The sequence below is a fragment of the Schistocerca nitens genome, chromosome 2, assembly GCF_023898315.1.
Source record: "Schistocerca nitens isolate TAMUIC-IGC-003100 chromosome 2, iqSchNite1.1, whole genome shotgun sequence".
Taxonomy (NCBI): Eukaryota; Metazoa; Arthropoda; class Insecta; order Orthoptera; family Acrididae; genus Schistocerca; species Schistocerca nitens.
Window position 1 is genome coordinate 1,034,998,581 of NC_064615.1, and position 72,089 is coordinate 1,035,070,669.

General features: G+C 41.0%; 2 protein-coding genes across 2 annotated transcripts; both read left to right on the top strand.

Annotated features, from left to right (window-relative positions):
• Positions 1-566: 566 nt before the first annotated feature.
• On the top strand, positions 567-19,650 carry LOC126237382 (uncharacterized). Its single transcript, XM_049947465.1, has 3 exons — positions 567-611; positions 2,890-3,334; positions 19,324-19,650. The coding sequence occupies exons 1-3, from the start codon at positions 600-602 to the stop codon at positions 19,533-19,535; spliced, it is 669 nt and encodes a 222-aa protein (XP_049803422.1). The 5' UTR covers positions 567-599; the 3' UTR covers positions 19,536-19,650.
• Positions 19,651-41,964: 22,314 nt separating this feature from the next.
• Positions 41,965-43,620, top strand: LOC126235515 (keratin, type II cytoskeletal 1-like). The gene is made up of 2 exons (XM_049944233.1): positions 41,965-42,030; positions 43,001-43,620. Exons 1-2 carry the CDS (start codon positions 41,965-41,967, stop codon positions 43,610-43,612), a joined length of 678 nt encoding a protein of 225 aa, XP_049800190.1. The 3' UTR covers positions 43,613-43,620.
• The last annotated feature ends 28,469 nt before the right edge of the window (positions 43,621-72,089 follow it).

Genomic DNA, 72,089 nt, shown 5'->3' on the forward strand with positions numbered 1-72,089 from the left:
ACATGGACTGTGGGAAAACCGGAACAGAAGAGAATCGAAGCATTTGAGATGTGGTGCTATAGACAAATGTTGAAAATTAGGTGGACTGATAAGGTAAGGAATGAGGAGGTTCTACGCAGAATCGGAGAGGAAAGGAATATGTGGAAAACACTGATAAGGGTAAGGGACAGGATGATAGGACATCTGCTAAGACATGAGGGAATGACTTCCATGGTACTAGAGGGAGCTGTAGAGGGCAAAAACTGTAGAGAGAGACTGGAATATGTCAAGCAAATAATTGAGGACGTAGGTTGCATGTGCTACTCTGAGATGAAGAGGTTAGCACAGGAAAGGAATTTGTGGCGGGCCGCATCAAACCAGTCAGTAGACTGATGACAAAAAAAAAAAAAAAGATCTTACGAATTACGGCGTCGAACAGACGATCGCTCCATGTAGCCATCATCAAGCTAGGCTAATTGCAGTAATGCTCTGAGAAAGCGCGACACACCTCGCTTGTTGCCGTCGGGTGGGGGAAATAGGCGGTGTATATAAGCCGCACGGAAACCCCACAGTGGCATCAATCATTGCTTGCTCCAACCGTACCACCTTCAGCAGCAGCAATGAGGATCCTGGTGAGTGGTTTCTCGACATGCAAGCTCCGCTCCGTAAGTTCTACTGTGCCGTGGTGCTCGGCTTCATCTAGTGACTGGGAAAGAGTAATATTTATAAGCACCGTCAGTAGAAAGCAGATGATCCATTTGTTCATGAGTTAAAATTATTAGTGAAAGGTAACACTCAAATTCATATTACTTTTTACTATTAAATATACGATGGAATAAAATTTTTGGGCCAGTTTCTTAAATAACTCCCAGTGCTGTCTTTGCTACAGCTAAATTTCTTCATTCTAAGAAATCCTCAGAGATAGCTTTTCATCATAGTGCATGTGCAGTCATTTGTTAGCTGATGACGAAAATAAGCACAAGACATAAAGTAGGATTAACGGGTTGATAAATTCGGTAATTCTGCAATAAATTGACTGTAACTGTGCCATCTTAATTACGCTTTCACAATAAATGTTAATCAGTACGCTCACACATTCACAAAAGTTTGGGAAGACTCCTGTGGTAATCATATCTCACTTTCTGATGCGTTCACACTGATCATCTTTTTGGAGCAAAGAAAGGAATCATTGTGGCTTATGAAAACTCGAATCGTTTGAGAAACTATATTTCCTTATTATAACAGCGTACCGAGGTGACTACCTACTAAGGACCATAAGCTGAATATAACTATTACTGAAATATACGAAAGCCGATATTTAATGTTTCGTTTACGTGTTCATTGATCATATTGCCGTCCTCTGCTATGATGTTAAACGAGTCAGTTTTACATCTGGAGTATAGTTTCTCATAGAAAAACATGGCAACAAAGAGATTTCCTGACAGTGGCAACATACATCTAACTTCCGTTTAGTATAGTTTATTTTGTAGTGTGCCGACGGTCATAGCACTATAAACCCCTCCGATACACACAATCGGTTTTAACATTATTTAAGGGCGTATTTAAAATGGGTATTATCTTCAGCGTTAATGTTTCTGAATGGAACCGAAAACAAATTATTTTATAACGGAAGAACAGATTACGATGCACGCTCACGTTAAGTGCTGAGATAATGCACCAAGTAAAGACATTTGAGTTGAGGTCTGAGCTGGATTAGATTCATCAGGGCACAACAGTGCAAATTCTGAGTGCACTTTACCCTACCATTCACTCCTGTTAATAGAAAAATACTAGTTGTACAAAAATTTTGAAGTCTACTTTGATACTTCTACACTAAATGTTGGTAAATAACAACCATAAAAATTCAGTAGGGGCTGTTGCTGAAGGTTCGTTTACTTTGCATTTGTTGCCGAGTTATATGAGCAGCTTAATTATTTCCATTAGATATAAGTAAGTTTACTTTCGTTTCAATCTTATTTGTAGTCTATTCTGCAACCTTTTCCGTCCTAAGAAATAAGTGAAAGTTCTTACACTGGATGAGTCATCTAAATGGAAACATCGCATCACACAAAAAGAAACTAACACAGACAAGCCTCCCATGAATGGCAGGGGTCTTCAAGCTGATGCAGTACCCCTTCGTGTTATATGGTATTCATGGTGAATAATAGAACACAAATCCCCTTTTATTGGACTCTGTTTTTACTGCATAAAAGTGAATAGTTTTGTACCGTAATATTATCAGTCCAATAAGGCATTCAACAAATGTTATAAACTCAGATTCATAGGCTGAACTTAATTCAAAGCAGTTGTATCAAGAAGACCCGCAGGGGGGGGAGGGGCGTGGGCGGAAGGTGGGGAGTGGGAGGTGCCGACAGACCATGAGAGAGTTAGTCATCCAGAGTTTGTTTTCATTCAGGTTTGTTGAAGTGTTCCATGTAGACAGGTGCTATAATAGGCCTCCCTAACGTAAATATTTACACGTAAGGACCATTGCTCTATTTTTTCACCCAGCGTTAAAGACACTATAAAATGAAAGAGTCCTTTAACTCTCTCTCTGTGTATGTGTGTGTGTGTGTGTGTGTGTGTGTGTGTGTGTGTGTGTGTGTGTGTGTAATTATCTATGTGTGTGGGTGTAATAATTCCTTTAGTCAGGCGTTAGCAACGCAAACAATGAATGAAACTGCCTGTTCTGTTAAAGAACAAATAGAAAGGAACTTGAAATGTAGTGAACCCATAAATACACAACAAACGCTTTCACACTTACGTTAAAACATTTTTGGTTTCATTTTGGAAAGGTTGTTGTTGGGAAACGTTTAAAATTATCAAGAATTAATATGGGGGTAGCATACCAAACCGTATCTCTCGTTAAGGGGAAGATGGACTTTTGATACCTGTTGCTGTCATTTTCAGGTGTGCGTGTTCCTGTTCGGACTGGCTCTGGCTGAGGAGAAGCAGGTAGAGAAACGGGGAGTGATTGGCTCCCTGGGTAGCTATGGTGGAGGCGCTTCTATTGGCGGGGGATACGGGGGCGGCTACGGGGGCGGCTTTGGTGGCGGTTATGGAGGCGGCTATGGTGGTGGCTATGGAGGTGGCATCAGCTCTGCAGTGGGAGGAGGTCAAGTGACCAACATCGCCATCACCAAGCAGGTCCCCATCCCATACCCAGTACCAGTGCAGCGTACTGTCCCAGTACCAGTCAGGGTTCCTGTCACGGTGCCAGTCAACAGGCCGGTACCAGTGCCTGTCCCACAGCCGTACCCTGTCCCCGTGCAGAGGCCAGTCCCAGTACCCGTGAGTGTCCCTAGCCCAGTCCCTGTACCAGTACCACAGCCCGTCGTCGTCAACCAGCCGGTACCTGTCGTCGTGGGAGGAGGAGCTGGTGTCGGCGGAGGTCTCGGAGGCGGCTACGGTGGCGGCATTGGTGGAGGCTACGGTGGAGGCTATGGAGGAGCCATCGGCGGTGGCTACAGCGGTGGCTACACCGGTGGCTACAGTGGTGGCTACTCTGGGGGCTTTGCTGGAGGCTATGGAGGCTATGGGAAATACAGCCACTAACATCAGCAGCTGAAACCAACAACTCAGACAAAACACGCCACCAGAGATTCAATGCATATTTCTTACAATGTTCTGTAACTGCAGCTGAAAATAAAAAGCATTTGTAAGATAGTACCTCGTTACTCATTATAGCCCATTAAAAATAATGCTGTTGAGAATGTATTTTGTTTCCAGTTTTATATTATGGAATTTCTTCACTGTGGATCAATATCTGCTGTGAAAATGATGCTTGGCAATTCAGACAATTTCTTTTTGTCTTCCATAATCAGTGTTCTATTTTCTGAGACAGAACATTTTAAAACTAGAATTCCAAAATTCTGTGATGTTATAAATTATGAACATTTTACTGAAGGGTCTTTTCCAGTCTGTGATTTCAGCACATGCCATACACAGCCCATATCTCTCAATTCTACAATATAGATGATGTGTGAAGACTCAAAACTAAGAAGAAACGACAGCAATGGTTATCACTCGATAGTATTTACCTCTTTACGTTTATGTTTGCTGTGGTGCAATAGAGATCTCAATACAAAAATTCGAAAATATTTAATGATGCTATGCAAACTTCGGTAACGTTATTAATTTGTTTCGAAGCTAAATTAATTCATACGTAAGCACTCTTTATGCGAGCGGTAAAAACATTTTATAGTGTTCTCATTAGCCAAGAATACAATAGAAAAATTCTCTCCTTCCAAAAACAAAAACAAAAAAAACTAGCACCGTAACTGGTTGTTAGGCTCAGTCCAGCCAAATGTGGAAGTTCTGAATAGCCAAATCCGAAGTTCAGGGTGTCATACCGCTGTTGATTCTACCTCGTGTCTTTTACAGTTTCTGTAACCCTCGAGAATAAAAGTGAGTTTCTAAATGCAGCCACTAGTGCAATGAAGTTTGATTTTTCTGTGCCATCATTATTGTGAGCATTTGGTAAAAGCAATATCATGTAAATTCTTGTGGTCTTCAGTCCAGAGACTGGTTTGATGCAGCTCTCCATGCTGCTCTATGCTGAGCAAGCTTCTTCATGTCCGAGTAACTACTGCAATCTACATACTTCGGAATCTGCTTAGTGTTTTCATCTCTTGGTCTCTCTCTACAATTTTTATCTTCCACGCTTACATGCAATATTAACTGGTGATCCCTTGATGCCTCAGAAAGTCCTACCAGCCGATCCTTTCTTTTAGTCAGCTTCTGCCAGAAATTCCTGTTCTCGCCGATTCTATTCAGTACCTCCTCATTAGTTAAGTGATCCACCCATTTCATCTTCTGCTTTCTTCTGTAGTACCACATTTCGTAAGCTTCTGTTCTCTTCTTGGCTAAACTATTTATCGTCCATCATCCATAAATGGATACACTTCACACAAATACTTTCCGAAAAGACCTCCTCACACTTAAACCTATAATAAATGTTAACATATTTCTCTTCTTCAGAAACGCTTTCCTTGCCAGAAGCAGTCTACATTTTATATCCTCTCCATTTCGATCATCTCCAGTTATTTTGCTTCCCAGATAGCAAAATACATCTACTGTTTTAAGTGTCTGATTTCGTAATCTAATTCCTTCAGCACCACCTGATTTAATTCGACTACATTCCATTATCTTCGTTTTGCTTTTGTTGGTGTTCATTTTATATCCTCTTACAAATGGTTATGATTTGAATAAAAGTGGCTTTTGCTAGTTGCTTGCTTAATAGTTCATAACTGTGCAGTCTCAAAGCCAAACATAGATCATTACAATGATGAAATTGCCTTGAAAACTATTTACAATGTTTTCCGAAATGTTACGTATATTAAAACACGCCTTCTTATGAACTAAGACCACATAAAGATAAAGTTGAGTATCTTCTTCAGACGGTATTCATTGGTTTATTGCCAATGATGCATTTTTACATCATAAGGACAAAACTCTTAACGCAACACTGGCGTTACCTCGTCGAAGTATCTAAAAATATGGATGCTGTTAGTAAGTAGCTGAATGATGCCGCACAATTGTAGTTTTCTCTGAGTATTTTATTCTTCGAGGCACTGATCTACGTTTACGTAAAACGCGAAAACAGCAGTAGAAGTGCCGATATCTAGGTAATTGTTAAACATATGAACTGCAGTAAAAGTGTTAAGAATTAATAACAGGTACGAGAGATCATGCAGAAGATAACAGGGACAAGAACACGCAGTGATCCACACGAACTGTCAATCGGAATTCGTTGATGCGAATCTGCAGATATTGGTAAGCTCTTAAGATACCATACTTGAGAAAACACGTGAACTTACACAATGTATCGATGTATATGTTAGCTCTCTTGGTACGCAACAGACGGAGATACGTTGAAGAGGTTGCTGGGATACAATGAAAAACGTGCAGTATCTCCCGACATTATTGCTGTTTATTTACTCTATGTAAAACGAATCAGGAGTAAAGCTTGCTATCCAGTTAAGCTGTTTTGTTCCTGAATAAGTTTGTTATGACTCTCTAAGTTCCGTTTATGGTCGTTTTCAAGTAAAGCAAATTAATGTGATTTAGTGCACCAGGGCGATTGAACGATGGGAGACACTAGTTACCAGCGTGAAATTGCTATCGATACAAAAAAAAAACTGTTAAATTTCATCTGGTTATCCCAACTAGCAACAACATATATAATTTAATTATAACAGTGTATATTAGGAGAAGTGTAATATATCACGTAAGAGCCTGCTAAAAAGTTATCACTAGGAGTCGCAGTCTTTTGTTTGAGGCGAATCGCGATGTGTGTTGCCTGAATACACACCTTTAGATGTTGGCAGTGCCGCCCTTGTGAAGCAGTAGTGTACTGGAGATTTACGAATGAGGACGAGGCAGGCCCTTGGGCATGCGTGCAGTCTACATGGCCCCTGCATGCCAGAGCATCTTGAACTCTCCATGTCGCAGCCTCGACCTGAAAATCGGTTGCAGGACCAGCGCTGATAGAGGCTGCCCCTTTCGAGGGACCTATTCACGTTCATACAAATCGAGACATGAAATTAGTATCACGAGCATTACGCCACTGGCATCTTCTGAGGCCGGTCTGTGAACTACAGGAGCCAGTTCTTCCGGTTTCTAGAGCGAATCCTGGTCTCTAATTGGGTGTTACTCACCTCATCTTCTCAGGACGCCCTCGAAGCCTATCGTAGAGACCAACGCTGCTGTTCCCAACTGTCATCGTCGTTCCTTTTGTGAACGTAGACGATTCTGAGGATAGATTTTTCTGTGCCTGTGCTGAACCTAATCTGGACAACAATCTTGTAACTTGGATTATTTCCATAGAAATGTATTTTCCTGCGAAGCTTCTAGTGATGTTACTACAACTAGACACAGTCGGACTACTTTTAGGTAGCGGCTCTGCCAAGCCTCTGTATCAGTACCTAATGAGATGCTGTATTTTGTGCTTTTTGTTGTAAATTTGATGAAAATCATTGTTTTCCCCGTATCCCTGAGAGGGACAATTCAGCTGGCAACGATGATGGGACGAACTTATTCCCCTTTCTTGTACTCGAGATCCATGCTACAGAAGTACCATCCATTCAATGAACACAAACTCTTATGTAACCCCCTGTTGGAAAAATTCAATTTCGAAGCGCATATCGACTTTCTCCTCACAGCCCGCCCACGCTTTCTCAAATCCAGCAATGTTTCGTTGGTCATGAAAGACAAATTACGAGACGAATTACACCAGCTCAAAGACGCGGGCGTCGTCACTTCAGTGGCCGACGACCAATGTGGGCAACTATCATAGCTCTCGTGGGAAAACCTAATGAGTGCTACGAGTGTTCGGAGATTTTAGTTCAAAGGCCAACTCACACTCCATTGTCGCGATCTTCTTCACAGAAATACAAGAGGCAAATACCAAATATCATAGCGAACACGACTCAGGTGAAATCCGTCTTGTTTTTTATTTATCTTATTTACTCCTCACGTTCCGTAGGACCAAATTGAGGAGCAAATCTCCAAGGTCATGGAACGTGTCAGTACATGAAATTACAACATAAACGCAATAACAGATAAAAATAAATGTTCGTGAACCTTAAAAAATCAGTCCATAAGTTTAAGTAAACGCTATCAGCAATACAATAAAATTCAGCTTAATTTTTGAAGGAACTGCTCGACAGAATAGAAGGAGAGACCCAGGAGGAAACTCTTCAGTTTCGATTTGAAAGCGCGTGGATTACTGCTAAGATTTTTGAATTAGAGTGAATGGTTGCAGCAGTATACTGCACACCTTTTTGCACAAGAGTTAAGGAAGTCCGATCCAAATGCAGGTTTGATTTCTGCCGAGTATTAACCGAGTGAAAGCTGCTTATTCTTGGGAATAAACTAATATTGGTAACAAGAAACGACAATAAGGAATATACGTATTGAGAGGCCAATGTCAAAACACACAGACTCGTGAACAGACGTCGACAAGAGGTTCGTGAACAATCACCACTTATTGCCCGAACTGCCCGTTTCTCAGCCAAAAATATCCTTTCAGAATGAGAAGCGTTATCCCAAAATGTAATACCATACAACAATAGCGAATGAAAATAAGGAAAGTAGACTGATTTTCGTGTCGAACGTTGACTCACTTCTGATACCGTTAGAATATTAAAAATGGCAGTATTAAGTCTTTGAACAAGATTCTGAACGTGGGCTTTCCACGACAGCTTACTATCTATCTGAACACGTAGAAATTTGAACTGTTCAGTTTCACTAATCACATGCCCATTCTGTGAAATTAAAAGGTCAGGTTTTGTTGAATTGTGTTTTAGAAACTGTGAAAACTGAGTCTTACTGTGATTTACTGTTAGTTTATTTTCTACAAGCCATGAACTGAGGTCATGTACTGGACTATTTGAAACCGAGCCAAAGTCGCACACAACATCGTTTACTACCGACCTAGTGTCATCAGCAAACAGAAATATTTTGGAGTTACCTGTAATACTAGAGGGCATATCATTTTTTTATAAATAAGGAGGAGGAGTGGCCCCAACACTGATCCCTGGGGCACCCCCCACTTGACAGTACCCCACTCGGACCCCACAGCACAGCCGTTATCAACATTGTGAATAATGACCTTTTGCGACCTGTTGCTAGAGTAAAACGTGAACCAATTGTGAGCTACTCCCCGTATTCCATAATGGTCCAACTTCTGGAGCAGTATTTTGTGATCAACACAATCAAATGCCTTAGTTAAATCAAAAAATATGCCAAGCGTTTGAAACCTTTTGTTTAACCCATCCAGTACCTCACAGAGAAAAGAGAATATAGCATTTTCAGTTGTTAAACGACTTCTAAAGCCGAACTGTACATTTGATAGCAAATGGTGTGATATAAAATGGTCAATTACCCTTACATACATACCCTTTTCAATAACTTTTGCAAACACTGATGGCATAGAAATAGGTCTAAAATTATCTACATTATCCCTTTCTCCCTTTCTATAATGCAGTTTTACTAATGAGTACTTTAATACTTCAGGAAACTGACCATTCCTAAAGGAAAAATTACAAATATGGCTGTTTGCAGCACAGTACTTTAATATTCTGCTAGACCCTCCATCACAACCATGAGAGTCCTTAGTCTTCAGTGATTTAACTGTTGACTCAATCTCCCTTTTGTCTGTATCACAGAGGAGTATTTCAGACATCAATCACCTAAAGGCATTTGCCAAGAGAGTTATATAATTTCCTGTAGAAACTAAATTTTTATTTAATTCACCAGCAATGCTCAGAAAATGGTTGTTAAATACTGTACATAGGCCTATATCTGATTTATCAGTAACAGAAATATTTTTACTGCGAACTAACCGTGTGCTGCTGACCAGACGCTTCCTTCACAACTGACCATATGGTTTTAATTTTGTCCTGTGATTAGAAATTCTACTTGCATACCACATACTCTTTGCCTTCCTGATAACATTTTTAAGCACCTTACAATACTGTTTGTAATGGGCTACTGTAGCTTGATTGTGACTACTTGTAACATTGTGATATAATTCCCACTTTGTTCTAGATTATATCCTTATCCCACTAGTCAGCCACCTGGGCTGCCCATTACTACTAGTACCCTTTTAGAATGTTCTAATGGAAAGCAACTCTCAAAGAGCATGACAAATGTGCTAAGGAAAGCGTTGTATTTATCATCTATGTTATCGGCACTATAAACATCCTGTCACTCTTGTTCCTTGACGAGGTATAAAAACCTCTCTACTGCTGTTGGATTAACTTTCCTACATAGTATGTAATTAAATACGACATTGATTTGAGTATAAAAACCTTTTAGTGTAACAATTTGTGCATTATGGCCTGAAAGGCCATTCACCCTTTTACTAACCGAATCCCCATCTATTAATGAAGAGTGAATAAAAATATTCTCTACAGCTGTGCTACTGTTCCTTGTATCCTAGTTGGAATCAGATCATACGAGTGTAGGAGATCTACCAACATCCTTTTCCTTACACAGTCATATAGAAAATTAATACTAAAGTCACCACATATAACTAACTCTTGGTACTTCGTATAAAGTGATCCAAGAAACCTCTCTACCTTGAGAAGAAATGCTCTGAAGTCAGAGCTAGGGGACCTATAAACAACAACAATTAGAAGTTTAGTTTTACTAAATTCAACTGCACCTGCACAACACTCAAATATCATTTTAGCGTAGTGCCGCGGTACCTGTACGGATTCAAATGCAATACTGTTTTTTATGTGCATGGCCAATCCCTCACTCTGCAAGGAACTCCTTGAAAAACAGACAGTTAATCTGTATCCTGGTAAAGGAAGCGTCTGAACTTTCAAATTATTTAAGTGGTTCTCCCATATACCAATAATGCCAGAGTCAACATGTATAAGCAGTTCAGTAACATGTCTAACACCTCTTATATTTTGATGAAATACAGGTATGCTATTCCTTCTGTACTTGGATACCTGACCTCCTCGGAAGGTGATTGCTTTGATAGAGGGACTTCCTTTAAGCAGGTATACCTATGAGCTGACTTCATTCTAAGAAAAGGTGCAGCACTAACAGCAACTACTGCAGGAATTTTTCCGTGAGTGATCCCACCACCACCCATTACACTGTCACCTATAAGTTTTGCCAGCCTCCCCTTCCCATACCTACTGAGTTACAGGCTATGCCTAGTGAAACCCGACCTATTGATAGACTCAACTGGCACCACTGCAATGTGACTCATGCTCTTTTCCATCAGTACCTTCTCCAGTTCATTCTTAAAACACGTAAGAGTAGCATTAAGATGAGGCCTATCATGGGGCTGAAACAACTGCATGAAGTGCACATTAGTACCACCAGTTTGAGTAGTTATCTTTACCAGGTCACCATCTACATCATATTCCCCGTCCCTATCATGACTATTCCCTGATCCACTCACAATCACAGCCCGATTCTCTTTTGTAAAATTCCTGCATAACTCCCCAGTGCTGTCAGTCACTTGTGCCAACCCTGCATCAGGCTCCACAATGCTGATGACCTGGTATTCACTCCACAACACTTCCTGAAACTGCTGATCCGTACTTCTACGGTGTGAATTACCTAGCAGCAGAACCCTCTCCTTTCTGACAGAATTTGCAATTAACTTAGGCTAGGTGGCCTCTAGAATATCAAATCTGGCTCTCAGTCCATAGAAGCAGCTCCGGTTTCCTTAACCATCTTATTTAAAGGCGTTGCCTTCTCAGAAAGACTTGGGACGAACTGACGAAAACATACGTCATGCTGATGAATCAAGATACACCCTTCTTGGTCTTGGGCGGGAAAAAGCTGTAAATGACCCGAGTTCTAGACTCCTCAATACTGACTCCCTCATCAGATACCAAATGACACAAAACGAAGATTTCCTGAAGCAATAGCGTAACTTTAGATTGCTGGGGTCAACTGTACTTAGGATTTAGCAGGTTTATTTTACTCAATTGTACAGCACTATACCCTCCCTGATGCTGCAGTTGTCAGCTAGTTAAAGGAGGTAACTCGCGTGCACCGTTTGTCTGTGAATTGTGTAACACTGTAGTCCCTGCGAAATCTTACTTTAACTGTTTCTGTATAGCATTTACTCTGGAGGAAATCGGGTCTCGGCTCAGAATCTGCCCAACCGAATGTGGGAATCCGCCTAAAAACCGCACACAGAAACTCTAGTGCACGAACCATGATCGTTTATACACTGCACGGATTCTAGCTAGATCTAGCTCACTTACAGATATCTAAAGTTAGCGTGTTGCTGTACACGTCGGATCAATGCAAGAAAATGTCCATAGAAGAGAGACAATTTGATTGTATCCGACTACAGTATTAGTGGTAAGAGTCCAGCAGCTTCACAACATATACTGGGCTGTTATACAGGATGGAAGTGCAACTAGAGGTATAGTGTGGGCTGTGATGGCAGCGAAACTTGATACATATGCTAACGCGTTAATGCGGAACCTATTTACGCTGTAAAAAAAATTAGTTCCAATCTTGGCCACCAGGTGAAAATCTGGCGCTGTACAGCATCTCGTCAACATCTCCGGTGCTCATACCGAATGAAGTGTGTAAATGGCAGTTAAAAATAAAATCGACATTATGCCTTTCCCGTTATTTGACTTGTACTATCCTCATCCCGTTCCTAATACATTGCATGTGGAAAGATTTCTATACGTCTTTCTTGCATTCACAGGGCCAGATTTTGCAACTGGTAGCCAAAATTGGATCTAATCTTTCATCCTGCATAAATAGGTTCCGCGTTAACACATTAGCATATCTGCAAAGTTTCGTTGCCATATGATAATTGCCGCCCACACTGGGCCTCTGTGAGTAGTTACACTTTATTTCTAACCAACCGCTACATCCGTACTTCCAAATAATGCCACGTGCAATGTGCGAATTTAAAGGAGCACAAAAAATCAGTAGTAAAGAGGGTGAATAGATGAAAGATTTGCTGCCAGGCTTCCGGAAAAAATACGGTTCATCTATTAGGGTGACATCATACAAGCTGTTACTCGGACACGTTCTATCGAGTACATTTACACAAACGATATTCTAAGTAGTCTTGAATCACTTCTACTGCCTCTATTTTACCAAATATCTCGCCTGTGGCTCACGAGATTATATTAAGAAAGACTATGGCAAACGTGGAAGTATACATGCATAGATTCTCTTTTCTCGACAAACTAACGGAGTGGTAAGTGTAGTGCACGTATCATTGTGTGCAGTTTGTATGGATGTAAATCAGTGAGTCAATAAAAATTAACCGATGTACATTACAACATCTTTTGAGTCATTTCACAAGGGAAAGTCAAGGAATAAATTTTAGAGTGAAATATTCCTAGATCAGGGTTTGGCTCACTTACACGTCTCGCAAGCTAGCATGCTGCGAGCAGGTCGGATAAATACAAGATAGTGTCCATAGAAGAGAAAGAATCAGACGGTATCCGATTACAGTTTAGCGTTCAGAGACTGGCAGCTCCACATCGTATACCGGATGGCTATAATTGAAGAACAGCTTCCACGGAGGTCCAGCGCAGGCTGTAATTATCATATGGCAGCGAAAGTTGGTAGATATGCTACTGTGTTAATGTGGCACAGATTTACGCTGGAATCAATTTAGTTCATTAGAGAAGAACTAAATTTTTTCCTCTAAATGATAAAATTATAGAATATAGGGGGATACAGTAGTAACGCCTGGAAACAATGGAGAGTGACAGACTCCCCTTAAACGCTAGAAATTATGCCAAGGAAGACGAGATAGAGGAAGGCCATCCCAATGATAGGTACCGTAATTGACAATTTCGTCTAATATCTGAAGAGAAGAAGAAGAAGAAAAAGAAGAAGAAAAATTAGTTCACCTCCGGTGCTCATTTTGAGCAAACTGTGTAGATGGTGGTTTATAATAAAATTAACATTATGCCTTTCTCACTTATTTGATCGTTTCCACCCACATCCTGTTCCCAACTCGTTACGTATGGAAACATTTCCGCCAGTCTTTCTTGCATTCGCAGCATCGGATTTGAACCTGGTGACCAAGATCGGAAGAGGTGGCAATAAATGCAACCTTGGAGGCTAAGAGTGGCAGAAAAGGAAGATTAGGACTTGAAGATGACGGAACGCTACTTACTAGAACTGATTGGTGACACAGAAGGTTATATATTCTGTAGATGATGCGTAGAAATTTTATTTGTGGCAAATAAATATGTCAGCTGGATTACAAAAGTTTGTGCTAGAACGTTCATCTTTACTAACACTCGTTACAAAAACTTCTTATTCATTCAGTACCACTGCATCTCCAGAACTTGCTAGAAAATCTTTAATATCGAGCAGTCAAATGAAAACGAGACCTTTGAAAAAAAGTATGTAAACCGTTTATTATTCCAAAATCAATCTCCATAACTGTTAAAATATTTATTCCATTATGAGACAAGACGGTAAGTTCCTTCATGGAAAAAAATGTACGATTGCCTACTGTAACGGGATGCTCTCCTCCAACATGACCTTTTTTTATAGAAATAACCTATACCTTTTATACTATCGATTCTTGTATAGGTGAAATTAATTTGTTACGTACTAATCTTTATGTGCGTTTAAAATTACTCTTCTTTTAAAAATATTTCTAATTACTAAATTTCTGGCATACTTAAAATTCACATTATTGATTGCACAATCTGACGGTAATCATAAAATTTATTTTTGGACTCATTTACAAAATAATGGTTTGTTTCAGCGAATATTCTTCTTTTGTCAAGAAAGTTTCTAAACTGTTTTGCTTCGTAAACTCTTTGGAACATTGTGAGTACCGCAGAATGTTAGTGTGAGTAGTGGGCAAGCCTCTGAAGGACGGTGTGATATTTAATAATGCGACAAAGAATAAAATTCAAGAAATATACAGGCAAATCTTCATCAATTATTTAGTCATCAGGAACCCATAACGTTAAATCAAAATTTCAACCTCAAGAATGTACCCATAGACGCAAGACTTGGAGCCAACAACAACAAGAGAAACTGAAGATAAGTAAAAAGTTTTTCTTTTGTATGTCTTACGACTCTCCAAACTTTTGCAAGTAATGAAGAAGAAATTTAATGGTGATGTTTGGGAGGGTGAGATTTCATTACGAAACTATGATTGGTTTTCGTCCTAGGCAAATGAACAACGAATGTGTTTCGACCTGGTTCGAAAAATAATGAAATCATATGAGGCCACATCGAAACTGCATGGAGGATGTGTCATGGCTTTCCAGCGTAACTTCTGTAGCGTAGTCGAAACAATCTTGGTAACCACTGAGCGGACCCACATGCGTTTTCTACGGTTTTGGAGCCCTGAAGAAACACATTCTTGTCCATCGATTTGCTTCGGACGAACAGGTGCACACATGGGTACAATCAAGGCTCCGCAGGCAACCGCAGACTTTTTTCCATGAATGCATTTACTGTTTTGTCTGACAGTGGGATAAATGAATTAGGAACCATTGCGAGTATTTTTGAAATAATAAACCATTTACTCTTTTTTGTTTTTTCATCGGTCTCGATTTCACTTGACAACTCCTTATATCTAATTAAAGTAACATTTCCTTTATTTCAGTTTATGAAAAATGGTTCAAATGACTCCAAGCACTATGGGACTTAACATCTGAGGTCATCAGTATCCTAGACTTATAACCACTTAAAAATAACTAACATAAGGACATTACACACATCCATGCCCGAGGCAGGATTCGAACATGCCACCGTAGCAGCAGCGTGGATCTGGACTGCAGCGCCTAGAACCGCTCGACCACAGCGGCCAGCTCAGTTTATTAATTCCAACAGTTTTCTTTGATGGGCAGCAGCTCCAATTAATCTTATGGATGTCACTGAGAAATGTCCGCCACCGTAGCTGAATGCAAAGCGCGCCAGGTTGTCATGCCGGGGAGGGAGGGTGGTTCGATTCCCGGCTGGGTTGGAGATTTTCTCCGCTCAGGGACTGGGTGTTTGTGGCGTTTTTGCTATCGTCATTTCATCCTCATCGACGCGCAAGCCGCCGAAGTGGCGTCAGTTCAACATACTTGCACCAGGCGATCGCGTCTACCCACGGGGAGGTCCTCGCCACACGACATTTCATTTTCAGTGACAAAATCTTCTTATTAGTGACTGTTATGGCAAATTAGTTACAACATATATTTTACAAAAATGGAAATTAACTCTCAAGTTCTCATTAGGTCGATAAAATGTAGCACAAGTGTCACCTACATTATGTATAGTGTCAAATAACGTGGTTCACAATCAATGAGATTTTAAGTAGGAAGGAAGACAATGCGCTTATTTCATGACAGAAACCTCTCGTAGAAACGTAATTATAGTGAAGTCCATCTCTGCCTTGGGATTTACCATACGTTATTTAAATATGATGATGAAAACTTCGTCCGCTCTCACATATGCACACATTATTTCTCCATGTCAAAGACAGGACAACTTGGAAAGCTGCCGCTTTCGCAGAACCTTCAAGAAAGTGGGAACCATTTTTCTTGAGAGCCCGTGCGTACCCTAGGTGCTTATATATGTATTATCGTTCCCGCCCTCCATCCAAATTAAAGAACTCAGTAGGTGACCAACACCACTTCAAATCGTAACATTGTCTAAAATATTTTTCTGATGTTCTTTGACAAGAAAGTCGATGTGTTCAACGTCACGGACTCACCGGAATCATAATCGCTTTGTAAGTATGATTCAGAAATTCTCAAACGACTCTTAACTCATTCTGGTGACACAAGATAATTTTCTTGGTGGAGTGTTTTGGAAATAAGTAAATATCCTAACAGATACATTTTTGATAGACCTCAAAGAAGAAAACAGTGCATATGGAAGACTGAGTTGATATAAAAATGTGTACCTTATACAACACCAGTTATTTGTAACACCTTGTTAGCCAACCCATTTGTGATACCGTATCTATAATCTTATGAGTTACTGCATCGACCGGAGCGTGGCTCTGTATCCCCACCACCAAACAAGACAAAATGCAGTAATGCTCTGGGAAAGCCCGTCACACCTAGCTAGTTTTAGACGGGTGGGGGAAATGTGCGGTGTATATAAGCCGCACAGAAACCCCACAGTGGCATCAGTCATTGCCTGCTCCACACGTAACACCTTCAGCAGCAGCAATGAGGATCCTGGTGAGTGGTTTCTACGCATGTGTGCTCTTCTCCGTAACTCCAACCGCGCTATGGTGATCACAACATTCATCTACTGGTTGTGAAGATGTGATATTATAAGTATCAGTATTAGTGATAACATCATCCCTTCTTTTATTCACTGAATTAAGAAAGAATTAGTGAAAGATAATGTTCGGATTCGTACTACCATTTACTGTTAAGTGTGCAGTGGACTTTTGCTCCTGTTTATTAAATAAGTGCCAGTACTGTCTTTGCTGCAACCGCATCTCTTCATGTCGAGAAAAACTGAAATATAGCACTTCATCAGAGTCTATGTGTGACCATTTATTAGCTGATGATTAAAAGTAGCACAAGATGAAAAGCAGTAATGCTACAACAAACTGACTTCTTTATAAGTAAACTGAAAGTGGAGTGCGAAGAAGGGAATGGAAAGGGAACGGATTACTCATGTCAGCTGTATCGGGACGTGACACGTAATCAGCGGCGACGAGCGAAAATTTGTACGGGATCAGGATTCCAATCTGGGCTCTCCTGCTTACGAGGCAGGTACGTTAACCACTATGTTCCGGGTGGCAGAGTGGTTAACACGTCTGCCTAGTAAGCAGCAGATTCCAGATTGGAATCCCGATCCCGTACAAATTTTCGCTCGTCGCCGCTGATTATGCATATTGTTCCGATGAAGTTGACATCAATCTGACTTCACCCTTACTACTTTCAGTACCGAATAAGAGCTCGTGATAATGAATGTGGACATGCGTGAACATAACTTTGAGATAACTGGCATGGTCATCACGTTAGACGTTTCGATGCACTTGACGCCTGTCATCTTGTAAAAACTGAAGTACGTTCCTGAGCAACGGAAGGATACATCACAGCATCACAAAAAATTGAACCGTTTGGCAAACTACATTTTCCTGCCATAACAACATATTCAGCTGTAACCCTGCAGAGGTTGATGACCTGAATATAACAATCAATGAAACATACCTGAGGTAATATTCAGGGCTTAGTTTTGTTAAGTAACCTACATGCTTCATGGACCAGAATTACGTACTCACGTTATCATATGGACTGATTAGTTTTATGACTACATTTTACTTCCCCTGTTAAAAATTACGGAAACAAACTTTGCAAAATCCAAGCACTCCTGTTTACACATTATCAGTTTTAATGACAATTCTGGAACCTATTAAAAATATTTTAGTTACTGTAAATAGAAACGAAAAATAATTACTTCACTAAGGACTGACAGCTTAAAATGCTCTCTCGCATATGAGATCAGTTTGTTTTCCTAATACAAACGTTATGGTGAGATTTGAGGTGGATTACATAACGCAATGAATATTCTGAGTGAACTTTATCCTGCAGTTCACTATTGTTCATAGAAAAATGTTTTTTGTCCTCCAGTGTTAAAGTATAGTGTAATATTTCCACACTGCATATTTCTTAATGAGTAACACAAGTCCTAAGGAAGAACTGTTACTAGAGTTTAATTTACATTGACTTTGTTTCAAAGCCATAAAGCAGGTTAATTTTTCATCCAAATTGAGACCAACGGCGCATTGCTCAAGGAAACAGTACGGACAAAATTCGCAGATACGTCAGGACCTGCACCGTGAATTGGTTCCCTCTCTGTTAGATAACGTTCTTAGCCGACAAACAGTGTATAAACAAAAACCAAATCCAGTTGTATAGGAACCTCTGTTTTTAACAACATATCGCTTACCTACAATCAAAAATAAAAAAGTTTGTAGTGTAAGATATTTTCTATAACAATGCATGAATTTACGTTATAAGCATGAATGCAGACACAGAAAACAAGTTTTCGTTTCATGTTGCGTGAGACGATACTCGTGTCAAAGTTCAGTGTTACAGAATAATGTTATTAAGAATTACTACTCAAAATCATCATGGGTGCTGTGAACATACAATTCATTATGCATTAAATACCGAAAGCTCTCTCTCACACCAGATGTTACTCCCACAAGCTGTGACATGGTCGCAAATAGAACAGTGAAACAAATGTAGAATAAATTTCCTTTACTTTACGTCTATGGTCACATTTGTTTTTGTCATCAGACTACCGGTTTCGGTCTGTAATGAGCATCTTCAGATCTGTTTTATAAAAACATGTCCTAATGTACTGTATCCGTAGTGGCATCGTTAAATGTTAAGCTCAAAATTCACTGAGAGATGAATTTTGGTATTCATACGTTGTACTGTAATTTTCAGGTGTGTGTGTTCCTGTTCGGACTGGCTCTGGCCGAGGAGAAGCAGGTAGAGAAACGGGGAGTGCTTGGCTCCCTGAGTAGCTATGGTGGAGGCGCTTCTATTGGCGGGGGATACGGGGGCGGCTATGGGGGCGGCTTTGGTGGCGGTTACGGAGGCGGATATGGAGGCGGCTATGGAGGTGGCATCAGCTCTGCGGTTGGTGGAGCTCAAGTGACCAACATTGCCATCACCAAGCAGGTGCCCATCCCGTACCCAGTACCAGTGCAGCGTACTGTCCCAGTACCAGTCAGGGTTCCTGTCACAGTACCAGTCAACAGGCCGGTACCGGTGCCCGTCCCACAGCCGTACCCTGTCCCCGTGCAGAGGCCAGTCCCAGTACCCGTGAGTGTCCCTAGCCCAGTCCCTGTACCAGTACCACAACCCGTCGTCGTCAACCAGCCGGTACCTGTCGTCGTGGGAGGTGGAGCTGGTGTTGGTGGCGGTTTCGCTGGCGGCTACGGTGGAGCCATTGTTGGAGGCTACGGTGGAGGCTACGGAGGAGCCATCAGTGGTGGCTACAGCAGTGGTTACAGTGGTGGCTACGGCGGTGGCTATGGAGGTGGCTACTCTGGAGGCATCGCTGGAGGCTATGGAGGCTACGGGAAATACAGCCACTAACATCAGCAGCTGAATCCAACATCTCAGACAAAACATGCCACCAGAGATTCATTGTGTAGTTTTTACAGCCATATGTAACTGTAGCATGAAATAAAAAGAATGTATGAGATACGCATTTAATTTGTTATTATGGCCCTTAAAAGTAATTAGATTCTGAATGAATCCTGTTCCTATATTTAAATCAGAAATCCCATTCACTGTGAATCAATATTTGGTGTCAGACGAAAGCTAACCGTCTGGGCATTTGGGAAATTTATTTTTGTCTTCCAAAACCAAATGTCCTCTTTTCTCCCTTTGGTACTAGACCGAATAGATTAACACAGTAATTTGAAATGTCTGTGATGTAATATACTATAAGCTTCCTATTCTATAACATTGGCGAAGAGTGGATTAATGCGCGTAATTCCAAATGGCACAAATGGTTACCACTAGACAGCACAGATGTTCTCACAGTATTTATCACTTTTCCTTTAGCTTTATTATTAATAGAGAGGTATAACATGTATCTCAATAGCCAAATTCGAAAACACTGAATGAAGCTATGCAGATGCCGACAACGTTGTTCAGTTGTTCCTGCAAATGTATTAGTTGAAATGTAAACACTCTTCCATGAGCAGTAAAAACACTTGACATTTTCACGGTGTTTTGCGTAACCGAGAGTAGAATAATGACAAAAATATTTTGTGAAATGATTTGTCTAACAGTCAAGTATAAAGCGGGGTTAGGGAAAAATTCTATGCGCCTTTGAATGATGCTCAAAATTACATACGGCAAATGATACGCTTCAAATGTTTCACTAATCTATGTTATTTATTACCTTTAGACAATTATTTCACAAAACATTTGACCTTTTTTATTAAAAAAGGATTTTCAGTTTTTGCTTGGAAAGCATGAAATCTGTTATAAGTAAAAAATATTATATTATTATTAAGACAGTGTAGATCTAGAGAAAGCAGAGGAGTTTCAGTTTATACCGTAATATGAAATTTATGATTTCACCATGAAACAAAGAATTCTGTAATTCCTCATGAACGTAACTTTTTATGAGCGTAAATGGCTAGGGATTGAAGAGATAAACTTTTTGAAAATACATCAGCAGCTCTTCGTTTCATATCTCAGTTTTCCCTCAGATCACTAATTAAGTTTTTCATTATATCTTTTATAACTTTCAAGCATTTACATATTTTCTTGAACATCGTTAGAACTTAACTAGATGAAAAGCAGATCATGAGTAAAGCTTGCAATGGTTGAAGCCATTACGTTTTTATTTCTGAATACGTTCTTCTATTATTTCGTCGTTCCTTTGTGACTTCGGTCTTGTTCACGTAATTCACTTGTAACGTAACGTAGTGCAGCAGGGCAATTAAACGAGTGCAATAATAGTTACCAGCATCAAACTGCAATCGACCTGAATCGAAATAAGGAATAACAGTTACCGGTAACCTCACTATCGCAACGAATTTCCACTCTCCCCAATAGCACATTCCCAGAAATATATTATCCCCTATAACGCCGCCTTTACACCAGACAGTTGAATATCACTATAGGCACTGTAAAGGAAAACTCCCTAAAATCCTCTGCTGAGGTCGAAAGAGTAATGATGGTGGTTTTCAACCACTCTCTCTGGATCACGCATGCATTCTAATGATCAGTCACTACCGGACGGCAGTATGATTAGAGTAACCGAGTGCCTTCACCTCCCGAAGGGTAGTATCAATTATTTTAAATTTTATTTGAGTTGCAGCGGAACTCTTTTGCACCCACAATGCTCTTCTTGACGAAGCTAATGAGCCTCTACTTGAACTTACAAGATAGTACCTTAGTTAGAAACATCCACTCAAAGGGATACTATTTGGGCAAGACCTTATATTTCCGAAGAATTGAGTGTTGGCGAAGTAATGCTTCACTGCTAGGTACTGACTATACAGAAACTTCCACGACTAGCATATCTCATGATATTTCACCACTAAGCCACCAAGTTGCAACAGCTTCGTGCCATAATCTTTTCATGGTAGATTACAGTAATACGACAACAGGTTTAGACAAACACACGTATAGAACATACATGAACTCCAGTAGGAGCTCGCAGTTGTTACTCGATTTTTTTAAAATGATGTGACCATGCGCACCGTCTGTACACAGATGGATAGCGTACTTCAGAAGACGCCGACAGTGCATACTATGACGAACAAAAGCAACGTATTGGTCAATTTCAACTTCCTCTGGAAGCCTAGATACTTAAAGCGGAGTTCTATCCAGCACTGAATGAACTTAAGTATGGTAACTGCTTAGATACAGATACATCCATTATTCTGACACAGTCGCGGTCAACATTGCTACTTGTATGGGATCATGTGGTCAGTGATACCAAAATCGCTTGGTGTACTAGACTACAGACCGCATTGCCGTAACAAGAAAATCTACATGCAGTGGTATCAGGGATAATGAAACGGCCGACTATGTCGCTAACAGTGCCATCCATCATGCGATAAGGACGTACGAAGACGTTCCATATACGTAGCTTCTGCAAGAACTGCGGCGATTCATCAGAAGCTCCTGGAAGAATAAGTGGCGCTTATCGTAGCAACAGAGGTGAAGATATTAAGGAGCTATACTACCAAGCGCCCGTTCACGACCGTGGTATGTAACTCAAAATGTTCCATATCGGCGTGTTCCGCCCTGGATTTAACCACGGGCAATTCTGACGGCACCACTGTCGGCTACATCTAATTGACTCACCGCTATGTGTTTGTGTTGGAGGGGAAATCGATCGCATCATTTCCGGTGTCCATTGCGATACCATGCCGCAACCAATTTCCCACGGTGTTTATGCTTCGTGGACAGTACCTTCCCAACAAAATGAATGTTCTGCTTCCAACGCGTGATGTCTCACTGTGTAAATATATTTATGTATAACTTCTTAGTGGCTGAACACGCCACGATCTTATTAGTGAGTGACAGACGTGATTTAATTTTTAGCATACAATGTACCAAAGGCTTGCTGAGTGGATTGTATCCGACGGACACAAATAAATTAAGAAAAGAAACAGCACCCGTCCAACTTCAGGCGGCCTCGTTAATTAATATCTTATGCCCACTATAGTGACGATAAATTTTAGCACTGTTATTATTATTTAGCACATTTCTCACGTTTCCACGACAACGTCTCTAACTAAGGGAACACGTAGCAGTCATGTAAATCCCGTGTTGCAACTAGAGAAACCTATACAATTACATAGCCTTGAAAAGTTATTAGTTCTAGCCGTAATCCATCCCGGAAGAAGTATCGTTTGTTCTGAGGAATCGTTGCTGTGCAGCGCAGCTTATAATGTGGCTATCTAAACAATACCCTCGTTCCCAAAGGCCTTCTCCGTAAGAAAGATCTGTTAACTCGATAATTCTAGAGCGTTGTATTCTCATCCTGAATGCCAGGTAATTAATAACAACATCAGTTGGATGTAGAGAGCACTGCAAAAATTTTAGCTACTGTTTAGTTAAGCCAGAACTTCAGTTGAAGAAATATCAACTTACTAGTCGAGTATATAGTTTGTTCTTTCGTAGCACGTACTGTAGGCATATGACTTGTCGGCTTATTGAACGATGTTCCAGAGAAGAAGGTACTGGCGGAGAATGAGAAACAGCACACCCCATGGATGAAAAGTTTCGGCCAGAAGAGGCAGCCTATGGAGCAGATAACGAAATGGTACGTGCCACAAGACCATCTTTTAAGAAAATTAAAGTGTTTGCAAAAATTCTATCGCTGTAGGCATCAAAACAGTAAGATAAAGAAATAAGACGCAATAAGGTAACAAGCCACCCATGAACCATGGACCTTGCCGTTGGTGGGGAGGCTTGCGTGCCTCAGCGATAAAGATGCCGTACCGTAGGTGCAACCACAACGGAGGGGTATCTGTTGAGAGGCCAGACAAACATGTGGTTCCTGAAGAGGGGCAGCAGTCTTTTCAGTAGTTGCAGGGGCAACAGTCTGGATGACTGACTGATCTGGCCTTGTAACATTAACCAAAACGGCCTTGCTGTGCTGGTACTGCGAACGGCTGAAAGCAATGGGAAACTACAGCCGTAATTTTTCCCGAGGGCATGCAGCTTTACTGTATGGTTAAATGATGATGGCGTCCTCTTGGGTAAAATATTCCGGAGGTAAAATAGTCCCCCATTCGGATCTCCGGGCGGGGACTACTCAAGAGGACGTCGTTATCAGGAGAAAGAAAACTGGCATTCTACGGATCGGAGCGTGGAATGTCAGATCCCTTAATCGGACAGGTAGGTTAGAAAATTTAAAAAGGGAAATGGATATGTTAAAGTTAGATATAGTGGGAATTAGTGAAGTTCGGTGGCAGGAGGAACAAGACTTTTGGTCAGGTGATTACAGGTTTATAAATACAAAATCAAATAGGGGTAATGCAGGAGTAGGTTTAATAATGAATAAAAAAATAGGAGTGCGGGTTAGCTACTACAAACAGCATAGTGAACGCATTATTGTGGCCAAGATAGACACAAAGCTCATGCCTACTACAGTGGTACAAGTTTATATGCCAACTAGCTCTGCAGATGATGAAGAAATTGATGAAATGTATGACGAGATAAAAGAAATTATTCAGATAAAGAAGGGAGACGAAAATTTAATAGTCATTGGTGACTGGAATTCGTCAGTAGGAAAAGGGAGAGAAGGAAACATAGTAGGTGAATATGGATTGGGGGGAAGAAATGAAAGAGGAAGCCGCCTGGTAGAATTTTGCACAGAGCATAACTTAATCATAGCTAACACTTGGTTCAAGAATCATAAAAGAAGGTTGTATACCTGGAAGAATCATGGAGATACTAAAAGGTATCAGATAGATTATATAATGGTAAGACAGAGATTTAGAAACCAGGTTTTAAATTGTAAGACATTTCCAGGGGCAGGTGTGGATTCTGACCACAATCTATTGGTTATGAACTGTAGATTGAAACTAAAGAAACTGCAAAAAGGTGGGAATTTAAGGAGATGGGACCTGGATAAACTGAAAGAACCAGAGGTTATAGAGAGTTTCAGGGAGAGCATAAGGGAACAGTTGACAGGAATGGGGGAAAGAAATACAGTAGAAGAAGAATGGGTAGCTATGAGGGATGAAGTAGTGAAGGCAGCAGAGGATCAAGTAGGTAAAAAGACGAGGGCTAATAGAAATCCTTGGGTAACAGAAGAAATATTGAATTTAATTGATGAAAGGAGAAAATATAAAAATGCAGTAAATGAAACAGGCAAAAACGAATACAAACGTCTCAAAAATGAGATCGACAGGAAGTGCAAAATGGCTAAGCAGGGATGGCTAGAGGACAAATGTAAGGATGTAGAGTCTTGTCTCACTAGGGGTAAGATAGATACTGCCTACAGGAAAATTAAAGAGACCTTTGGAGAGAAGAGAACCACTTGTATGAATATCAAGAGCTCAGATGGCAACCCAGTTCTAAGCAAAGAAGGGAAGGCAGAAAGGTGGAAGGAGTATATAGAGGGTTTATACAAGGGCGATGTACTTGAGGACAATATTATGGAAATGGAAGAGGATGTAGATGAAGATGAAATGGGAGATAAGATACTGCGTGAAGAGTTTGACAGAGCACTGAAAGACCTGAGTCGAAACAAGGCCCCGGGAGTAGACAACATTCCATTAGAACTACTGATGGCCTTGGGAGAGCCAGTCATGACAAAACTCTACCATCTGGTGAGCAAGATGTATGAGACAGGCGAAATACCCACAGACTTCAAGAAGAATATAATAATTCCAATCCCAAAGAAAGCAGGTATTGACAGATGTGAAAATTACCGAACTATCAGTTTAATAAGTCACAGCTGCAAAATACTAACGCGAATTCTTTACAGACGAATGGAAAAACTGGTAGAAGCGGACCTCGGGGAAGATCAGTTTGGATTCCGTAGAAATGTTGGAACACGTGAGGCAATACTAACCTTACGACTTATCTTAGAAGAAAGATTAAGAAAAGGCAAACCTACGTTTCTAGCATTTGTAGACTTAGAGAAAGCTTTTGACAACGTTAACTGGAATACTCTCTTTCAAATTCTGAAGGTGGCAGGGATAAAATACAAGGAGCGAAAGGCTATTTACAATTTGTACAGAAACCAGATGGCAGTTATAAGAGTCGAGGGGCATGAAAGGGAAGCGGTGGTTGGGAAAGGAGTGAGACAGGGTTGTAGCCTCTCCCCGATGTTATTCAATCTATATATTGAGCAAGCAGTAAAGGAAACAAAAGAAAAATTCGGAGTAGGTATCAAAATTCATGGAGAAGAAGTAAAAACTTTGAGGTTCGCCGATGACATTGTAATTCTGTCAGAGACAGCAAATGACTTGGAAGAGCAGTTGAACGGAATGGACAGTGTCTTGAAAGGAGGATATAAGATGAACATCAACAAAAGCAAAACGAGGATAATGGAATGTAGTCAAATTAAATCGGGTGATGCTGAGGGGATTAGATTAGGAAATGAGACACTTAAAGTAGTAAAGGAGTTTTGCTATTTAGGGAGTAAAATAACTGATGATGGTCGAAGTAGAGAGGATATAAAATGTAGACTGGCAATGGCAAGGAAATTGTTTCTGAAGAAGAGAAATTTGTTAACATCTAGTATAGATTTAAGTGTCAGGAAGTCGTTTCTGAAAGTATTTGTATGGAGTGTAGCCATGTATGGAAGTGAAATATGGACGATAAATAGTTTGGACAAGAAGAGAATAGAAGCTTTCGAAATGTGGTGCTACAGAAGAATGCTGAAGATAAGGTGGGTAGATCACGTAACTAATGAGGAGGTATTGAATAGGATTGGGGAGAAGAGAAGTTTGTGGCACAACTTGACTAGAAGAAGGGATCGGTTGGTAGGACATGTTTCGAGGCATCAAGGGATCACAAATTTAGCATTGGTGGGCAGCGTGGAGGGTAAAAATCGTAGAGGGAGACCAAGAGATCAATACACTAAGCAGATTCAGAAGGATGTAGGTTGCAGTAGGTACTGGGAGATGAAGAAGCTTGCACAGGATAGAGTAGCATGGAGAGCTGCATCAAACCAGTCTCAGGACTGAAGACCACAACAACAACAACAACACAAGGTAACGAGTGCGTAAGAGGATTTAGGTCGCATATGATCTGTTCGCAGCTGTAATTTATCAACTGCAGAAAGTTTTAACAAAGATAAAAAGTCAGTTGTCAGCTACACAAGAAAACGTTTATTTGGTTTGCTTTACTGTCATCTTCAGAAGTGAAACAGGCTAAAATCATTGGTAAGCCAACGTCAAAATAGGATCCGGTTGGTAGTGTTCATTGCCACAGCCACCAAACTGACTGGTAGCTGACTTTTGTCGCAAGTAGGCCTACTACTCTGAAGCGCCAAGGAAACTGGTATAGGTATGCGTATCCAAACACAGAGATACGTAAACAGGCAGAATACGGCGCTGCGCTCACAACAAGTGGCTGGCGCAGTTGTTAGATCGGTTACTGCTGCTAAAATAACAGGTTATCAAGATTTAAATGAGTTTGAACGTAGTGTTATAGTCGGCACACGAGCGATAGGGACACAGCATCTCCGCGATAGCGACGAAGTGGGGATTTTCCCTTACGACCACATCACGAATGTAGCGTGAATATCAGGAATCCGGTGAAACATCAAATCTCCGACATCATTGCGGGCGGAAAAAGATGCTGCAAGAACGGGACCAACGACAACTGAAGAGAATCGTTCAATGTGACGGAGGTGCAACCCTTCCGCAAATTGCTGCAGATTTCATTGATGGCCCATCAACAAGTGTCAGCGAGCGAACCATTCAACGAAACATCATCGATATGGGCCTTTAGAGCCGGACGCCCACTCTTGTACCCTTGATGACTACATTGCATAAAGCTTTACGCCTCGTCTGGACCTTTCAAAACCGGCATTGGACTGTTGGTGACTGGAAACATGTTGCCTGGTCGAACGAGTCTCGTTTCAAATTGTACCGAGCGGATGGACGTGTACGGGTATGGAGACATCATGAGTCCATAGATCCTGCTTGTCAGCAGTGGGCCTGTTCAGGCTGGTGGAGGCTCTGAAATGGTTTAGGACTTGTGCAGTTTGAGTGTTTTATGTGGCCTCTGATATGTCTAGATACGACTCTGACAGGTGACATGTACGTAAGTATCGTGTCTGATCACCTGCATCCATTCATTTTCATTGTCCATTCCGACGGACTTGGGTAATTCCAGCAGGACAACTCGACACCCCACACGTTTATAATTGCTACAGAGTGGCTCCAGGAATACTCTTCTGAGTTTAAACACTTCCGCTGGTCGCCATACTCCCCAGACATGAACATTATTGAGCATATCTGGGATGCCCTGCAACGTGCTGTTCAGAAGAGATTTCCACCCCGTCGCACTCTTACTGCTTTATGGACAGCCCTGCAGGATTCATGGTGTCAGTTCCCTCCAGCATACTTCAAACATTAGTAGAGTCCATGCCACGTCCTGTTGCGGCACTTCTGCATGCTCGCGGGGGCTCTACACGATATTACGCAGATGTACCAGTTTCTTTGGCTCTTCAGTGTATGTACGATGTGAAATTTGACATTTGTTTTCCACTTGTCGCACGTATCATATACTGTTAGAGATGTCACTCAATTTTACTGACCCTGTAGCAATGGACACCACCGTCTGATTCTTATTTCGACGTTGGCTCGTCAATTGACGTCGTTTAAACTATTCAGGAAAGTGAGTACCACTTTGCTGTTAGTGTTGACTACGGTGCTTTCGTTGCTCTGATGCGAAGCATAACGAATAAGAAGTATAGTGAATAGTTTAGTAGTAAAATATTGTAATCATTAAGTTTTGGGAAGTAGCAATGAATTATTGTAATGGTCAAACACCATACATTTCCGATCGATGTCATTCTCCAAAACGTGTTACTGTGAAAGAATTCTGAAAGTTGGCAGTTAATCCTCCTTTCACATAATTTGATATTTTATTAATTTGTGGAGAGTGCCTTTTCTCTGACTGTGTTTACTCATATAAATTGATGGTAAAGAGGAATATCACGCCGGGAACCGTAACTGAGTTTGCTTTATTTCCATTTTTATAACGTTTGACATTCAGTACACTTATTACCAGTAATCACCCGTTCTAAAAGCGACAGTAAACTGCAGTGCCTCTGATATTCTGAATTACTATTCAAAATTCCATTGGACATGAGTGCGTGCAAGTTTCAGCCTTGCCCTGAGTCGTGCAAGGGTAGCCCAATGGTGAGGCCACCGCTCGCTATAAGCGAGAAATCCGGGTTCGAGTCCCGATCAGTCACAAATTTTCATTGTCGTCATTCCATTCTACAGCTGATGGTTGTCCACATTTGCAGTCGCGAATGCATTTAATGATGATTGCTATATTAAATGAATGTGAGTGTAATTGTAAACGCTTGCAACTGGGTGGATTCAGGTGGACATTCTTGGTTTAGTTGCACAGTAAAGGGCCGGGGAACGGCAGCTGAGTTCAACTTTCAGGGCTAGCGCCGCCCAGGCCGAGTGTCAGAGCGTTTTCATGACGGGCTCCCTTGCACTGACTCTTTCAGAACCATGAGCGAGGGATGTGTTGATTCAAATTTTAGGCATTCAGTGATGGAAAATTTTGAGAATGAGAAAACAGGTGTCGTTTCTCCTGACTTCTGACTGGTTGCAACATTGGTTCTAACGCTGTTGGGCCTCCAAGTCAAACTGAGCTTGGACGCGTGTTGCTGAAATCAACTGCTTTCAGCTGTATATGAACTTTTACAGGAAAAGTTCGTGTAAAAGTTCATATTGAAACGTCCCCTTAGAGAAATTTAAAAATGACAGTGCTGAAAAACCTCTTACGATATTTGATTTTCAATCAGCTGAGCAAAACTCGACGTACTCATACATTTCTCTCTTTACTTATTCTGATCATCACTAAACTGACACACAATATTTTTAGCGCAACGCAATCTGACTTCCAATAATCCCCACAACAGAATGACCATGACTAACAATAACCTATATCTTTCATGAATCACTTACCTCACAAAAATCTTGGTTACTCGAACTACTGCAATACAGCGATCGCCAATACTGCCAGCTAAAAGATTCTAACTACTGAAGGCAGTAACTACTGATAGGCATAGTCAGCAAATGAAAGATTTTGATAGAGAAAAACAATATATTTTCCTTAATAACGTTCAAAAGTCATCATATATATATATCTATCAATTCATGACATCCATCTTTACAAATTTCCTTTTTCTGGCGAACACGTGTCCAGGCCGTCCGCTTTTTGTAACCTCTCAAAACTCTGGCATCTCTCTCTCTACATCCACCACTGCTGGCGGCTCACCTCCAACTGCCCAATGCTACGCGCTGTTCACATCCAACTGCCCAACACTACACAAGCAAATATTCCAACAATGAGTCCAGATTAGATTAGATTAGATTAGTACTTGTTCCATAGATCATGAATTCAACACTTCGTAATGATGTGGAACGTGTCAGGTTAATAAAAGGTGTCTATACAAGATATTACATTAGACTAAATATTACATGACACTCAATAATTCTTTTTTTTTTTTTTTTTTTTTTTGTAGACGTTGGGAAATTACCCACTTACTATTTCCAAAAATTCATCTAATGAGTAGAAGGAGTTGCCATTAAGAAATACTTTTAATTTCCTTTTAAATGCTATTTGGCTATCTGTCAGACTTTTGATGCTATTAGGTAAGTGACCAAAGACTTTTGTGGCAGCATAATTTACCCCCTTCTGAGCCAAAGTTATATTTAACCTTGAGTAGTGAAGATCATCCTTTCTCCTAGTGCTGTACCCATGTAGACTGCTATTACTTTTGAATTCGTTCGGATTGTTAATAACAAATTTCATAAGTGAATATATATATTGTGAGGCTACAGTGAAGATTTCTAGCTCTTTAAATAAGTGTCTGCAGGATGATCTTGGATGAGCTCTAGCAATTATTCTGATTACACGCTTTTGTGCAATGAACACTCTTTTACTCAATGATGAGTTACCCCAGAATATGATGCCATACGAAACCAGAGAATGAAAATAGGCGTGGTAAGCTAATTTACTCAGATGTATATCGCCAAAATTTGCAATGACCCTAATAGCATAAGTAGCTGAACTCAAACGTTTCAGCAGATCCTCAGTATGTTTTTTCCAGTTCAACCCCTCATCAATGCATACACCTAGAAATTTGGAATATTCTACGTTAGCTACCGATTTCTGATGGAAGTCTATATTTATTAATGGGGTCATTCCATTTACTGTGTGGAACTGTATATACTCTGTTTTGTCAAAGTTTAATGAGATCCCATTTGCAGAGAACCACTTAATGATTTTCTGAAAAACATCGTTTACAATTTCACCAGTTAATTCTTGTGTGTCGGATGTGATAGCTATACTTGTATCATCGGCAAAAAGTACCAGCTTTGCATCTTCGTGAATATAGAATGGCAAGTCATTAATATATATTACGAACAGCAGAAGACCCAAGACCGAACCTTGAGGCACCCCATTCTTGATTGTTCCCCAGTTTGAGAAATCACCAGCCACAGACTGCACACAGCACAGTCAGTGATTTTCATACAGAGTGCTACGTGGCGTTACCAACATAAAATTCTAAAAAGCCTACTTACAATATATGCTGAAAGCCGTTTATTACAGAGTTACGGATTGCTTCAGCTGCTGTTGCCCTCAACAGAAAGCTATTTGAACTTGGATGACAGATAGACGCAAATCGTACCATACTGCTCCAACTCGATTTCAGCGTTCATCGTTCATAATGGCTAGCGAGTAGTGGTGTGCCAAGCAGTGAAAAGACGTTTTCAGTCCGTTAATGTTCTGAACGACCACCTGGCAGTGGAAGAAGAGCGACATGCTCGGTATTGAGGTGGATCAGGACGGAATGGGCAACATGTAGTCTTGCGTTATGTGTTGATAGGGCTGTTCATAAAATGCTAATATATCGATATTTCACCAGATAATATCGTTATGTACAGGCGAAATTTTCTTCCCGCATATATCGATTCATTAACGTCAAAATGGCAGTATCGAGTGACGGTATCATTATTTTATATTATCCTTTTTCTCGCTATTTTCGGCAAATATTTGAAACTGTTCTTTTGAAATCGTAGTAGAGCATAAGTTTACTTTTACTCTGCGAAGGCGTCTTACTACTTTTTGCCCTTTCATCGCATCCAGTCTTTCTCTTCGACTGTGTGAAGCAAGTGTAGGTGGCACAAAACAAGACATCCAATTGCGTTGGGGGGTGCAGGGGTGAATAGGATAATAAGAATATGAAGAAAAAGCGCACCATTTGCTTTAAAAATTGTTTTTTAACGCAACTAGGGTGCTATTTCTTCACATCGGCATTCTTGAAAAAGTTGCCGAACGTAGTGAACAAAAATCTAAATGACAAGACTGGTGTTTGCGGCGGGTGGAGACGTGTGAGAAAAAATGCTGACGTAATCGGCTCTCGGCGCTACCAACAGAAGCTGCAACGTTTAACTTCAACATGCAATTTTCCTACATCAGCGCGAAAAAAAGTTTATTTCGAAATGTAGCCAATGCAAAATTAAGAAAACAAAGTATGTGAGGTTAAGTGAAACAAAAAATATTGCATTAAAATGCATCATGTACACAATTGTTATTATCAACCCAATAGTTGACCAGAAAGCTATTGTAAAACAAGATTTTCATCTGCACAAAGTCCCATTATTAAATTGTTTCTCTTTCAATTTTTGCTCTAAGGGAGATAGGCAGACCGATAGCTAATTGATGTAGGGAATATCTAATAATAAATCAATACTTAAATATATAACTCTAAAACTGGCAGTATATTTACAATGTGCAGCCGATATTTATATAGGCCGATTTGTTTATAGTTCGTCCTTTGATACATCCGTACTTTTGGTCGATGTATCAAGGGTCGACAACGACATTTTTTAAATACTGATGTATCAGATTCCCGATATTTCTAAAAATATCGACAGATACCATCAGACCAAGAGCCAGGTACGTATCACGACCTCGAATGCAGTCTCGTAACGTTCATTCTTCTCGAAGCCTCTACACACAAGAATGCCCTATGGCGATGTTGTACATACAACCGGGGACTCGTTTGAAAATACGACGTGGTGCCGCTCCTGTGTCCATTGGTGTCGCTGGGCACACCATTAAAAAGCCCGGTAGAATCGAATGGCATGAATTGCTGGGAGACGCTGAAGTGCAGGCTCAGCCGCGTAATTGGATACTTTTCTCCCCCTACTCCGCGCCCACAGGCACCTTTCCTTTACGAAATACGAGAGCTGCGTGAGAAAGCCTATATGTCAAACTTAGATAACTGTAATGGGTGTGTGTGCAGTATAAAAAATGTTCAAATGTGTGTGAAATCTTATGGGACTTAACTGCGAGAGTCATCAGTCTCTAAGCTTACACACTGCTTAACCTAAATTACCCTAAGGACAAACACACACACCCATGCCCGAGGGAGGACTCGAACCTCCGCCGGGACCAGCCGCACAGTCCATGACTGCAGCGTCCTAGACCGCTCGGTTAATCCCGGGCGGCGTGTGTGTGTGCAGTGTAGTATCATGTTTGTATTGAATGATAACGAGAGAAGAAAGACAGTGAAAGCTGGTGCCGGAACATAGCCAACTCCCCTCGAAGAGCACCAAGGGGCACGCCGAATTTAATGTCCCCATCTGACGGTTACATCACCATCAACAGTGTCATATACCCTCAATACATGAGACGCTGCGGAGAGTTTTGGGTTTTACTCCAGGGTATTGGGGAAAAACTGGTGATCAGGGACTTCATATCACCACACCTCCTGTCCCCTCTGCCGAAAAGGCCAAGGAAAACTTGTCAGCAGAGTGCGGCGTGCCCATAAGGCCGCGTATCCGAAGGTGCTTAACTTCGGTGACTTGAAGGGAACAAGTGTGGCCACTTCGGTACGGCCGTTGACGGTGCATCACTCTCTGAGTGTATTTCTTCGCTGCTTCGTCAAGTTAAGCCACGAGGACAGTCGTCTTGCTAGTAAACTGAGCTAATGGAAGTCATCGAATGGCTCCTAATATCGTGTCGGACATCCTTTTGCCCGCAGTAGTGCAGCAACTCAACGTGGCATGGAGTAACAGGTTGTTGGAGGCCCCTGCAGAATTACTGAGTCATGCTGCCTCTGTAGCCGTCCATGACTGTGAAAGTGTTTCCAGTGCAATATTTTGTGCACGAACTGATCTCTCGATTGTGTCATATAAATGTTCGATAGGCTTCACGTCGAGCGATCTGGGCGAACAGACAATTCGCTTGAATTGTTCAGAACGTTCTCCAAACGAGTTGCGAACAATTGTGGCCTGGTGGCATGGCGAATGGTGATCCATAAAAATTCCGTCGTTGTTTGGAAACATGAAGCCCATTAATGGCTCCAAATCGTCTGCAGGTAGCCGAAAATAATCATTTCCTGTCCATGATCGGTCCCGTTGGACTAGAGGACTCAATACATTACATGCAAACATAGCCCACACCTTTATGGAGTCACCACCAGCTTGCACAGTGCCTTGCCGATAACCTAGGTCCATGGCTTCGTGGGGTCTGCTCCACACTCGAACCCTACCATCAGCTCTTATCGACTGAATTCGGAACTTACCGCACCAGACCACGGGTTTAGAGTGGTCTAGGATCCAAACGATGTGGTCACAAGTCCAGGAGAGGCGCTGCAGGCTATGTCGTGGTGTTAGCAAACTCACTCGCGTCGTTCGTCTGCTGCCATAGCCCATTGACACCAAAGATCGCCGCACTGTCCTAACGCATATGTTTGTCGTACGTCCCACATTGATTCCTGCAGTTGTTTCACGCAGTGGTTGTTGTCTGTTAGCACTACGACGCTATGGAAACGCCGCTGATCTCGGTCATTAAGAGAAGGCCTCGGCTACTACGTTGTCTGTGGTGAGAGGTAATGCCTGAAATTTGGTATTCTCAGCACGTCTTGACACTTTGTATCTTGGAATACTGAATTCGCTAACGATTTCCGAAATGGAATGTCCCATAATAAGCTCCAACTACTACTCCGCGTTCGAAACCTGTTAATGCCCGTCGTGCGAATGTAATCACGTCGTAGACCTTTACACATGAATCACATATCTACAAATGACAGCTCCGGCAACGCATTGCCCTTTTATGCCGTGGGTACGTGATATTACCGCCATCTGTATATGTGCATAACGTTGTCCTATGGACTTTAATACCGTAGTGTAACTCATGGTGCTTCAGACGTCACACCACTGTCCGTATGGGTACTTGCCCTGCTCCAAAAAAGACATTTTCAAAAATGGTTCAAATGGCTCTGAGCACTATGGGACTCAACTGCTGAGGTTATTAGTCCCCTAGAACTTAGAACTAGTTAAACTTAACTAACCTAAGGACATCACAAACATCCATGCCCGAGGCAGGATTCGAACCTGCGACCGTAGCGGTCTTGCGGTTCCAGACTGCAGCGCCTTTAACCGCACGGCCACTTCGGCCGGCTAAAGACATTTTCCCCACTAAAGGTACACAATAGGTGTTAGTTGCGTGGGGCCGTTGAAATTCTCCAGAGTCCCTCGATTCCATATCTGCATGACGGTCGTGATGTCCAGACCAGCGCGATCCTCAGACTTTCTGAATGAAAAGGCGGAAGGCGTTCGATACAGTTCCGCACTGTCGCCTGATAAACAAAGTAAGGGCCTACGGAATATCAGACCAGCTGTGTGGCTGGATTGAAAAGTTTTTAGCAAACAGAACACAGCATGTTGTTATCAATGGAGAGACGTCTACAGACGTTAAAGTAACCTCTGGCGTGCCACAGGGGAGTGTTATGGGACCATTGCTTTTCACAATATATATATATAAATGACCTAGTAGATAGTGTCGGAAGTTCCATGCGGCTTTTCGCGGATGATGCTGTAGTATACAGAGAAGTTGCAGCATTAGAAAATTGTAGTGAAATGCAGGAAGATCTGCAGCGGATAGGCACTTGGTGCAGGGAATGGCAACTGACCCTTAACATAGACAAATGTAATGTATTGCGAATACATAGAAAGAAGGATCCTTTATTGTATGATTATATGATAGCGGAACAAACACTGGTAGCAGTTACTTCTGTAAAATATCTGGGAGTATGCGTGCGGAACGATTTGAAGTGGAATGATCATATAAAATTAATTGTTGGTAAGGCGGGTACCAGGTTGAGATTCATTGGGAGAGTCCTTAGAAATTGTAGTCCATCAACAAAGGAGGTGGCTTACAAAACACTCGTTCGACCTATACTTGAGTATTGCTCATCAGTGTGGGATCCGTACCAGATCGGGTTCACGGAGGAGATAGAGAAGATCCAAAGAAGAGCGGCACGTTTCGTCACAGGGTTATTTGGTAACCGTGATAGCGTTACGGAGATGTTTAACAAACTCAAATGGCAGACTCTGCAAGAGAGGCGCTCTGCATCGCGGTGTAGCTTGCTCGCCAGGTTTCGAGAGGGTGCGTTTCTGGATGAGGTGTCGAATGTATTGCTTCCCCCTATTTATACCTGCCGAGGAGATCACGAACGTAAAATCAGAGAGATTAGAGCGCACACGGAGGATTTCAGACAGTCGTTCTTCCCGCGAACCATACGCGACTGGAACAGGAAAGGGAGGTAATGACAGTGGCTCGTAAAGTGCCCTCCGCCACACACCGTTTGGTGGCTTGCGGAGTATAAATGTAGATGTAGATGTAGAATCTCGATAGGGCACAATATCGCCGCTGTCGAACTCTGAACGTGCTGGACAATTTCTTACATGAGAGATGGCAGTATCTTCTCACAACAAACAATATTCAGACACGTTCACCGCATAATTTTTCCTTATAAAAAGAATGTAGGTGGCTTTTCTTCCACCTGTTTTGTGGCGCTGCAGTAAAATGTTAGTAATTTACATATCCAAGCACGAAGTACGCTCCGTGTAAATTTCACGTTTTTAGCATGATTCCGTTATGGTTTTGCAGTTCTAATGGGCAGCAGTGTAGTGTAGTTGCCCCTCGCTTGATTCTCAGCGACAGAATAATGCTCCGTAAGAACCCACCTGTAGTTTTAACTGTAGCAACGCATCACTTCAAATCACTTCTCCAGACGTTTCTGCGCAGGTCACGTTGAGTCTATGATTCCGGTGGGAGCTCTCATTTTAAATTGATGGCTGCCGAAAACCATCACAGGACTGTCTCTCAATAATGAGATTTCAGTCGAATCGACTGGGATGTAAGCTAGGTACGAATCGAACGCATGTGTCAGTTGGTCTTATACGCCAACTAGCCTGGGTCTGGTATTATTAAAAATATGGGCACACACGTAAATATCTTACACGGTTTACAGACATGTAGCACACAGGGCTTTTTTTACAACGTAACTGACAATAAAGCCATCCAGCAACAAATTAATTAAAATTAAAGTATCTGCCAAATAGCGAATATGTGACTAACAATCGATCGAGAAAACACGAAACAGAAGTAAAGAATCATTCATCAGAATATTGAGCCTTACTGCAATTCTAGTCACAACTTTGTTGCATTAACACCCATAATTAACTTCTTCTTCACTAAACTAAGTCATTAACGTTCTCTGCAACACCATAGCAGCTAGTTCTGGAAACGACACAAGAGGGTTTTAAATACTGACATTATGAATGAAGTCATGTGAAATGCTATCCGACAAGAAACTATCCTACACAATATTCTGCTAAGCGGGTTTCAAGTTACAAGATATGTTTAAATGGCGCAGGGAATGTTGAGATATTTCAGGCTCTAACAGCTGCCTCGTGTAGTTATACGAGTAGCGCAGAGATTCACGGTAAGGGCGATTTTTGCTACCTATACATAAAATGTCAGAGACTCGGACACTCTACACATATCTCACATATTCCAAGATCGCAACTCAGCATAATAAATTACAAGTATTATTTTTAAGACATACAAAAAGAAATACATTAAGACTAACACAGTGCAGCAAAAACTCAATTGCTAAAAACTCGAACCATACTTCTCTGAAGCATAAAATACACAAAAATGCAGAAAATACGTAGAAAACGAGAAACCAGCAGCACACAAATTGTCACGTGGTAATCCGTTATATACTGTAGTTAACAGTGATATGGTGATGCAGGAGGATTAAAGAATCTTATATATCTAGATAATTCAGTTGGAAAACAACTGAAAACTAGAAAAGAGAAAAACATTTGGAATACTACAAAGAAATGTAAGTTTGTACGGAGCAAATATAAAACCTTGTTGGTTATACAAGTGAATTACTAAGTAGTTAATGTACGGAAGAAACAAGGCATATTTCAGAGGAACACTGTATACAAAGGAGAATGATCCTGCAACCAGTGTCAAAAGATCGTTGCATCCCACATCACGTTGTGGATGCCAAAAAGTTATGTCTGCAGTTCCGATTTAAATAAATGCACATGGTGATTTTAATTCTTTGAATAGTTTATTTGTTTGCACTTAGCCTATGCTTGGCGTTTATTCACTGAACTGGTTGCCAGGCTAGTCACTAAACGCCAATTAAAACATAGTGCAGCGTGCATAACGTCATTGTACGAGATATTAGTTGTGGTAGTGAAGTAGAGTTTATGTGTCAGTTGGCTGTGTGGAGTTGCTGCAGTTCGATGGGTCACCGTGGAGACGTGACAGTGTGATTGGACGACAATGAACGTGATTAAAATTAGCCGATTTGTAGGTGTAACACCGCGGACCAGGCTCGTGAATATGGAACTCCAAATACTTCACAGGGCTGATATCGAAATTCTTGGTTTTTTTTTAATTGGATCTTTATTTTTTGTTATCCCTGCTGTTATCATTCCTGTTAAGCCAGTACTGCGTCAAAAACCTGCCATCGCACTTATTTAAAATGTTGAACTATGTAAAATTCATGAGTTAACAATATAGTTTACTTAGAACCGACGTTTCCTGTCTACGTGAACTACTTGCCACTTGAAGAGTGTATACAGATCTGCCAATCCAAACTCAAACTAACAGCTAATGGGAAATTTTAGACTTCTTGACACAGCGGTATACATTCCTTTTCCCGAAATGTTGTTATGAAACTGAATAGTACGCTACACCTTCACCAGTGATTGGAACCAGTTTACAGCTATAAAGAAAAGTTCGCATTAGAATCACTTCACTCCTGTGTTTACCACCATGTTAGCATTTTATACGCTGGAACAGTTAACTGCTAAATTTAGAAATACGTTTTTGGGTTGAATGTCATAACAAGGTATTTAAGAATGTAGCTGTCGTCCAAATCTGCTGAGCGATTTTTCGTTAATATAAACTGTGAACTCAGTTTCTTGTATTCATGTAACTGTGTAGCACTAAATCGTGTAAACACTAATATGTAATGTAAATGCAACGACGTAAACTTCTACACGAAATAAAATAAGAGGTATATATGGTAATATACGAGGCTCAGAGAATGTATATTATCGTAAACCAGTGAAGAAATTCCCCTATAAAAGAATGGTTATGACATTCGTTCCAAAATACGTAAACAGTCTGTTACCAACGATATCTAGAACAAATGATACTTCAGAATACCAGATCTGAAACTCTACAATGCAATCGTCGAGTAAGAGTTTCTTTATGGAACAGAAACACCTGTTTTAAACAGAGAGACCAAAAGTGAAGAAATCTAAAAGAAAGAACGAAAAGCAATGAGGAAAATTTTAGGGCCAATGTATACTAAAGAAGGAACTCACAGACTAAAAGTAAATAAGAAAATTTAAAAGTCCACATCCATTAATCTGGATATAGGGAAACATAGACTGGAGTTCTAACGTTAAGACAAAGGAACCAACCATATTACATAGACAAGTTTCTGCCCTTCGGAATATATAGAGTGGTCAACCAGGTGAGGTACTAACGAGAAAAATAAGAACGTATAGTCGATGGAACAGAGCAATAATGGCAGTAGGACAGTTGAAAGGGTGAAGGACGGAAGAGGATAATTTCTTCGCTACTAGATGGAGTTTATGAAACTGGATTTGAAGGGCCCAAGATCTAAAGGTTAATGAAAGAGATTAATAGTACTGATATGTGTGATGCTAAATGATAAAAAATTGGCTGAAACTTTGCAAACGAGATCTGAGATTAGAAGAGCTACTGTGTGCGTTATACACAAAGGGAAAAGTTAGCTCATTGTGCCATTTTTAACGAATAACATAAAAAGGCACTAAGTAATACTTTTGATACAGCACAGCGTATTTAAACACTTCTCGTACTTCTCTGTTTAAGAAACAATAGCGTCCCTGGTTTAATATGTTAGGCGTTGTGATCAAATGTCGCTACAAAAAGGTATCTGTAAGTAAACTGGAAATATTTGTCCTGCCTGAATATTTCTACATAAACTGCCCTGTATTTATTTGTACTTTTAAGAAAAAAGCTGTTTTAATTAAACCAATTGGTCACCTAAGAGCAAGGCTAATAATGTGGTGTGTATTTGCGTTATTAACGGCATTTTAAATGTTATTTTTTCTGGAAAATACAGTTTTGGACTACTTATAGATTCGAAACAGTACAAGCCACAAATTTTACTTGCAGCTTCTCGGCTGCCTTGAAAGACAGACGTTTAATTGCAAGTAACGTTTTATTCGCGTAAAAACTACAATACGAACTGTTCGAATCAGTAAGAGAAGTAGGTTTTGCTAGCACAGTGGCAGACAAAATACAGAAACAAATAGCACAAAATAAAAATTCCTTGCTCTACGGAAGTAACTAATAACACAGTACAGCGTGTGGCAGCACACCCTATATACATAACATTTCCTACAAACTACAACAGAAATTATATCACGCCTTCAACAATAAAAAACTACAAACTGTCATATTCAGGAACAGATACAGTCACATGTAAAACTCGCTCAAGCTACAACATGGGAGAGACTGGCAGGAACTGTCACACTAGTTACATGGAACACACGGAATGTCACACTCATTCACAAACTCACAAAATTAGCAACATGCATAATAACACTGGACACCTAGTCAAAAGCATACAAGGAGATCTTAACTGCTCCAAGACTTTCAAGAATATGATATGAATTCTTCTACACCACAAAACCCAAGGAGAAAAAACTCTGAGTGAAAAACTGTATGTGAATCCATTAACCTCTTCAAACGTTTCTCCTGACTATAATAACTGTAACAGACCCATTAATATATTCATTCCTCTGTACATTCCATAATGCAACGCCTAGAACAGAATAGCATAAAACAGAGTATAAAGCATAATCATTAGTTCGAATAGTCAGTAGTGTTAGAACGGATGTTAAACGGACAACGTCATGTGATGGTGTAATCGACGAATAATGGAACATATCTATGTCCAAACTCTCTGAGAAGACAGTCATCTTTGCACCGTATTTTGACTTCACATACACAAACGATGTGAGTGATGATTTGTGTGTGTGCAACTTTTTGCCTAATGAAGGAGACAGAATACCTTTAACTATTTCCTAACATCAGCACATAAAAAAATTACAATATTTGTATTTCCCTATTTTCCAATTGCAGTAAATTTATACAAATACGTCCGGCCGTGGTGGCCGAGCGGTTCTAGGCGCTCAGTCCGGAACCCGGCGAACGCTACGGTCGCAGGCTCGAATCCTGCTTCGGGCATGGATGTGTGTGATGTCCTTAGGTTAGTTGGGTTTAAGTAGTTCTAGGTTCTAGCGGACTCATGACCTCAGCTGTGAAGTCCCATAGTGCTCAGCCATTTGAACCATTTTTATACAAAGACGACTGCTGAACAAGAGAGGCAGAACAGGACGGATGCAGGCGTCAGAAAAAATACCAGTGTAAATATTTGCACTTGATAATGAGTATTATCTTATGAAACGCGTTGAGCTATACAGAATAAATGTAACTGTTGAAGCGTTTCGTTATTTAAATCATGAGCGACATAGCCGCATACTTTCCAAAGCCATCGGGAGAATGTGAACGTATGTGAGTCAGCTTATGTGTACATGTGTGTGTGTGCCTGTGTGTGTGACCAGGCCCACGCACGTATGTATTTTTTGCATGCAAATGTGTAAAAGAACACACATTATTTTACACTTTCTCCCGTGTTTCTCAGTCTGCTGTTAGTGTATGTGGCCTCTCCATAAGAAATTCTAGAATTTCAAGAAGGGGAAACGTCTTGCTGTCGCTGTTACGCCCGTCACCATTCCCTCGGTTCTCTCCATATAATTAAAGTAACTGACGCCGCCCGTTTGTGAGTGAGCACGCTCCAGAAAACGTCTGGGAGCCTTCTAATTGTCTCAGCCACAGCAGGTGGGGGAACGAGTCTAAGGTATTTAAGGAGCGGTAGCATCCCACAATGGTATCAGTCATTGCTTGCTCCACACAGTCCATCAACAGCAGCGGCAATGAGGATCCTGGTAAAGTATTCTTCTCAGATTGTTACAAAACAAGTATAGATACGTTCAAATGGTTCAAATGGCTCTGAGCACTATGGGACTCAACTGCTGTGGTCATAAGTCCCCTAGAACTTAGAACTACTTAAACCTAACTAACCTAAGGACAGCACACAACACCCAGCCATCACGAGGCAGAGAAAATCCCTGACCCCGCCGGGAATCGAACCCGGGAACCCGGGCGTGGGAAGCGAGAACGCTACCGCACGACCACGAGATGCGGGCTATAGATACGTACTCAACGTTTTTCATAAATATGTCATTTACACTTTGTGAAAGATTAATAGTACGAAGCTCCACTTTTTACATAGTTCTTATACAAATGTTCCAAGAATCAGTTAACTGTAACACCTAGAGTGATTTAGTATCACAATTCACTTCGTGACTTCCCTTCATCATACTAGTCTGAACAAAACATTTAGAAATCCGCGTAGTTACATCATCTTTACGTCCACAGACTACTTTTTTTTACGAATGTGTTACTATGGTAACTCAGAATAAAAAAAAGGTTATGGTTGATTGGTTGATTTGGTGGAGGGGACCAAACAGCCAGATCATAGGTCCCATCAAATTAGGGAGGGATGGGGAAGGAAATCAGCCGTGCCCTTTCAAAGAAACCATCCCAGCGTTTGCCTGAAGCGATTTAGGGAAATCACTTAGAACCTAAATCAGGATGGCCGGAAGCGGGTTTGAACCGTCGTCCTCCTGAATGCGAGTCCAGTGTGCTAACCACTGCGCCACCTCGCTCAGTCAAAGAGCTGTGTAATTCACGATTTTCCTTTAGTTTTTGCTTCTACAATATTATCCAGTTTTTACTATCTTCAAGCCCACGTTCAAAAGTTATGCTGACAAGTTGAGGACAGCTTTACTTTTTTTTCTGTGTAACAGAGTGTGTTATAGCGCATGGGAGTATCAAATAAGCATTTACTGTTTTTGTAGGTGTGCGTGTTTGTCCTTGGAGTGGCCTTAGCCGAAGAGAAGAAGACAGAGAAGCGAGGGCTGGATGCATCCCTCGTTAGCTACGGTGGGGGTTATGGGAGCGGCTATGGCCTTGGAGGTGGCTACGGAGGCGACATTGGAGTAGGTTACGGCAGCAGCGACGGTGGTGGATTTGGAGGCGGCCTCGTTGGCGAGTCCGTCGGTCCTCAAGTATCCACAGTAACAATCCCCAGACAGGTTCCCGTGCCGTACCCTGTGCCTGTGGAGAAAACCGTCCCAGTCCCGGTACAGGTACCTGTCACCATTCCTGTAGAGAGACCAGTCCCGGTGCCCGTTTCGCAGCCTTACCCAGTCCCTGTGGAGAGGCCGGTCCCTGTTCCCGTAGGCGTGCCTAGACCAGTCCCTGTGCCCGTTCCTCAGCCGGTGGTCGTGAGCCAGCCAGTCCCTGTTGTGGTCAGCGCTGGATCCATTGGCAGTGGCATCGGAGGAGGCCTCGGTGGTGGGCTTGGTGGAAGCTATGGCAGCTACAGTGGGGCCTACAGTACAGGCTATGGCGGAGGCATCGGTGGCGGCTACGGAGGTTACGGATCTTATGGGAAATTCAGCCACTGACGCCTGAAGCTGACCCCATCATCTTCATCCAACACACGCCATCGCAGATTCAGGTATCATTTTTGTAATTAACTGTGCACAAAAATAAACATTTTTGTGAAACATAATTTTCTGTTTAATTTGTTTCCTTTTTTCTCTTATCACTAAAGAAAAGTTGTTATTAACCTAGAAGTTGAACGCTAGAGTGGACATGTCCTGATGAAGTACTACTCATATGTCTCCATCTGAGCTAAGAACTGTAGACCTACAGTTTAACACAGAAACAGAACCATTATGCACTCGAAAACTATTCCTACCTTAAAAAAAAGAAAAAAAACTTCGGAGCAGAAAGTTTTTATTCCTACCTAAAAAAAAAAGAAAGAAGAACTTCGGAGCAGAAAGTTTTCTTGAGGATCAGCATAAACTGTAGAAGTTGTCAGCAGTTGAGCCCTCACCATTTGGATTCAAAAGTTGCTGTCAAAATGGCAGTCAATAGACTCAGAGCACTTGAGCTAAGTCTCGATATCTAAAGAAATCCTATTGGCATCCATATCAAAAGATTTACAGGTACAACGAAAAAAAAAACATATAGCAAGTTCTTTTAATGGAGATTTTCAGTTTCTCTCCTCCTACATACGACTTCATTACCTTATTACTAATATAATGGTCTGCTACTTTGCCCACACAGTAACCAAATAACGTATCAGTCAACAGAAATCGAAAAGAGATATACAAAACGGTAGCTGGCCAGTGGAAGTAATTATAGTTTATACATTAAACAAAATAACATGAAACCTTCATTTGAACAACTGAGACGTAATGGAATACAGCATGCCGTTATTGTCTTACACAGACAACAACTACGTGCGAAAAACCGGGCCTTTGTTAAAACACACATAATAGTCAAGCAAAGACTCAACCACAGAAAATACAGGAAGACCGCTTTTAAAATGTTTATAAGAAGAGAAAGAATGTGATGAAATCAAAGGAGAGAATTTTAAAAAGTTATTTTCTATCACGTTCGCTAGAAATTCGGTGTCACTGCTACATGATTATTCTATATAGGAAGCTAAGAGTACTTTATCTTCGTATAAATTATGTGTACATTTTGTGCAAAGCCTCTTTTTTTAACAGTTAGACCACGGCGTTTCAATCAATCATTGTCAAGTTGACATGCGCCACTAACAGTAATTCAATAATGTATCCTTTGAGATGAAAGTTCCATTTGTTATGGAATGAGTTCCATATATAATCAGCCAGTGAACTGCTTTTCAAAATGTTTCCACTCCTTTCCTGTCGAAGATAAATTTCTATCGCCAAATACACAATGAGTACGTCTATGAAGAAACTTCAGCTGGCTAATGTGCAGGAAACCAACGTCGAAAAACGTGTGATGTAAGAGCAGTTGCCTGTGAATATTGTGTCTCCATTGGGCAGTGTGTGGTTTCATTAGCAGTTAGTGTTCAGAGAATGTTAACAGCTAATCTCTTTTGTCAAACTGCAATTTTTTCGGCCACCGACTTAAGGGCAGCCTGTCTCTGTGTCGATGAATTCTTGCTACCTCAGACATAGCCTGCCTTTAATAGACACGTTTTAGCATACAAAAAACTCGGTTTATTAAGGCTCACGCAAAGAAAACGTAAATATAGGACATTTGCGTCACTACTATATCCCCTGGCATCTCTGAAGAGAAATGACAGACGTGCAGTGAGTTTTCGACTTCATTCTACTACCCATACTTAGCAATACACATAAAAACACACACAAAGAACACCGATATGTTTACACATTGTCCAGAAACAACATATAATCAACTCCAGTCCGTCGGTTCTAACCAAGATATTCGAGAGATTTTCCTTGGTTATCAATCGCTCGACGCAACAGCAAATCTCCCAAATATTTCTTTTTGTCCCACTTGCAGCCTGTTACGATTTGGTTCAAAAGAACCCAAAATGAGCCCAGTCATCCCGTGTAAGAAACGAAAGATAAAACGTACCAGAACTCAATCGTATTGCATTCTTCTCAACGTATCCATAGCTGCTTTCTTCTTTTTACGACCAAAATGTTTCCTACAAATTAAGACCATGAGCACATCGTTGCCTGAACGTCGTCTGTTTTACAGGTGTTTTTCTATTCATACATGTAAACTGCATGTCGTCACTCCTTGAAGGCATAGATGGACGAACGTATTGAAAAAAGACCAACTACAATAAATATGTGACAAAGGACAAAAAAAGTTAATCCAACAACTGTTTAATGTTTCAAATACAATAGACATACGTAGTCTTGGGCCCGTTTTACTACTACGGAAATACTAGTAAAAGGTTACATTAACTGAAGTGTGTGCATATCTATCATGATCAGCGAGGATTATGAATGGGTACTTCCCTCTCTTTTCAATGCAGTTGTAACCACAGCCACTAGTTTTTGCAATTTCCTCTAAACTATGCGGTGTATAATAATGTTTTATACGAAATCTGTAAAACTGATAGTGTAATTAGTTCACACTTTGCTCCAAATTTGTAAAATATTTATAAAGATGTGTACACCAGGGTCTTTCAGGACGTCAAACCCTTGTAAAGCAGTCGAGAAAGTCACTAGATCCTACAAAATTTCCTACCTTTTTGAGATTTTGGTTTTGTTTCAGCAGATGGTCTGTAGTGCAGAATCCAAATTTTCGATGCCGAGAATCATTTGGTAACATGGTGGAGCCGAAAAACTGGGGATTTTTTTACTCTTTTGTAATTTTTCCTGTAACTTTTTTCTCTCGCAACCTACAACATAAAGTACACAACGTACATACCAAGAGACATAGCGTCAAAGGAACGTTAGAATTATAAAATTGCAAAATATAAAACAAGTGCTGGTGTTAGTATTAAAACTTCAATTTTATTACATATGTAAAAAATTAACGATAAGCATCTCTAATGGTGAACGATTCTCAATAATCCACACCCGTAATGTGGTGCTCAATTGGGCAAAGGCAGTGTGAAAATGTTTTTTATGACAGGGGCTTCTAATTGTCAACGTATAACATCAATAACAGAGCCACCTCGTTTTTCGTCGGATGTTCGTTCAGTGTTGGTATACAGTTGCATAGAAAAACACAATTTTTGATCTGTGCAGTTTGTATACTATAAAAGCTTGCGTTGTATATAACATAATGTAATTTCGTATCAGCAACCAGTATATTCATAAAATATAAATTACCGCGAGTGAGAAAACGTGTCAAAGACTAAAAAATCACCTAAGAAAGTTAACGTCATGAGTCCTATGGACAGTCTTCAAGCCAGATTCGGCATCAACTTCTTCCCCTTTACATCGGTAGGGATTTCCCCGTCGTCGTAAGCCCTTCAGCATATTCCAGTGCCAACCTTTCCATCTCATAGTAGCACTTGCAACCTACGTACTCAATTATTTGCTGGATGTATATTTGCTGAATGTATCCCAGTCTCGGTCTTCCTCTACAGTTTTCACCCTCTACAGCTACATCCAGTACCATGGAAGTTATTCCTTCATGTCTTAACAGATGTCCTATCATTTTGCCCCATTTTCTTGTCATTGTTTTCCTCATGTTCCTTTGCACTCCTATTCTGCGGAGAACCTCGTCATACTCTACCTTATCAGTCCACCTAATTTTCATCATTCGTCTGTAGTACCACATCTCAAATGCCTCGATGCTTTTCTGATGCGGTTTTCCCACAGTCCATGTCTCACTACCATACAATACTGTGCTCGAAACATACATTCTCAGAAACTGTTTCCTCATATAAAGACCTGTGTTTGATATTAGTAGACTTCCCTTAGCCAGGAATGCCTCTTTTTTTCATTGGGAGTCTGCTTTTTATGCTCTCCTTGTTCCACCCGTCATCGTTATTTTCTGCATAGGTAGCAGAATTCCTTAACTTCATCTACTTCGTGATCTCCAGTTATAATGTTAAGTTTCTTGCTGTACTCATTTCTGCTACTTCTCATTACGTTCCTCTTTCTTCGATTTACTGTCCGTCCATATCCTGTACTCATTAACTGTTAATTCCTTTCAACAGGTCCTTCTTTACTTTCTCTGGGGATATCAGTGTCGTCAGCGAATCTTAACACTAATGTTCTTTCCACTCGTATTTTAATCCCACTCTTGAACCTTTCTTTGTTTCGTTCATTGATTTTTCGACGTATGGATGGAACTGCAGGGGCAAAGGAAACCTTTTTCAAACTGTGCACTTCGTTCTTGGTGTTCCACTGTTTTTGTTCAAAAAAAAAAAAAAGGTTCAAATGGCTCTGAGCACTATGGGACTTAACATCTGTGGTCATCAGTCCCCTAGAACCTAGAACTACTTAAACCTAACTAACCTAAGGAAATCACACACATCCACGCCCGAGGCAGGATTCGAACCTGCGACCGTAGCAGTCACGCGGTTCCGGACTGAGCGCCTGTTTTTGTTCCCTCTTGGTTCTTATACATGTATGACACAACAATGTTGCCAAATGACAGAGCACCAAACTTCTGCATTTTTTTGCAGTTGCTGGCTCGTATGCTACACCTCTTCGTAAATGATTTTCAGTAAACCTGATTTTTTTTATTGCTGTCATGCTCTTGTTGGTGTTCAGCCATCAACTTTTGCAATCTTTTCGTTACCCAGTGTCATCTCCCAAGTCGCCTGTTGATCTAAAGGTCAAATCAAAGGTTTATGTATTCGAACAACTGTTAGTGACCTCGTCTGCGGTCTGGAAGTTATGCCGCAGATCTCTGGAAACCGGAACTGAAAATTGATATACATTTTAACATTGACTTTTTCATCTTAATTAGGTCACAAGATCAACAACAGATACGTAGTTAAATAAACTTACATTTTTATTTTTAATAGGGGTGAATGAGAGCTTTACATTTTACAGGATGTCTAATTTAGTTTTTTATTCAGGCAAGTGAACCTTTCTTTCTTAATTTCGCATGACAGACGAACGTAAGGGCCTTGCAAAGATAATAATTCCCAGCACAGCCTAATTAATCTCTCTGTAGAATAGCGTATCTAATGAGAATATTACGTGCAAGTGCTCTGTCTCACACGAAAATCGTATTTAAAATAAGCCAAAGACAAGAAGGAAAGATGTTACACCAGAAATGTTTTTACAGTACTTATACCAGGTATATCAGAAGCGAAGGTCAATATTCAAGATGTGACAGAAATGATCATTCTAAACAAAAAAGTCAAAAAACATGGGCTCTAAAACGCATACCTTGATAGCTATGAGCAATCTTTGATCTTTGATACTATCTGTTCTATTTAAAGCTCTTTGCTTTCCATATTTTGGGAAGTAGTCGTATGGACCAAAACAAGAAAAAATCTTCATTACACATGTGCTCTAAAATGCATGTATTAAGAGCTATGAGCACTTCTTGATCTTCGCTACTTTGACACACAAGTCTACTAATGAACAAGTGCTCATAACTTTCAAGCTCTGCATTTTAAAGCATATGTTTTCTAGACTTTTTTCTTTCTTTTGGTCCTTACTACCACTTCCCAAAATATCAAAAGCAAAGAACCTGCAGTAGAAGAGATTTGTTTCACAATATGAAAGATCAAGAATTGCTCATAGCTCTTAATGTATGCGTTTAAGAGGCCATGTTTACTTGACTTTTCTGTTTCGAATGATCATTTCTCTCACTTCCCTGAATACTGAGCATCGCATCTGAAATAATGAATAAAGGCAGCCTTCGAAAATATGGCCTTTGGTTGCACCTCGGGTAGGCGGCCGTCTCTTAAGTTATAATTTCGGTTTTGCACAGTTTGTGGTAACTATTGGTAGCGACGATCGTCCATTGTATTTCCTTTCATGTCTACACCGTCTAGTGTCACAAGAATGCATTTCCTTGCTTGAGGCATTAGGCGTGCTGTTGCGTCCGGCTCTTTGAAAACATCAGGTGTATTAAACACGGAAGGGTTTATCTCCTAAATTGTGTAGGCTTACTTCTCCCGGTGTTGATGGATATACCATTGTCCTCGACACTGTTACGACTGTTTTCGTGGAGGCGACGGATTTTGTGAACGAATGTAGCAATAACCGGCAAGATCGTTCTGCTGCTTTTGTGCGTTGGTAACGAATGTCACTGGTATTCCAGACAAAAACTGTTATAGCGTTACATTCAATGTGTTTTTACAGTATTCCACATAGACCTACACATTAACGCATACGAAGGTTTTCCTTTGTGGAAGTGAACCCTCCATAAAAACGGTGACTCACTGCCCTTGGACATCCCGCCGTTAGTGCAGAGACTCTAGAAAGGCTACAGTCTCAAATCTGAACAGTTCTCTCAAGCAGTCATTAGACTGCTTGACAGTGCTAATTCTTTGGTTGAGACTAAGAGGATCGACAGAAGTTTTTTTGTCATCATTTTGCAGTGTACATGTAACTGAGGCTAGAGTAACCATCTTATTCTTCCATTTCAACTTCACATCTTCCGTCATATTCTTCATATACTTGATGCCAGTTGCTAGAGCTAACCATCAGGTCACCTCTTGGTGATCAGTTTTTCCTGAGCTAAGGGGCACTATCTTCTTAGTCTAAAAGGATGATGAGTATTCAGAGAAATATGCACACAGCTTCTCAATATCAAGATTACCCCACACTTCGCTGGAAGACTTCACAACTAAATGTTGTTCACATGTTCCTGAACGTACTACGTAGAAGCCGGCCGCGGTGGTCTAGCGGTTCTGGCGCTGCAGTCCGGAACCGCGGGACTGCTACGGTCGCAGGTTCGAATCCTGCCTCGGGCATGGGTGTGTGTGATGTCCTTAGGTTAGTTAGGTTTAAGTAGTTCTAAGTTCTAGGGGACTTATGACCTAAGATGTTGAGTCCCATAGTGCTCAGAGCCATTTACTACGTAGAACATCTACAACTGTTCACAGGAGGCATAGTGTACCCAAAGTTCTTCCAAACGGCACACTATTTGTTATGGTACCCCATGAGTCAGCCCTCATCAGGACCTGATCCACGGTCACTTCTAATCAGATACTCGAGCAGAATTTGCCAGTTCGACGGATAGCGAAGTATCCTTCAGTCGCGAATTCATGAAACTGAAGCGGATCCATTTAATACGACCCCTTCGTGCTGTCTCACGACACAGGCCCATCTGGTCATCTAACTCTCCAAACCAAACTGAAAATTAACATCTCGTTGATTGGAAGGGGGGCAGGGGGGAGGGGGGCTTCGGGGAGAGGGCTACTTGACGCGTTTCTCCAACGGCCCACGCCGTTGCTTAGTATAAGTTTGAGACGAGTCGAAAGGCGAGCGACATGAATGTTTGTTTCCATTCAGCAGAATCTTAATCCAAATGGTGAAATGCAGCAACAGCACCGAATAACAATAGCAGTCAGAAAGTAAGCCATCACGAGGACATTACAAACTACACGCGCTTCTCCGAAGTTGCCTTGCGCAATGCTTTCTGTACTCTCTCTTAGTGATACGAAGCTGGTTACACTGTAACTAATTAAATTCACCCTCAACTTTTCCTCCCTTATCTTGCGTCATTTTCCATCCTTCCACTGCGTTTTCCATCCTTCCAGTTACTCACCCCAATATCCTCCCCCCTCCCCTTCTTTTTTCACTTGCAAACGATGTACTTCATATTTGGACTGGTTTCTATTAAAAATTTTGGGCGATGACCAAATAAAACGCTGTATGTTTGCCTTTTATACAACCTTATGAGTACTAAGTTCTTCTTTTCTATATCAATATTGTAATAAATTATCCGTCTTCTGCTTATTTCAGTGCTGTTCTTTCCCGCACTTTTGCGCACTGATAGCGCGCATGAACAATGCCCTCCCGCGTCCTACATTTTCCTCAATGTAAGAGCTATCGGTGTGACGTATCTTCACTAGCTGCATTTGTGAAGCACTTTCTAATGACTGTCAGCACGATATTTTGTGGTTTCATTATGATGGAGGTGAATTTCGTCTTCATTTGTGCTTTAGGTTACATATTTAACGGGTCTCCACAACAGCATGTAACCGGTAAGCGTAAAAATTATTTGTGAGTCGGTAAATAGTTTTTACTCTTGCATTGTACCTTTATTTTAAGATATATATATATATATATTCCTCATTTGTCCGGAAACGCTTAGTTTCCATGTTAGAGCTCATTTTAGTTTCGTCAGTATGCACTGTACTTCCTCGATTCACCGCCACGATTTTATACGGGATACTCTACCTGTGCTGCTGGAACATGTGCCTTTACAAGTACGACACAACATGTGGTTCATGCACGATGGAGCTCCTGCACATTTCGGTCGAAGTGTTCGTACGCTTCTCAACAACAGATTCGGTGACCGATGGATTGGTAGAGGAGGGCCAATTCCATGGCCTCCACGCTCTCTTGACCTCAACGCTCTTGACTTTCATTTACGGGGGCATTTGAAAGCTCTTGTCTACGCAACCCCGGTACCAAATGTAGAGACTCTTCGTGCTCATATTGTGGACGACTGTGATACAATACGCCATTCTCCAGGGCTGCATCAGCGCATCAGGGATTCCATGCGATGGAGGGTGGATGCATGTATCCTCGCTAACGGAGGTCATTTTGAACATTTCCTGTAACAAAGTGTTTGAAGTCACACTGGTACGTTCTGTTGCTGTGTGTTTCCATTCCATGATTAATGTGATTTGAAGAGAAGTAATAAAATGAGCTCTAACATGGAAAGGAAGCGTTTCCGGACACACGCCCACATAACATATTTTCTTTCTTTGTGTGTGAGGAATGTTTCCTGAAAGTTTGGCCGTACCTTTTTGTAAAACCGTAACGTTACCGCTGGATATATTTCGTAAGTCACATCAAATACTGACGAACCAATTCCACAGACCGAACGTGAGGAGAGGGGCTAGTGTAATTGTTTAATACAAACCATACAAAAATGAACGGAAGTATGTTTTTTAACACAAACCTACGTTTTTTAAAATGGAACCACTTTAGTTTTGTTAGCACATCTGAACATATAAAGAAATACGTAATCAGTACCGTTTGTTGCATTGTAAAATGTTAATTACATCCGGAGATATTGTAACCTAAAGTTGACGCTTGAAACCTCCGACGTTCAGTTGCGTGTTGTAACAAAAACGGGCCACGGTCGGCGAGCAGCATCTGCAAGGACATCTTTACGATGACGACCGTGTTTACGAGTGTGGCTGTAGTACACTGTTGTGGTTTGGTCTAGCTGTCGCAGTGTCCGCATGTAGCGCTTGCTGCTGTTGTTATTCTGCATTCGTCTCCGCACGCAGACCAACTGTAGTACACCGTGTTACCAGACGTCTGTGATAGTGTAGTGTTGTAGGAACTGTGACCATGGTGTATTCGAACTCTGAAAAGGCGGAGATGATACTCATCTATGGCGAGTGTCGACGAAATGCAGCTGAAGCCTGCAGGGTGTATGCAGAACGGTACCCGGACAGAGAGCATCCAACGTGCCGCACATTGCAAAACATCTACCGCCAACTGTATGCAACAGGTATGGTCGTAGCACGCAAACGGGTCCGTAACAGGCCCGTCACAGGAGAAGCGGGTGCAGTTGGTGTGTTAGCTGCTGTTGCCATGAACCCACACATGAGTACACGGGACATTGCGAGAGCCGGTGGACGGAGTCAAAGTAGTGTCATGCGCATACTTCGTCGTCACCGCTTTCACCCTTCTCATGTGTCGCTACATCAGCAATTACATGGTGATGACTTTAATCATGGAATGCAATTCTGTCAATGGGCATTAACAGAGAATGCGTTGCAGTTCTACCTGTTTACCGATGAAGCGGGTTTCACAAACCACGGGGCAGTGAATCTACGGAACATACATTGTCCGTGGACAATCCTCGCTGGCTCGGACAGGTAGAGCGACAGCGACCGTGGACTGTAAATGTGTGGTGCGGAATCATTGGCGACCACTTCATTGGTCCTCACATCATTGCAGGGGCCCAAACAGCTGCAACATACATCGCGTTTCTACAGAATGATCTGCCAACGTTGCTCGAAAATGTCCCGCTGGAAACGCGTCGACGTATGTGGTATCAGCATAATGGTGCACCTGCACATTCCGCAATTAACTCTAGGCTGACCCTTGACAGGATGTTCGACGGGCGTTTCATAGGACGTGGAGGACGCATAAATTGGCCAGCCCGTTCTCCTGATCTTACACCTCTGGACTTCTTTCTGCGGGGTACGTTAAAGGAGAATGTGTACCGTGATGTGCCTACAACGCCAGAGGATATGAAGCAACGTATTGTGGCAGCCTGCGGCGACATTACACCAGATGTACTGCGGCGTGTACGACACTCATTACGCCAGTGATTGCAATTGTGTGCCGCAAATGATGGCCACCACATTGAACATCTATTGGCCTGACATGTCGGGACACACTCTATTCCACTCCGTAATTGAAAACGGAAACCACGTGTGTACGTGTACCTCACCCCTCATGGTAATGTACATGTGCGTCAGTGGAAAAGACCAATAAAAAGATGTTAGCATGTGGACGTAATGTGCTGGTCCAGTCTCTTCTGTCCCTAAGGTCCATCACCGTTCCCTTAGGATCCCTACGTAATTCGGTGCTCTCCGATACACAATCGAACAGCGGAGGAGTGGTACTCAAGCGTCAACTTTAGGTTACAATATCTCCGGATGTAATTAACATTTTACAATGCAACAAACGGCACTGATTACGTATTTGTTTATATGTTCAGATGTGCTAACAAAACTAACGTGGTTCCATTTAAAAAAACGTAGGTTTGTGTTAAAAAAACATACTTCCGTGCATTTTTTTATGGTTTGTATTAACCAATTACACTAGCCCCTCTCCTCACGTTCGGTCTGTGGAATCGATTCGTCAGTATTTGATGTGGTTTACGAACTATATCCAGCGTTAACGTTAGGTGACTCATTTTGTTAACCACTTTAGGTGGTAATCATTGCTGCTTTTGAAGAAGACGGCTTTGATGAGATTGAAACCTTGGTCAAGGGGTTTTCACTACATCATATACTACCCAACTGATTTGGTTGATTTTTACCTTTTCCTACACGAAAATATCAGGTACTACCTCCAGCCATGTTCAAGATTTTAAATCTTATAAATACTGTTATAATAGTTGAAGTACATCACTATGTTGTCTTGAGAGACACTTTTTCCATGTACATAGCGTAAAAAATAATAATTTTTTGTAAGAATTTCTAACACAAAAGAGACGGCTTTCATGGAATAAACTACGTTTCTGTCAGAAAATTAATCTGTGTTTTAAACGGCAGGTGTTTACTAAATGCGATCTGAAATTGTTGTTTCTGCTTACATATGATCGAAGAAGCTTGATCGTCTTTGTATCAGTGCGGTTCTTATGCTCAATACCAGTACAGACGTTCCGCATTTTCTGGGCTTTTCTTCTCTGTAGCACTGAAATAGCAGAGGTCTTGGTATTCGACCTGTTAATATGTTGATTCTTCTCGCTGTCAACGATGGTGGTCAAGCCAGGCTATGTGCCGTTGGCCTGACACCATAGTCCTTATTGATCAATGCTTTGTTTCATGTTGCTGATACATCTTTTACAGCAGTGAGTGTCGTTTGTAAGTGAGCTCTTACGCCGCTGAATACACTTGTTCTCACACAATTAGCCGCTCTGTCGACGACCAGCTCGTTAAGCACCCCACACAAGTGATGTGTCACTGGCAATGTCGCGAGCATTATCTCTTGCTACCGGTTACGCACCACCTACTTACTAAGCGATTTCCACCTGAATTTTGAATGTTACATTGTGAAGAAGTTCTGCTATAGAAAATTATCGCTTTGTTTGACATAAGTGCATATTCAATTAATCCATACGTATTTTAAAAACAGACGTACCTATACGTGTATGTGTATTCCACATCACCTCGTAAACCACGTAGTTGATTTCAATCAAACTTCGTAAACCTCTTACTGCCTGCCGCTGTGGGGGTAATAACCATGTACCTATCGAAGAGGTGGGGGTGAAACGGCAGTGTAGCCTCCGACGAGCGAATAACCGTACTTAAGTCATCAAGTACTTTAGAATGAGAACGCTAAAGACTGAAACAAACGTTACACATAATATCAGACTTAAAGGAACTTTTCCTTCCTGACGAACTCCACAAAATGATGAAAGGAGAAAACTTATTGCATACTATATTTTTGCTGTTCATGCAGTAAAACTGCCACATGAAGGCTGACGTCACTGCATTCGTGACACGTTTTGCAAACGATATTCACATACGCCACTGAGTATACGAGAGAAGTATGACATAAATGTGAGCTTGATACGCCAACCGGTTCCAAACAAAAAGAGATGGATTAAATATAACAAACATATTGCTTCCACGTGACACGATAACTAATCAAGAATTCCTGAGTTTCTCATTCATTTGCAGCGTGATACATTAGTAAATGCTTATCCAACACTTTTATAAAATCAAGATAATTAGAAGTAAACGTCTCTCTTACATTTATATAAAACCATGAGGATGATAGAGAGGGAGAGAGAGATTTTCACATCAAAATGTCTCGGACATTCACTGTTAATTGTGAGTTTTTATTTAATAACATAGAAAGGTAAACGCAATGCAAGGAAATAGTGATTTATTATAGATGCAATCCTAAAGAAGTTGAGGCTGGTGATAGGTAGAATTATACAGACTTTGGCTCTATGACCACTGATTAAGTCTTTCCATGTGATTAAGAGGATAAACTAACATTCGCCGTCTATCTGCAGCTACTCCCTCTATATCCGTCACTGTGTATGTACAGTCATCCTCAAAAGTATCCGAACGACCTGAACTGCATTTCGCCTGATTCGCATGCAACCCACATAACGTAGCAGTCTAGCAGGGACTCTAATCGCTCCTCGGTAAAGTCGTTGGACTATTGAAAATGGTTCCAACAAGTCACCACTAGAAAACACTGCTCAGTATCGCAATAACCCAAGATCTAAAGTAATACAAGGTACTACAAATATCAGGGTACACCTTATCACAGATAAGACTGTCCTTAAGGCTTGTAAGTTCACATTTAGTACAATAAATAACATACCTGAAATGTTACCACTCTCATTATTACGTCAGACAGGTAATGCACGTAGTACGTTTGTCGTATTCATAATTTCCTCTTCAAAGTAACGTACCATACTTATTATTTAAGACAAAATGACATTAAAAATTTTAGTTATTCACGAACAGCTAGTTGAGAATATGTATGAACTTCAAATGACACGACGAACCGTCTCGTTCTGCATATGGATTCAAACCCAGGTCATGCAGACTAAGCAAAGATTTCGTGACTGACGGAAACGAACAGTCATTCCTGACTAGGCATACAGAGAGTGATATACCTCGATTCTAACAGTATCAGTTAGCAAATATCAACTTTAAATTACATAACGTAAACATTTTTAACGGACGCGAATTCCTACCCAGCATCCATTGTCCTTGTTAACGAACTACGAGAGATGTTAAATATTGCATCTTCACAAGTAACTTACTTGAAACGCCGTGAGGTAAAGCTTTGTGTTGGACAGGGATTAGAACCCAGAACCTAATCGAATTGATATCGAAGCACAATCATCTGTGACATATCGGATGTTTCTCGGCAGTACCTGGATGTTTTAACTGAAATGATGAGACGAAACATTATTTTTTTTCTTCCCAGGGCTCCAACCTGGCACCTATCGCTGTTATATTCTAGAGAAAACGAACGTTAAATATGATTTTGTTACACCAGCAGCCACATGTGAGCATGTTTGAACTAGAAATAATATGACGAAGAGTTCAGTGCTGACTGGGAATTGAACCCCACATATATCGTTGTTGACTGCACACACAGACGTCTGCTACCGAATTTTTCTCCTCCAGCAGCTCGGGATAACATCCTTGAATTTACAGTGATCTCGCAAATAGTTCTGTGTGTCACTGGGCGTCAAAAACGTCAGATATCGTTAGTGTTGACAACGAATGAAAATCCATTAGAAATCAACATTATTATCCACCAGCAGTTAGGTGTTCTCATGCTAGAGCTTGATAATACGTAATGAAAACTTTTGTGACGGGTCAGGATTCGAAGCCATTCACGCACAGTACGTGGAGATAATGAGGAATCTCCACTTTTGAACTAACAACGAATTGTAGTCGAGCTGTATTGTCACGGAGAGATCAAATTCCGCGTTAAGGGCGGTCTGAGTTGCATTCCCAGTTCACAACCAATTTTATCGACATACAGAGGCTCTAATAAATGGTGGAATAAGTGTCGTGTGACCCTACAAGCGTTTGTTTCATCACTAGAAATAAGTAACTAGTATAAGAAAGGTTAAAGCTGATAGAGTTTCTACATGTCGCGACTCCTGACTTTATTGTGGTTCACCCTAACATCTATTTGGTAGAGAAAGAATGTCATGTTTAACGTGAATTTCAGACCACAATGCCATTATACCTTCTTCACCTGGCGTAGCCAAAAAATTGTTTGCAGCATGTTCAGTATGTTCATTTACTTGGTTGACCGAATGGCCATGAACTAGCTGCCTCGGCTACCCAGTACATACATTCGACTCTATTTTGTAATCACCGAAATAAAATCACGTAACTGCCACCTACACAGAACTGCCAACAGTGTAGGATGCAGAAATTTAAATATGAAGCGTTTCTTTCCACTTGAGCTACTCTGTAGCGCTATCTGTTTGTTGAAAACGTCGTGCAGTGCAAAAGAAAAGCTGTAACTGTCTGTCTCTCAGAAGTCTAGATCCGGCCATATGCATTATCTCACAACACAATGGGATACAGAAGTTCTGGAGGAATTGTTGTTGACTTCTGGAGGTGCTGTACCTATGTGTCAGCTACTAGCGAAATGGTGTGTGTGTGTGTGTGTGTGTGTGTGCGCGTGTGTGTGGTTTGGGGTTTTCGGGCGGTAAACAGCATGGTCATTGCGCCCAAACGCATAGAAACAGGAACACATGCGGTGAAGGGACGAAGATGGACAGCGAACAATGAGAATGGCTAAAAGGGACAGTCCTGACGCAGTTCCAAATCCTCACATGCAGAGGCAACAGAAGAGGTGAAGAAACGCACTAAAAAGGAAAGGAAACACAAGGAAAGCGAGTTCGAGTACATTCTCTAATACATTTTTTAAAAATACACACTTCTGCTGTCTGCTGCAGTTATCAATGTAATGGAACTTTGAACGTAATTCCCTTCACAATCCAAATAGTTGCATGTGGAAAAAGGGCTAACTTCTACGACATTTTCTTCTTTTCAAGCTTAATAGATGGCCAGGCAGCAGATGCGTCTCGAAACTTTTGTATTATGTATAGGGAGAGCACGCCATGCCAAAATACGTCAGAGAAATATTTTCTACATAAGCTGTCGAGTGGTAGTGGCATTTCATTCTTCGTCAAACCTTGTTTGACAGCTTTAACTCAGAACAAGTTTTCTACATGCATGTAATCAATAAACTGCATGTGCATTGTCAGACTGTTATAGATAACTTCAGAGATTCTCATATATCGTTGATTATTAATTTCTCTGTCATGTTTACTATTGTTTCAACAACACTAAAAGAAACCGTACGGAAATTGTGCACTATATTATAAGAAATGAAATAAAACTATCCACAATAACCTTAGGCAAAGGCTTGTTTCAATAAATCTGAGTATCTGTACACAAGCGTGCCTCTATTGGCACGAATTAGTAAAATACTACTCACTTAGATTTCGATTGGGTCTGTGTTTGAATGGTATGCTGTGTCATACTCAAGTGGAATGCAAATGTGGCACTTCATAAATAAAGTTATGTATTCCTAGAAACCCAAAATTTGCTTGCCATCAGTGGAAAGAGGCGTTACCTGTTGTGCCGCATTGTAAGTTTTTCACCATTGCACTCTGAGACGGAAGTATTTTCTTATGATTTCCTTATCGATGTTTGATCAAACTGCTTGTAGCTCCTTCACTGAAGGGATAAAAAACGCTACAGTCAGCAAGACTGGAACCTCAAACCCGAACAGACGATGTCCTACAGGTTAGCACGTTACCACAGTGCTAGAGAACAAGTGCGTGAATACACTTCCGTTTACGAAGCCAATAGAGGCTAGAACTTGTAAACCGCTATTTGAAGGACGAAATTAGCTGCGATTTCCACATGCAACGACTTCCCTGGGCTGAAAGCCGTAAATTTACAATCTTTTGTTACACGTCAAGCGATAATAACTCAGATTCAATGGAAATGACAGGAAAAATCAAGTGCTTAATTCCGTGCACACCAGGAAGTAACTCGTCGATCACAGAGGTGTTAAACATACCTTCCCTTGTTGCCAAATCTCAGTTACATTACCACCAGGAAGAAGACGAACCAATGTGATCCTACAGCGGGCTGGGAAGTGACCATAGCTAGCGTCTCAAAGACACGGCTGCTATGGCCTGGAATATGTAATTCGTCTGATTCACATTTCGGTAACAAGGTTTAGGGACTGGAGCGTAGTTACTAATAATACTCAGAACTGACTGCAAACTGAGCATCAGAAATCAGTAACTCTTATAATTGTTTTTATATTTCTTTCGTAAGTGTACTCAAAACTCAGAAACCCATTGACAGACGTTTTCGTGCCTAGCCGATAGTCGTCACCTCACAACAGATTTGCTATCACTCACTCCTGCCGATGCACCTAACGAATGAATCAGAATGAATGGAATGTAGGATGTTTCGTCACGGAGAATATACACATTGATTTCAACGTCTTGTGTTCAGGGTAATATGAAAATCTCAGTACGGGAAGACGACAACGGGATGATGCCGATGCAGGCAATAATTCCCAACTATTTATGCCGACTTAACACCATGACGATAGACAAAATGTAGTCTCAGTGTATTTTGATTGTAATTCGTTACCCTTCTTGCTACCTCCCTCTATTACCTCGTGGGACCAGGCATAATAGTTTGCTTTTTGAACACCTAGCAATAACACACAAAGATAGTAGATGGAAAGATACAAGAAACAATCAGACTCACAGGTGTGGATACAGTTCATCATTAGAAGACTAAACAAGACGGACCATTACGAAAGCAATGAATACGCTGATTAGTATAAATTATTAGTATAGATCTGAAGATGAAAAAGCGCAGATCTTCACAGTGCCCGCATCTGCACTTTAGTTTCTTAATGGGCATGACTTTTAGTTTCTTCTCTTCTGAATTTTCAAATATATTGATTATTAAGTGGCACCGAATAGTTAGTTACCTGTGTTTCTTATAGCTTCCATTCGCACCAACATTTTTCTACATTCTCGTGCAATTCATGAAATTATGCTTGTGTGATCACAAGACTGCACAGAGATGCAATCGATTTCGAGGTGCAATGTGTTTGTTATCTTACTTTTCGTGTCAGGTGGACAATGTTGAATTCCAAAGACTTTTGATTCTACTGAAATAATCTTTTGTCACAAAGTAACAACATGGTAAGTATTTTATTTGTATATATTTTGAGGGAAACTGTAATCGTGATGGAAGATTATACACCTGAATGTTTGATATAACTGAAAGGAGAAAACGCTGCATATTAACCAAAGCCCACGTTTCCTTTCCGAATCCTCCTATGACATGAGCATGGGATCCTCCTTGCATACCGCTACAGAGCTGTTCCTAGCACAGCTGCGAATTGGCAACATTGTCACAAACATTTGGCAGCACTATGACAGTGCAATCACTTCCGCATATGGTACTGAATTGACCCGCTAATTTCACTTGATGTTCCCTTTCCATTTGAATGACTCGTGCCATATAATCCTCATGTAAACTAAGACACTGAGACTGAAAATTTAATTTTTTTGGCTAAAGAAATGCCGTTTTTCACATAAGTGACAACTTTTATTATGTTTCACGATGCGTTATGAACTGAGCGACCAATACTATGATGAGAAGCCGGCCGAAGTGGCCGTGCGGTTAAAGGCGCTGCAGTCTGGAACCGCAAGACCGCTACGGTCGCAGGTTCGAATCCTGCCTCGGGCATGGATGTTTGTGATAGGTTAGTTAGGTTTAACTAGTTCTAAGTTCTAGGGGACTAATGACCTCAGCAGTTGAGTCCCATAGTGCTCAGAGCCATTTGAACCATTTGAACTATGATGAGAGTGGGGTGCTGGTAGCAGTGTGTGCGTAGCCCCGTGGTACCGCCCATGTGTCGTGTCGCAACGGCTCAATAAGTCGTCAGTTCTAACTGTGGTAGGAGCTAGCGTGTGCGAGCTTTTTTTCTGATTTATTTTATGGAGCTACGAAGTTCCAGAAAAAATTCTGTAACGAAATCGGAAGGAAACCTTTACACATCAAGTCCTCTTTGTAGCTCGACTCAGTAACTCAGTAAGTTGTGTTAATGGTCATAGATCTCTTGTATGACTACAAAGATGTTTCGCAATACAAGTATCTTTGAAGAAATTCGAATCGACCATGAATGATACGAATTTCAATATAGTTCTTCACTTAAGACTCACATGCCAGGGTGATAAGTATGAAGGAAATGAACTTCTTGATTACTATAGGGCCTCTATGCTAAATTTCCACAGTAGCATTTAGGAACTCTCTACAGACATTTGCTAACAGCAGCTGTAGCAACTTACTTTTTCTCTGGGTAGCTTCAAATATGGGCAATTCTGTCGCCTGAAATCCAGCTGAATATTTTAAATATCACTACTTTCGAACAGCATTCAGTTCTCCATTAATTGATGTATGGACCTCAAAACAAGCGATTTGTCTGAGTAACTATGGGGCAGGTTCTGAAAGATGTTGACACAATGTTGGGCATCCATTTACCATAGGGAACCAAAGAAATAGATCAAACACATCAATTTGCATTTACTCTCTGTGCCTTGACTAACACATACGAATCCATGACAAAAATAAACTATTTGAAGAATCTCCTGTGAAAGGAAAAACAACTGGATATGAACTTTAATTATAGCACAGTGGATCAGAAACAATGAAATTAATTCTGTGCCACATTGATGTATTGCATACTAGTGTAATAAAATGCTCACCAAATAAAAACGGTTTTGTGCCTCCGTTGCTACCAAGTGTGAAACATAAATCGTAGACACATTTTATGGGTCACCACTCTAGAACATTAAAGCATTTTACACCACCGAGTGTGAGGAGTGGAGCAGATGTTGTCGGCTGAAGGTGAGGCAGCGCAGTGCTCAGCCCCCACCGGTAGGCAGTAAATGGATCCCAGAGAACTCAGACGGATGTGGTGTTCAGAGGCAGATGGTCGGCCAAGAAATCTCTCGCTAAAATGTTGTTGAACCAAACTTTTATTACCAATGTGACAGAAAGCGAAATATTTTGTAGATTCGCTTGAAATACACTCATAGCTTCAGCACCGAGAGGAAAGGGGCGATAAAATTTTTGTCAACATGTTCTTTTGGTTGCCAGACGTCGTATTAGCTAGTCTCGCGTTATACCTCAAGACTACGGTCGTAGTCAAGAGTAATGTACTCAGACTGCAGTGAAGACTTCCACCGGGAAGGGCCATAGTCTACAATGTTGCCCGATCGAGCATATTGCCGGACTTAGAACGCTGAGGGGAGCGCTACTGTATTGTCCACCTTACGTGAACGACTTGGTGGTCAATTTTGTTGTCTAAGACTGTATCTACAACACATATTGCACGCTGAAGACCCAGAAGAATTTACAAAACTAAATGAGAGCAACGATAGCTACACCGTTCAAAGTATTCATAGTATTGTATACGTGTGTGTAAATGCCTTCCAATGCCCTCTCAAGGAAGACAAGGACACACAGTCTAGCTTCAATATTATAAATACGCTTCTGTTTATGGATGAAAGACTTAGGTTGATAATCATTCTCAATACTTAGCAGTACTGTCCCCATTGGTGTTAAACTCGTTTTCAACCAATGATTCCCACAGCTACAGGAGCACTACTTGTGATACCTCTTATACAAAATACTTACGCAATGCTATCAGACGAAAAGATCACCTGACACAAATGGTGGGAAGTTTGTTTCACGGACTTCGTACCTGGATAAAGAGCATTTCCTATTTGAGATATCTGTGAACGTTGCTGCTTAAGACGATTTAAGAAGAAACAAAATTCCTTCAGCTACGACAATGTTTAAAGAAATCATCTTAACGACACTAAACCGTAGTTTTTGAATCGTTTACTGGCCGTACTCTGCCGCATTTTCCTGGTTGGAAGGCAAAAAGCTTACTGACAAATTTCACAGAAGGAAAAGGGGAACGAAATGTCTCCCACTGGAAGGTCATGTTGTTTTATTTAAATGATTACAAAATCAGCTAAAACGAACAGTGAGGTTGTCAGTATAAGCACATTACTGTTGTCAGTATGATGTTGCAATGCCTAGGGCCTGTATTGATAAAGGGCCCGTTTAGGTCAGGCATATTGTATACATAAGTGGAAGAGAGAACACAACTAAATTCTACAATCCGTATGCATTGCATACAGACGGAAATTACTGTTACAGTGTACTAGTGGAGCCCAATGAGTGAACTACGTATTTTCAGGTGAGAAAGAGCACTGGCAAACAGTCTTCGCTACATTAGGTTACTTAAACTGGTGTCACTCTGAGCTAGAATTTAAGGTCAGCGGGTCGGATGCGGGTGTTACAACTGTGAAATACTTTCCTACATTATAGAAGCGAATATTAAATTTGAGCTAATATTGCGAAAATTTTGAACTTGGATAGCTTGGAATGAAAATATTTCTGTTTATTGCAAAGGAAAACCATTGATTTTCTAAAACATTCTCTGTCATACACAACTTGAAACAGGTCACGTCGACCAAATCATATGGAAGAACCGACAGCGACGTATATTGGAAGGCAGGAAGATCGTTTGGCTTTTGGTTTGGCAGTATTTGACAGCCATTTCTAGGCGCAAGTAAATGAAGAAAGGCAGCGCGTTTTCATTATCAACTAACATCTTCATCAATTACTTTAGTTTTAATGTGATGTACGGGTAATTGCTGATATTTGATATTAACATGAAAAGGATTCCGTAGACAGGGAAAGAACCTCTTCTTCGGCAACTACTTCTATAATGATCAAAAGGCATTAAATGATCTTCAAGCGCATGTGTTACAGCAGCGGTATGAAGAAAATGATAGTAATAATGGCGGTAATAATCGATTTATCCGGTTACTTCACACTTCACAGTGGATTTTCTCGAACTAAGAAATTTGCTGAATTAATGAAAATTTTTAAATGGCTTAACATCGAGGCTATGATGCCTAGAAGAGTCTTTACAACCTGCTGGCATGAGAACTGCATAATCTCCGCATCAGAAGCTTGCTTCTACTTAACCATTTAATAGACTCGCATTTTTTCCACCGTGACTAATTTTGTAAGCTAAGCACATCATACGTTACAGCACACTCCTAGAGCTGGGAAATGTGGCCACAATGGCCAGGTGCAATGCGTGGGTCCAGGCATTTACTTTTAAGAGGCACAAACAGATTTACTTTACCTCTGGTAACCTCAAGAGAAATACGTTATACTCCAGAATCCGCATTAAACATCACGTTACTTCATTACCAGCTGGGCAGAGCCGGTTTACCTTGGGAAATGACATAGGCGGAAGTCATGGTAAACAGAAATACTGTTCCCAGTAAACGTACTTACATTAGAAAATTTTATTTTATTTGGTGAACCAATAGCCATTTAAAGCAACTGGGCTCTCATTATACTTGTACTTGACTGAACTAGAGACATTGAAAGATTTGGTGCTGGACTGTGATTCGAATTTGTATCACCTCTTTCGAGGTCCTGAATCTCTCGGAACAGTATAGTTCAATCATTTCGTTCCTTTTCCCAAGACTGCAATCTTCTCTAGGTCTCCTCCAAAGGTAAGAATGTGGGTCCGAATCCTGATCCAGTACAAAAATATTCATAATTTCATTTCAAGCCCTATTACGTGCACATCGGCCTGCTAGTGAAAATTAAAGTGCATTTTAAACGCCTGTTCATGTGTTGCAAAAAATCGCAATAGCTTAGTTACTTCTGGTCAAACACGCACACATCTTACTGTTGTTGAGTAAGCAATTGATACTTAAGCTATATTCGTGGATGATAAAGAAGGACGGTAGGTGTGAGTTTCGATTGTCTTTCAGGCACAAAAATTTTTATCCTTATTTTAGATTCAAAACCTAGCAGCTGGTAAGAAAAACCGATACGTAACATTTGATTTTACTTAGTTAACACTGCGATTATGTGTTGCGTTCGTATCTCCGTCACAGAACTTCACATCATGCGCTTCATCTTTAAATGCATGCACACTTTGTTACTTCTGAATGGCGGTATATCAGACATCTTTCGTTGTTAGTTAACAGGGACGAAAGGGTCTTGATATGAGTCCCAGTTTATTGCAAAAACTGTCGTCTTTTATTTTCAAGTTTAGATTTGGTTACTGATAGTGGCGAAAAATTCGGTAATTCATGCCTCTTCATGGCTAGTCAGCAAAATGCTATCATTGGATTAGATTAGATTACTACTTGTACATACATTTCGTAATGATGTGGAATGTGTCACTTTAATGAAAGATTTCTTTACATACCCTGATTCAATTTCTTTACAACAGTTTTTTACACTCTTTCCCATTCATTTTATTTCTATCTCACTCTCTCTCTCTCTCTCTCTCTCTCTCTCTCTCTCACACACTCACACACACACACTCTTTTTTTATTTTTATTTGTTTGTTGTGCTCGACTATCGGCGAAGTACACTTAAGAAAGAAATATAAAAACAGTTATGAGAGTTACTGATTTATGATGCTTAGTTTGCAGTCAGTTCTGAGTATTATTAGTAACTACGCTCCAGTCCCTAAACCTTGTTACTGAAATGTGAATCAGACGAATTACATATTCCAGGCCATAGCAGCCGTGTCTTTGAGACGCTAGCTATGGTCACTTCCCAGCCCGCTGTAGGATCACATTGGTTCGTCTTCTTCCTGGTGGTAATGTAACTGAGATTTGGCAACAAGGGAAGGTATGTTTAACACCTCTGTGATCGACGAGTTACATCCTGGTGTGCACAGAATTAAGCCTCAAAGTTCATTTGATTTTCCCTGTCTTTTCCAATGAATCATCTGAGTTATTATCGCTTGAGCTGTAACAAAAATTGTAAATTCACGGCTTTCAGCCCAGGGAAGTCGTTGCACGTGGAAATCGCAGCTAATTTCGTCCTTTAAATAGCGGTTTACGAGTTCTAGGCAATATTGGCTTCGTAAACGGAACTCTACTCACGTGCCTGTTCCCTAGCTCTGTGATACCGTGCTGACCTGTGGAAGAGCATCTGTTCGGGTTTGAGGTTCCAGTCTTGCTGACTGTAGCGTTTTTTATCCCTTCAGTGAAGGAGCTAAAAGGAGTCTGATCAAACATCGATAAGGAAATCATAAGAAAATACTTCCGTCTCATAGTGCAATGGTGAAAAACTTACAATGCGGCACAACAGGTAACGCCTCTTTCCACTGATGGCAAGCAAATTTTGGGTTTCTAGGAATACATAACTTTATTTATGAAGTGCCACATTTGCATTCCACTTGAGTATGACACAGCATACCATTCAAATACAGACCCAATCGAAATCTAAGTGAGTAGTATTTTACTAATTCGTGCCAATAGAGGCACGCTTGTGTACAGATACTCAGATTTATTGAAACAAGCTTTTGCCTAAGGTTATTGTGGATAGTTTTATTTCATTTCTTATAATATAGTGCACAATTTCCGTACGGTTTCTTTTAGTGTTGTTGAAACAATAGTAAACATGACAGAGAAATTAATAATCAACGATATATGAGAATTCTCTGATGTTATCTATAACAGTCTGACAATGCACATGCAGTTTATTGATTACATGCATGCAGAAAACTTGTTCTGAGTTAAAGCTGTCAAACAAGGTTTGATGAAGACTGAAATGCCACTACCACTCGACAGCTTATGTAGAAAATATTTCTCTGACGTATTTTGGCATGGCGCGCCTCCCCTATACGTAATACAAAAGTTTCGAGACGCATCTGCTGCCTGGCCATCTATTAAGCGTGAAAAGAAGAAAATGTCGGAGAAGTTAGCCCTTTTTCCACATGCAACTATTTGGATTGTGAAGGGAATTACGTTCAAAGTTCCATTACATTGATAACTGCAGCAGACAGCAGAAGTGTGTATTTAAAAAAAATGTATTAGAGAATGTACACGAACTCGCTTTCCTTGTGTTTCCTTTCCTTTTCAGTGCATTTCTTCTCCTCTTCTGTTGCCACTGCATGTGAGGTTTTGGAACTGCGTCAGGACTGTGCCTTTTAGCCGTTCTCCTTGTTCGCTGTCCATCTTCGTCCCTTCACCGCATGTGTTCCTGTTTCTATGCGTTTGGGCGCTGATGACCATGCTGTTTACCGCCCGAAAACCCCAAACCACACACACACGCACACACACACACACACACACACACACACACCATTACGCTAGTAGCTGACACATAGGTACAGCACCTCCAGAAGTCAACAACAGTTCCTCCAGAACTTCTGTATCCCATTGTGTTGTGAGATAATGCATATGGCCGGATCTAGACTTCTGAGAGACAGACAGTTACAGCTTTTCTTTTGCACTGCACAACGTTTTCAACAAACAGATAGCGCTACAGAGTAGCTCAAGTGGAAAGAAACGCTTCATATTTAAATTTCTGCATCCTACACTGTTGGCAGTTCTGTGTAGGTGGCAGTTACGTGATTTTATTTCGGTGATTAGAAAATAGAGTCGAATGTATGTACTGGGTAGCCGAGACAGCTAGTTCATGGCCATTCGGTCAACCAAGTAAATGAACATACTGAACATGCTGCAAACCACTACAGGGAGCCTGGGTGTCAGAATTCTCATTCAGTGTGGCGCAACGTTGTTATGATAGAAAAAGATAAGAAGATTTGGTGGTCTGTTGGATTGATGCTAGGTTCATGTATTCTTGGTCTGTGTTCGATTCCCAATTCCGTTGATGATTTTTGATAAGGAGGGACAGATTCTATTGTTTTCTGGCTACGCCAGGTGAAGAAGGTATAATGGCATTGTGGTCTGAAATTCACGTTAAACATGACATTCCTTCTCTACCAAATAGATGTTAGGTTGAACCACAATAAAGTCAGGAGTCGCGACATGTATACTAGTTACTTATTTCTGGTGATGAAACAAACGCTGTGTAGGGTCACACGACACTTATTCCACCATTTATTAGAGCCTCTGTATGTCGATAAAATTGGTTGTGAACTGGGAATGCAACTCAGACCGCCCTTAACGCGGAATTTGATCCCTCCGTGACAATACAGCTCGACTACAATTCGTTGTTTGTTCAAAAGTGGAGATTCCTCATTATCTCCACGTTCTGTGCGTGAATGGCTTCTAATCCTGACCCGTCACAAAAGTTTTCATTATGTATTATCAAGCTCTAGCATGAGAACACCTAACTGCTGGTGAATAATAATGTTGATTTCTAATGGATTTTCATTCGTTGTCAACGCTAACGATATCTGACGTTTTTGACGCCCAGTGACACACAGAACTATTTGCGAGATCACTGTAAATTCAAGGATGTTATCCCGAGCTGCTGGTGGAGAAAAATTCGGTAGCAGACGTCTCTGTGTGCAGTCAACAACGATATATGTGGGGTTCGATTCCCAGTCAGCACTGAACTCTTCGTCATATTATTTCTAGTTCAAACATGCTCACATGTGGCTGCTGGTGTAACAAAATCATATTTAACGTTCGTTTTCTCTAGAATATAACAGCGATAGGTGCCAGATTGGAGCCCTGGGAAGAAAAAAAATAATGTTTCGTCTCATCATTTCAGTTAAAACATCCAGGTACTGCCGAGAAACATCCGATATGTCACAGATGATTGTGCTTCGATATCAATTCGATTACGTTCTGGGTTCTAATCCCTGTCCAACACAAAGCTTTACCTCACGGCGTTTCAAGTAAGTTACTTGTGAAGATGCAATATTTAACATCTCTTGTAGTTCGTTAACAAGGACAATGGATGCTGGGTAGGAATTCGCGTCCGTTAAAAATGTTTACGTTATGTAATTTAAAGTTGATATTTGCTAACTGATACTGTTAAAATCGAGGTATATCACTCTCTGTATGTCTAGTCAGGAATGACTGTTCGTTTCCGTCAGTCACGAAATCTTTGCTTAGTCTGCATGACCTGGGTTTGAATCCATATGCAGAACGAGACGGTTCGTCGTGTCATTTGAAGTTCATACATATTCTCAACTAGCTGTTCGTGAATAACTAAAATTTTTAATGTCATTTTGTCTTAAATAATAAGTATGGTATGTTACTTTGAAGAGGAAATTATGAATACGACAAACGTACTACGTGCATTACCTATCTGACGTAATAATGAGAGTGGTAACATTTCAGGTATGTCATTTATTGTACTAAATGTGAGCTTACAAGCCTTAAGGACAGTCTTATCTGTGATAAGGTGTTCCCTGATATTTGTAGTACTTTGGTATTACTTTAGATCTTGAGTTATTGCGATAGAGAGCAGTGTTTTCTTGTAGTGACTTGTTGGAACCATTTTCAATAGTCCAACAACTGTACCGAGGAGCGATTAGAGGACCTGTAAGACACTTTCGTTATGTGGGTTGTATGCGAATCAGGCGAAATGCAATTCAGGTCGTTCGGATACTTTCGAGCACGACTGTAAATACAAGTGAGAGGAGCGGCTGATATCATAATATTAACTACGATTTAACTTACTAATTCTGTAAATGCTAGATATTTCCTTTTCTACTCTTTCCATGGCTGAAAGCTACCTTCTCTTTTCATGGATGAAACCGACGTATGCATCTATGTCGTAATCTTTAGAAACAGATTTCAAAAATCGTTCACGAAAGTGTAGCAGCATTTGATGACACTACGTGTGGCAGTGTTGTCTGAGTTTGGGAATGCTTTCCGGACGGAACCTATGCTGGTAAAAATGAGTGCCGCTGGAAGACCAAAACCAGCAAACCAGGGAAATATATCTGAGACATAGGGGAAATGCGTGACGAGGCTCGAGGGGACAGCTTTCCCGTACCATAATTGTCTGCCAAATGTGCCCTTCTACGCCGTACCGAACAGCGTAGAAATCTTATGTTCAATGTAACGCCTATTGTATATAAAAAATTTTAACGGTGAATGCTATTGGTGGAAGCTCCTCTCACTGTCCCTCCCCCCCCTCCCCCCCCACCTCTCCTTCACCCAAGCGTTGCTCAGTTGCCTCACTGGCTAAGCTTTCCTTCGCATCAAACAGACACACCGCCTCATCGAGAAGTGTGGCTCTTGCACGATAAGGGTATCGGTCCACTGATGATGCAATTGATCAGTGCTTGTATTTTTGTGTCATTTTCATGTTTCTGATGACTACGAGATACAGAAGGAAGATACTGAAACCCGATGTCGGAATGCGGAGTACTTCTCTGGAACAGCAACAACTGGACTGATGAGCTTAGAGTCTCCATCTGTCGAACGGATCACCATCAACAGCGTCACATATTCTCAGTCCATGAGCGGTTTGGAAATCAGCACAAGCTAGTGTGTCCTAGTCTGGCGATCCTCTCCACGGCATCCAAATTATTCGTCGAAACTTGCTTCTTGGTTGGTTGGTTGGTTGTTTCGGGGAAGGAGACCAGACATCGAGGTCATCGGTCTCATCGGATTAGGGAAGGACGGGGAAGGAAGTCGGCCGTGCCCTTTGAAAGGAACCATCCCGGCATTTGCCTGGAGCGATTTAGGGAAATCACGGAAACCCTAAATCAGGATGGCCGGACGCGGGATTGAACCGTCGTCCTCCCGAATGCGAGTCCAGTGTCTAACCACTGTGCCACCTCGCTCGGTACTTGCTTCTTCTATAAGAATTTGCAAAAGTGTGCATTAGCTATCTTGGTTATGAAGACGGGTGTACAAGGTCTCGTGTAAAACGTTGGAGCATACGTTAACAGCGTTTCTTTTACTTTAACGCTAAATAAAAGATATGCGCTCTGGAAAACATCAGTTAGTAGGAACTGCAGCAAATATACATCATGATTCAACTGCCCCTACCAAAGGGTTTTATGCAACCCGCAATGCCTTGAAACATGATGCACAAGATTTTCATATTCTCTTGCTCACTATGTGCAAACCATTAGAAATACAGAAAAAGTGAACGAGACTTTTTTGTGGGAAATTTAATGTATTTAAATTTGAACAGGGGTATGTTACCGCTAGAGGCTGCAGTTTTCGAATTATTCAACAAAACTGTTCAAGAAAGGTGTTCTTTTTAACAAATCCGCAACTGTGGCAACCAGTCACAACAAATCCCAGTACAAAATTTAACTACATTAATTTTTCTACGAAAAGGTCCTGCTAATTCTTCTGTAGGATTGATAGTTTGTGCATAGTGAGCAAGAGAATACGAATTCATGTGTTGCGTTTGAAGGCTTTGTGAGTAGCATAAAACATAAT

Coding starts and splice junctions, on each gene's coding strand:
- LOC126235515 (XM_049944233.1), top strand. CDS start 41,965: ATGGTATCAGTCATTGCTTGCTCCACACAGTCCATCAACAGCAGCGGC. Junction 42,031..43,000: donor GCAATGAGGATCCTGGTAAA/GTATTCTTCTCA, acceptor CTGTTTTTGTAG/GTGTGCGTGTTTGTCCTTGG.
- LOC126237382 (XM_049947465.1), top strand. Junction 3,335..19,323: donor CGTCGTCAACCAGCCGGTAC/CTGTCGTCGTGG, acceptor ACCAGCCGGTAC/CTGTCGTCGTGGGAGGTGGA.